Source organism: Metopolophium dirhodum, chromosome 1 (genome assembly GCF_019925205.1).
Source record: "Metopolophium dirhodum isolate CAU chromosome 1, ASM1992520v1, whole genome shotgun sequence".
NCBI lineage: Eukaryota > Metazoa > Arthropoda > Insecta > Hemiptera > Aphididae > Metopolophium > Metopolophium dirhodum.
Genome location: NC_083560.1, coordinates 133,135,280 through 133,207,368, shown reverse-complemented (window position 1 = coordinate 133,207,368; position 72,089 = coordinate 133,135,280). Strand labels below are relative to the sequence as shown.

General features: G+C 28.0%; 2 protein-coding genes, 1 long non-coding RNA gene and 2 pseudogenes across 11 annotated transcripts in view; 2 read left to right on the top strand and 3 right to left on the bottom strand.

Moving 5' to 3' along the window:
• Positions 1 to 17,447: 17,447 nt before the first annotated feature.
• LOC132935209 (uncharacterized) lies at positions 17,448 to 21,695 on the bottom strand. 2 transcript variants are annotated; one of them, XM_061001684.1, is made up of 3 exons: positions 21,033 to 21,695; positions 20,544 to 20,666; positions 17,448 to 19,863 (listed from the first exon to the last, which is right to left on the bottom strand). In XM_061001684.1, the coding sequence occupies exons 1-3, from the start codon at positions 21,267 to 21,269 to the stop codon at positions 18,154 to 18,156; spliced, it is 2,070 nt and encodes a 689-aa protein (XP_060857667.1). In that variant the 5' UTR covers positions 21,270 to 21,695; the 3' UTR covers positions 17,448 to 18,153. The 2 variants fall into 2 exon arrangements, with proteins under 2 accessions (XP_060857667.1, XP_060857668.1); XM_061001685.1 differs by having other exon boundaries at positions 21,029 to 21,102.
• A 4,238-nt stretch (positions 21,696 to 25,933) lies between these two features.
• On the bottom strand, positions 25,934 to 40,772 carry LOC132934838 (uncharacterized). 6 transcript variants are annotated; one of them, XR_009663095.1, is made up of 11 exons: positions 40,724 to 40,772; positions 40,324 to 40,463; positions 40,094 to 40,256; positions 38,855 to 38,898; positions 37,687 to 37,751; positions 37,184 to 37,239; positions 36,973 to 37,079; positions 36,676 to 36,781; positions 36,434 to 36,600; positions 35,472 to 35,622; positions 25,934 to 29,401 (listed from the first exon to the last, which is right to left on the bottom strand). It is a non-coding gene; the product is annotated as an uncharacterized LOC132934838 (long non-coding RNA). The 6 variants fall into 6 exon arrangements; XR_009663094.1 differs by lacking the exon at positions 40,724 to 40,772 and having other exon boundaries at positions 25,934 to 26,814; positions 26,943 to 29,401; positions 40,324 to 40,711; XR_009663097.1 differs by lacking the exon at positions 40,724 to 40,772 and having other exon boundaries at positions 36,676 to 36,758; positions 40,324 to 40,714.
• Positions 40,773 to 42,002: 1,230 nt separating this feature from the next.
• Positions 42,003 to 45,716, top strand: LOC132934836 (probable tyrosyl-DNA phosphodiesterase; annotated as a pseudogene).
• An 11,376-nt stretch (positions 45,717 to 57,092) lies between these two features.
• Positions 57,093 to 69,570, bottom strand: LOC132953836 (uncharacterized; annotated as a pseudogene).
• Positions 69,248 to 72,089, top strand: part of LOC132936224 (calcium/calmodulin-dependent protein kinase type 1) — a 442,174-nt gene continuing 439,332 nt past the window's right edge. The window contains exon 1 of one of the 3 annotated variants that reach the window (XM_061002914.1): positions 69,248 to 69,797. In XM_061002914.1, the coding sequence (XP_060858897.1) occupies positions 69,694 to 69,797 (104 nt within the window). In that variant the 5' untranslated portion in view covers positions 69,248 to 69,693. The remainder of the gene's footprint in view (positions 69,798 to 72,089) is intronic. The other 2 variants (XM_061002913.1, XM_061002915.1) reach the window with 2 other exon arrangements.

Genomic DNA, 72,089 nt, shown 5'->3' with positions numbered 1-72,089 from the left:
AAGACAGTAACATCAAAATAATGGCAAAAATGAAATTCACGACTGATTTTCAACTAGAATAAAATAATGTATAACTACTTATTATTGATAAAAATGGCAATACCACAATATTATGATTTTTTATGCAATTTCATTACTAAAAATTTCAATATTTTGCTTTAATTGCCTATGTCAAACCCCTTAAACTCGACAGTTAAGATTCCTGTCAATATCCTGATCAGTAGTTTCGTTCAACAACACTCAACAATGAGGTGATATTATTATGATTTTTATCTGTGGTGCGTGTAGGGGGTAGATAATCTGCTAGGTAAACAACATGTGGGGAGCTTTAGGAGGAACTCTCCCCAACATACACTTTTTGTTTATTTTTTAGTATACAATAATACACAGTAAAACAATTTATATTGAACATTCCAAATAGATTATTTTATGCATAACAATTTATTAATAAACACAATATTTAAAACAAGATCTAATTATCGAGATTTTTTTGAGCTCATTACCATTGTGATTAGTATAGATTTTAATTCTCAATCGAAATCTTTTGCAACTGCTTCTTTAAAATTATCCACTATTTTTTTAAACTTCTTACATAAAGGCATACCAAACGAGATCAAAATTTAAATACGTAACAAATTACATGTGAACGGTTAATATTCATTGTAAGGGCCGCTTTTCTTAGCTCATAATTCAGGGAGTGGAACCTTCAGGTTTTTGGGGTTCTGATTCCGGTTCAGGTTTTTTGAATCTTAATTTAAGAGTTCTGCTTCCGGTTCCAGATTTTACAACTTTAGAAAAAGTAACCATAGTTTTTCAAAGAACTTCTGCACTTCTAAATAAATTGAGCACAGGCAACAGAGGTAAACACAAAATAATCATTGAAAAACCAAATTTTTGTTGATTTAAATATATGAGTTCCAATTTCGGTTTTTTTAAAATATTAAAATTCGGTTTCTATTGCCCATATTTTAAGAATTTTTGATTCTAGTCCCTGCCCAATGTTGCAATACCATGTTTCATTAATGATAAAACAATATCCCGCTGTAACATGAAATATTACAAAATGTGTTGACTATTTGTGGGTAAGTGGATGTCGCTCTGCTGTACAGTAGGTTACAAGTGGGTCACTGTAACGGATGATTTTAAATTTGAATTCAATGATAAAATATCTTTGTATAAGAAAAACGATTCTGAGCGATAACGGTCAGTCAGCCGATATATATATGATATTACAAAGTATATTTGATGATATTATTGTAAATAAAGTAATTTATATATAACCCATTTACGTGGAGCCTTGTTTTAAATGTTCAATCCTTAGCTATAAAAGTTGAACATTTTATAAATTATAAATTTTGTCAAAATTTGAACTTTAAATGCTTATAAAAAAAAATTGTGCCTATGTATTTTTAATATTTTTCAACTGTTATTAGAACGATATATCAGGAGCCTTATATTAAATATTCACGCTTTTTTACCCAACAAATAAAATGTTATTGATATTTATAGAAAAAAAAACTAAAAAAATTGAAAACTGACAATGTCCGTAAACAGCTCAAATAGAGTCAAATTATTTTCAAAATTTTATCGTGTATAGAAAATGCTAATACAAACATTCAGTGAAATTTTCAAATATCTATAGTCATACGTTTTTTAATTACAACAAAATAAGAAAATCGTTACATGCGATATCGAGTGAATATCAAATGTTATAAAAATATGAATTTCAAACGCTCATAAAAATTTAATTTGACTTTCTTGTAGACATTTTTTTTTTGATTAAAGGTAGACAAACTTATGGATAATCTTGTATTACATTTTCAAATCTTAGATTTAAAAAGAAAAATTTTTATGAATTCTCAGCTCAAAATAATTTGCTAATTTTCGTGATTTTTTAGTATTTTGTCAATATTTGAACTTAAAATGCTTATAAAATGTGAATTTGAATTTTTTTTATCTGCCTTTAAAACATTAACCTAGGAGCCTTCTATAAAATTTTCAAGCTTTTTTACCCAACAGATAAAATTTAATTGATATTTCTAGAAAAAAAAAACTAAAAAAAAATGGAAACTGAAAATGTCCGTAAACAGCTCAAATTAAGTCAAAATATTTGGAAAATGTTATGGTGTATAGAAAATGCTAATATAAACATTCAGTCAACATTTCATGTACCTACGGTCATTTGTTTTAGAGTTGCACCAAAAATCAAAATCGATTTTCTCGTTTTTCCTTAATTTTTCTTTTGTTTATCGCGTCGCTTTTGAAAAATAATGGGAAATGTTTACTTTTGGTGATGACAGACACAAAAATAAAAAAAAACACACATCATTATAAAATCAATACATTCATCGTTCCACTCAGAATCTAAAATATCTAAAATAATTACTATAAAAATATTAATATTTAAAGCATACACATTTGGCGCCATTGAGCAAATATAGTTCAAACATTCCTATACCTATTAAAATGTACCTAAGTATTGAACTATTAATTAAGAGCTCAAAGCTCGCCAATATGTGTACCAATGTGGCTTATCAAACTTTTAGGTTTTGTTTCATATACAGCTGTAGAAAATTTTATTTGCCGTAACTTTCAAAGAAATAATTTTTTAATTTTCGAAAACTTCAAGTGGCGGAGGGCGGAAACTCCATCATTCCTCTTGGCTATTCCTCTGCACTAGTTATTATACAATTTTGGAATAAAAACGTTATAATTAAAATCGGTATAGAAATTGGAAACAGTTCAACCTAAACTACACTTTATAAATATCAGTTGTCATTTAATATACAAGACAGTAACATCAAAATAATGCCAAAAATGAAATTCACGACTGATTTTCAACTAGAATAAAATAATGTATAACTACTTATTATTGATAAAAATGGCAATACCACAATATTATGATTTTTTATGCAATTTCATTACTAAAAATTTCAATATTTTGCTTTAATTGCCTATGTCAAACCCCTTAAACTCGACAGTTAAGATTCCTGTCAATATCCTGATCAGTAGTTTCGTTCAACAACACTCAACAATGAGGTGATATTATTATGATTTTTATCTGTGGTGCGTGTAGGGGGTAGATAATCTGCTAGGTAAACAACATGTGGGGAGCTTTAGGAGGAACTCTCCCCAACATACACTTTTTGTTTATTTTTTAGTATACAATAATACACAGTAAAACAATTTATATTGAACATTCCAAATAGATTATTTTATGCATAACAATTTATTAATAAACACAATATTTAAAACAAGATCTAATTATCGAGATTTTTTTGAGCTCATTACCATTGTGATTAGTATAGATTTTAATTCTCAATCGAAATCTTTTGCAACTGCTTCTTTAAAATTATCCACTATTTTTTTAAACTTCTTACATAAAGGCATACCAAACGAGATCAAAATTTAAATACGTAACAAATTACATGTGAACGGTTAATATTCATTGTAAGGGCCGCTTTTCTTAGCTCATAATTCAGGGAGTGGAACCTTCAGGTTTTTGGGGTTCTGATTCCGGTTCAGGTTTTTTGAATCTTAATTTAAGAGTTCTGCTTCCGGTTCCAGATTTTACAACTTTAGAAAAAGTAACCATAGTTTTTCAAAGAACTTCTGCACTTCTAAATAAATTGAGCACAGGCAACAGAGGTAAACACAAAATAATCATTGAAAAACCAAATTTTTGTTGATTTAAATATATGAGTTCCAATTTCGGTTTTTTTAAAATATTAAAATTCGGTTTCTATTGCCCATATTTTAAGAATTTTTGATTCTAGTCCCTGCCCAATGTTGCAATACCATGTTTCATTAATGATAAAACAATATCCCGCTGTAACATGAAATATTACAAAATGTGTTGACTATTTGTGGGTAAGTGGATGTCGCTCTGCTGTACAGTAGGTTACAAGTGGGTCACTGTAACGGATGATTTTAAATTTGAATTCAATGATAAAATATCTTTGTATAAGAAAAACGATTCTGAGCGATAACGGTCAGTCAGCCGATATATATATGATATTACAAAGTATATTTGATGATATTATTGTAAATAAAGTAATTTATATATAACCTATTTACGTGGAGCCTTGTTTTAAATGTTCAATCCTTAGCTATAAAAGTTGAACATTTTATAAATTATAAATTTTGTCAAAATTTGAACTTTAAATGCTTATAAAAAAAAATTGTGCCTATGTATTTTTAATATTTTTCAACTGTTATTAGAACGATATATCAGGAGCCTTATATTAAATATTCACGCTTTTTTACCCAACAAATAAAATGTTATTGATATTTATAGAAAAAAAAACTAAAAAAATTGAAAACTGACAATGTCCGTAAACAGCTCAAATAGAGTCAAATTATTTTCAAAATTTTATCGTGTATAGAAAATGCTAATACAAACATTCAGTGAAATTTTCAAATATCTATAGTCATACGTTTTTTAATTACAACAAAATAAGAAAATCGTTACATGAGATATCGAGTGAATATCAAATGTTATAAAAATATGAATTTCAAACGCTCATAAAAATTTAATTTGACTTTCTTGTAGACATTTTTTTTTTGATTAAAGGTAGACAAACTTATGGATAATCTTGTATTACATTTTCAAATCTTAGATTTAAAAAGAAAAATTTTTATGAATTCTCAGCTCAAAATAATTTGCTAATTTTCGTGATTTTTTAGTATTTTGTCAATATTTGAACTTAAAATGCTTATAAAATGTGAATTTGAATTTTTTTTATCTGCCTTTAAAACATTAACCTAGGAGCCTTCTATAAAATTTTCAAGCTTTTTTACCCAACAGATAAAATTTAATTGATATTTCTAGAAAAAAAAAACTAAAAAAAAATGGAAACTGAAAATGTCCGTAAACAGCTCAAATTAAGTCAAAATATTTGGAAAATGTTATGGTGTATAGAAAATGCTAATATAAACATTCAGTCAACATTTCATGTACCTACGGTCATTTGTTTTAGAGTTGCACCAAAAATCAAAATCGATTTTCTCGTTTTTCCTTAATTTTTCTTTTGTTTATCGCGTCGCTTTTGAAAAATAATGGGAAATGTTTACTTTTGGTGATGACAGACACAAAAATAAAAAAAAACACACATCATTATAAAATCAATACATTCATCGTTCCACTCAGAATCTAAAATATCTAAAATAATTACTATAAAAATATTAATATTTAAAGCATACACATTTGGCGCCATTGAGCAAATATAGTTCAAACATTCCTATACCTATTAAAATGTACCTAAGTATTGAACTATTAATTAAGAGCTCAAAGCTCGCCAATATGTGTACCAATGTGGCTTATCAAACTTTTAGGTTTTGTTTCATATACAGCTGTAGAAAATTTTATTTGCCGTAACTTTCAAAGAAATAATTTTTTAATTTTCGAAAACTTCAAGTGGCGGAGGGCGGAAACTCCATCATTCCTCTTGGCTATTCCTCTGCACTAGTTATTATACAATTTTGGAATAAAAACGTTATAATTAAAATCGGTATAGAAATTGGAAACAGTTCAACCTAAACTACACTTTATAAATATCAGTTGTCATTTAATATACAAGACAGTAACATCAAAATAATGCCAAAAATGAAATTCACGACTGATTTTCAACTAGAATAAAATAATGTATAACTACTTATTATTGATAAAAATGGCAATACCACAATATTATGATTTTTTATGCAATTTCATTACTAAAAATTTCAATATTTTGCTTTAATTGCCTATGTCAAACCCCTTAAACTCGACAGTTAAGATTCCTGTCAATATCCTGATCAGTAGTTTCGTTCAACAACACTCAACAATGAGGTGATATTATTATGATTTTTATCTGTGGTGCGTGTAGGGGGTAGATAATCTGCTAGGTAAACAACATGTGGGGAGCTTTAGGAGGAACTCTCCCCAACATACACTTTTTGTTTATTTTTTAGTATACAATAATACACAGTAAAACAATTTATATTGAACATTCCAAATAGATTATTTTATGCATAACAATTTATTAATAAACACAATATTTAAAACAAGATCTAATTATCGAGATTTTTTTGAGCTCATTACCATTGTGATTAGTATAGATTTTAATTCTCAATCGAAATCTTTTGCAACTGCTTCTTTAAAATTATCCACTATTTTTTTAAACTTCTTACATAAAGGCATACCAAACGAGATCAAAATTTAAATACGTAACAAATTACATGTGAACGGTTAATATTCATTGTAAGGGCCGCTTTTCTTAGCTCATAATTCAGGGAGTGGAACCTTCAGGTTTTTGGGGTTCTGATTCCGGTTCAGGTTTTTTGAATCTTAATTTAAGAGTTCTGCTTCCGGTTCCAGATTTTACAACTTTAGAAAAAGTAACCATAGTTTTTCAAAGAACTTCTGCACTTCTAAATAAATTGAGCACAGGCAACAGAGGTAAACACAAAATAATCATTGAAAAACCAAATTTTTGTTGATTTAAATATATGAGTTCCAATTTCGGTTTTTTTAAAATATTAAAATTCGGTTTCTATTGCCCATATTTTAAGAATTTTTGATTCTAGTCCCTGCCCAATGTTGCAATACCATGTTTCATTAATGATAAAACAATATCCCGCTGTAACATGAAATATTACAAAATGTGTTGACTATTTGTGGGTAAGTGGATGTCGCTCTGCTGTACAGTAGGTTACAAGTGGGTCACTGTAACGGATGATTTTAAATTTGAATTCAATGATAAAATATCTTTGTATAAGAAAAACGATTCTGAGCGATAACGGTCAGTCAGCCGATATATATATGATATTACAAAGTATATTTGATGATATTATTGTAAATAAAGTAATTTATATATAACCTATTTACGTGGAGCCTTGTTTTAAATGTTCAATCCTTAGCTATAAAAGTTGAACATTTTATAAATTATAAATTTTGTCAAAATTTGAACTTTAAATGCTTATGAAAAAAAATTGTGCCTATGTATTTTTAATATTTTTCAACTGTTATTAGAACGATATATCAGGAGCCTTATATTAAATATTCACGCTTTTTTACCCAACAAATAAAATGTTATTGATATTTATAGAAAAAAAAACTAAAAAAATTGAAAACTGACAATGTCCGTAAACAGCTCAAATAGAGTCAAATTATTTTCAAAATTTTATCGTGTATAGAAAATGCTAATACAAACATTCAGTGAAATTTTCAAATATCTATAGTCATACGTTTTTTAATTACAACAAAATAAGAAAATCGTTACATGCGATATCGAGTGAATATCAAATGTTATAAAAATATGAATTTCAAACGCTCATAAAAATTTAATTTGACTTTCTTGTAGACATTTTTTTTTTGATTAAAGGTAGACAAACTTATGGATAATCTTGTATTACATTTTCAAATCTTAGATTTAAAAAGAAAAATTTTTATGAATTCTCAGCTCAAAATAATTTGCTAATTTTCGTGATTTTTTAGTATTTTGTCAATATTTGAACTTAAAATGCTTATAAAATGTGAATTTGAATTTTTTTTATCTGCCTTTAAAACATTAACCTAGGAGCCTTCTATAAAATTTTCAAGCTTTTTTACCCAACAGATAAAATTTAATTGATATTTCTAGAAAAAAAAACTAAAAAAAAATGGAAACTGAAAATGTCCGTAAACAGCTCAAATTAAGTCAAAATATTTGGAAAATGTTATGGTGTATAGAAAATGCTAATATAAACATTCAGTCAAAATTTCATGTACCTACGGTCATTTGTTTTAGAGTTGCACCAAAAATCAAAATCGATTTTCTCGTTTTTCCTTAATTTTTCTTTTGTTTATCGCGTCGCTTTTGAAAAAATAATGGGAAATGTTTACTTTTGGTGATGACAGACACAAAAATAAAAAAAAACACACATCATTATAAAATCAATACATTCATCGTTCCACTCAGAATCTAAAATATCTAAAATAATTACTATAAAAATATTAATATTTAAAGCATACACATTTGGCGCCATTGAGCAAATATAGTTCAAACATTCCTATACCTATTAAAATGTACCTAAGTATTGAACTATTAATTAAGAGCTCAAAGCTCGCCAATATGTGTACCAATGTGGCTTATCAAACTTTTAGGTTTTGTTTCATATACAGCTGTAGAAAATTTTATTTGCCGTAACTTTCAAAGAAATAATTTTTTAATTTTCGAAAACTTCAAGTGGCGGAGGGCGGAAACTCCATCATTCCTCTTGGCTATTCCTCTGCACTAGTTATTATACAATTTTGGAATAAAAACGTTATAATTAAAATCGGTATAGAAATTGGAAACAGTTCAACCTAAACTACACTTTATAAATATCAGTTGTCATTTAATATACAAGACAGTAACATCAAAATAATGCCAAAAATGAAATTCACGACTGATTTTCAACTAGAATAAAATAATGTATAACTACTTATTATTGATAAAAATGGCAATACCACAATATTATGATTTTTTATGCAATTTCATTACTAAAAATTTCAATATTTTGCTTTAATTGCCTATGTCAAACCCCTTAAACTCGACAGTTAAGATTCCTGTCAATATCCTGATCAGTAGTTTCGTTCAACAACACTCAACAATGAGGTGATATTATTATGATTTTTATCTGTGGTGCGTGTAGGGGGTAGATAATCTGCTAGGTAAACAACATGTGGGGAGCTTTAGGAGGAACTCTCCCCAACATACACTTTTTGTTTATTTTTTAGTATACAATAATACACAGTAAAACAATTTATATTGAACATTCCAAATAGATTATTTTATGCATAACAATTTATTAATAAACACAATATTTAAAACAAGATCTAATTATCGAGATTTTTTTGAGCTCATTACCATTGTGATTAGTATAGATTTTAATTCTCAATCGAAATCTTTTGCAACTGCTTCTTTAAAATTATCCACTATTTTTTTAAACTTCTTACATAAAGGCATACCAAACGAGATCAAAATTTAAATACGTAACAAATTACATGTGAACGGTTAATATTCATTGTAAGGGCCGCTTTTCTTAGCTCATAATTCAGGGAGTGGAACCTTCAGGTTTTTGGGGTTCTGATTCCGGTTCAGGTTTTTTGAATCTTAATTTAAGAGTTCTGCTTCCGGTTCCAGATTTTACAACTTTAGAAAAAGTAACCATAGTTTTTCAAAGAACTTCTGCACTTCTAAATAAATTGAGCACAGGCAACAGAGGTAAACACAAAATAATCATTGAAAAACCAAATTTTTGTTGATTTAAATATATGAGTTCCAATTTCGGTTTTTTTAAAATATTAAAATTCGGTTTCTATTGCCCATATTTTAAGAATTTTTGATTCTAGTCCCTGCCCAATGTTGCAATACCATGTTTCATTAATGATAAAACAATATCCCGCTGTAACATGAAATATTACAAAATGTGTTGACTATTTGTGGGTAAGTGGATGTCGCTCTGCTGTACAGTAGGTTACAAGTGGGTCACTGTAACGGATGATTTTAAATTTGAATTCAATGATAAAATATCTTTGTATAAGAAAAACGATTCTGAGCGATAACGGTCAGTCAGCCGATATATATATGATATTACAAAGTATATTTGATGATATTATTGTAAATAAAGTAATTTATATATAACCTATTTACGTGGAGCCTTGTTTTAAATGTTCAATCCTTAGCTATAAAAGTTGAACATTTTATAAATTATAAATTTTGTCAAAATTTGAACTTTAAATGCTTATAAAAAAAAATTGTGCCTATGTATTTTTAATATTTTTCAACTGTTATTAGAACGATATATCAGGAGCCTTATATTAAATATTCACGCTTTTTTACCCAACAAATAAAATGTTATTGATATTTATAGAAAAAAAAACTAAAAAAATTGAAAACTGACAATGTCCGTAAACAGCTCAAATAGAGTCAAATTATTTTCAAAATTTTATCGTGTATAGAAAATGCTAATACAAACATTCAGTGAAATTTTCAAATATCTATAGTCATACGTTTTTTAATTACAACAAAATAAGAAAATCGTTACATGAGATATCGAGTGAATATCAAATGTTATAAAAATATGAATTTCAAACGCTCATAAAAATTTAATTTGACTTTCTTGTAGACATTTTTTTTTTGATTAAAGGTAGACAAACTTATGGATAATCTTGTATTACATTTTCAAATCTTAGATTTAAAAAGAAAAATTTTTATGAATTCTCAGCTCAAAATAATTTGCTAATTTTCGTGATTTTTTAGTATTTTGTCAATATTTGAACTTAAAATGCTTATAAAATGTGAATTTGAATTTTTTTTATCTGCCTTTAAAACATTAACCTAGGAGCCTTCTATAAAATTTTCAAGCTTTTTTACCCAACAGATAAAATTTAATTGATATTTCTAGAAAAAAAAAACTAAAAAAAAATGGAAACTGAAAATGTCCGTAAACAGCTCAAATTAAGTCAAAATATTTGGAAAATGTTATGGTGTATAGAAAATGCTAATATAAACATTCAGTCAACATTTCATGTACCTACGGTCATTTGTTTTAGAGTTGCACCAAAAATCAAAATCGATTTTCTCGTTTTTCCTTAATTTTTCTTTTGTTTATCGCGTCGCTTTTGAAAAATAATGGGAAATGTTTACTTTTGGTGATGACAGACACAAAAATAAAAAAAAACACACATCATTATAAAATCAATACATTCATCGTTCCACTCAGAATCTAAAATATCTAAAATAATTACTATAAAAATATTAATATTTAAAGCATACACATTTGGCGCCATTGAGCAAATATAGTTCAAACATTCCTATACCTATTAAAATGTACCTAAGTATTGAACTATTAATTAAGAGCTCAAAGCTCGCCAATATGTGTACCAATGTGGCTTATCAAACTTTTAGGTTTTGTTTCATATACAGCTGTAGAAAATTTTATTTGCCGTAACTTTCAAAGAAATAATTTTTTAATTTTCGAAAACTTCAAGTGGCGGAGGGCGGAAACTCCATCATTCCTCTTGGCTATTCCTCTGCACTAGTTATTATACAATTTTGGAATAAAAACGTTATAATTAAAATCGGTATAGAAATTGGAAACAGTTCAACCTAAACTACACTTTATAAATATCAGTTGTCATTTAATATACAAGACAGTAACATCAAAATAATGGCAAAAATGAAATTCACGACTGATTTTCAACTAGAATAAAATAATGTATAACTACTTATTATTGATAAAAATGGCAATACCACAATATTATGATTTTTTATGCAATTTCATTACTAAAAATTTCAATATTTTGCTTTAATTGCCTATGTCAAACCCCTTAAACTCGACAGTTAAGATTCCTGTCAATATCCTGATCAGTAGTTTCGTTCAACAACACTCAACAATGAGGTGATATTATTATGATTTTTATCTGTGGTGCGTGTAGGGGGTAGATAATCTGCTAGGTAAACAACATGTGGGGAGCTTTAGGAGGAACTCTCCCCAACATACACTTTTTGTTTATTTTTTAGTATACAATAATACACAGTAAAACAATTTATATTGAACATTCCAAATAGATTATTTTATGCATAACAATTTATTAATAAACACAATATTTAAAACAAGATCTAATTATCGAGATTTTTTTGAGCTCATTACCATTGTGATTAGTATAGATTTTAATTCTCAATCGAAATCTTTTGCAACTGCTTCTTTAAAATTATCCACTATTTTTTTAAACTTCTTACATAAAGGCATACCAAACGAGATCAAAATTTAAATACGTAACAAATTACATGTGAACGGTTAATATTCATTGTAAGGGCCGCTTTTCTTAGCTCATAATTCAGGGAGTGGAACCTTCAGGTTTTTGGGGTTCTGATTCCGGTTCAGGTTTTTTGAATCTTAATTTAAGAGTTCTGCTTCCGGTTCCAGATTTTACAACTTTAAAAAAAGTAACCATAGTTTTTCAAAGAACTTCTGCACTTCTAAATAAATTGAGCACAGGCAACAGAGGTAAACACAAAATAATCATTGAAAAACCAAATTTTTGTTGATTTAAATATATGAGTTCCAATTTCGGTTTTTTTAAAATATTAAAATTCGGTTTCTATTGCCCATATTTTAAGAATTTTTGATTCTAGTCCCTGCCCAATGTTGCAATACCATGTTTCATTAATGATAAAACAATATCCCGCTGTAACATGAAATATTACAAAATGTGTTGACTATTTGTGGGTAAGTGGATGTCGCTCTGCTGTACAGTAGGTTACAAGTGGGTCACTGTAACGGATGATTTTAAATTTGAATTCAATGATAAAATATCTTTGTATAAGAAAAACGATTCTGAGCGATAACGGTCAGTCAGCCGATATATATATGATATTACAAAGTATATTTGATGATATTATTGTAAATAAAGTAATTTATATATAACCTATTTACGTGGAGCCTTGTTTTAAATGTTCAATCCTTAGCTATAAAAGTTGAACATTTTATAAATTATAAATTTTTGTCAAAATTTGAACTTTAAATGCTTATAAAAAAAAATTGTGCCTATGTATTTTTAATATTTTTCAACTGTTATTAGAACGATATATCAGGAGCCTTATATTAAATATTCACGCTTTTTTACCCAACAAATAAAATGTTATTGATATTTATAGAAAAAAAAAACTAAAAAAATTGAAAACTGACAATGTCCGTAAACAGCTCAAATAGAGTCAAATTATTTTCAAAATTTTATCGTGTATAGAAAATGCTAATACAAACATTCAGTGAAATTTTCAAATATCTATAGTCATACGTTTTTTAATTACAACAAAATAAGAAAATCGTTACATGCGATATCGAGTGAATATCAAATGTTATAAAAATATGAATTTCAAACGCTCATAAAAATTTAATTTGACTTTCTTGTAGACATTTTTTTTTTGATTAAAGGTAGACAAACTTATGGATAATCTTGTATTACATTTTCAAATCTTAGATTTAAAAAGAAAAATTTTTATGAATTCTCAGTTCAAAATAATTTGCTAATTTTCGTGATTTTTTAGTATTTTGTCAATATTTGAACTTAAAATGCTTATAAAATGTGAATTTGAATTTTTTTTATCTGCCTTTAAAACATTAACCTAGGAGCCTTCTATAAAATTTTCAAGCTTTTTTACCCAACAGATAAAATTTAATTGATATTTCTAGAAAAAAAAACTAAAAAAAAATGGAAACTGAAAATGTCCGTAAACAGCTCAAATTAAGTCAAAATATTTGGAAAATGTTATGGTGTATAGAAAATGCTAATATAAACATTCAGTCAAAATTTCATGTACCTACGGTCATTTGTTTTAGAGTTGCACCAAAAATCAAAATCGATTTTCTCGTTTTTCCTTAATTTTTCTTTTGTTTATCGCGTCGCTTTTGAAAAATAATGGGAAATGTTTACTTTTGGTGATGACAGACACAAAAATAAAAAAAAACACACATCATTATAAAATCAATACATTCATCGTTCCACTCAGAATCTAAAATATCTAAAATAATTACTATAAAAATATTAATATTTAAAGCATACACATTTGGCGCCATTGAGCAAATATAGTTCAAACATTCCTATACCTATTAAAATGTACCTAAGTATTGAACTATTAATTAAGAGCTCAAAGCTCGCCAATATGTGTACCAATGTGGCTTATCAAACTTTTAGGTTTTGTTTCATATACAGCTGTAGAAAATTTTATTTGCCGTAACTTTCAAAGAAATAATTTTTTAATTTTCGAAAACTTCAAGTGGCGGAGGGCGGAAACTCCATCATTCCTCTTGGCTATTCCTCTGCACTAGTTATTATACAATTTTGGAATAAAAACGTTATAATTAAAATCGGTATAGAAATTGGAAACAGTTCAACCTAAACTACACTTTATAAATATCAGTTGTCATTTAATATACAAGACAGTAACATCAAAATAATGGCAAAAATGAAATTCACGACTGATTTTCAACTAGAATAAAATAATGTATAACTACTTATTATTGATAAAAATGGCAATACCACAATATTATGATTTTTTATGCAATTTCATTACTAAAAATTTCAATATTTTGCTTTAATTGCCTATGTCAAACCCCTTAAACTCGACAGTTAAGATTCCTGTCAATATCCTGATCAGTAGTTTCGTTCAACAACACTCAACAATGAGGTGATATTATTATGATTTTTATCTGTGGTGCGTGTAGGGGGTAGATAATCTGCTAGGTAAACAACATGTGGGGAGCTTTAGGAGGAACTCTCCCCAACATACACTTTTTGTTTATTTTTTAGTATACAATAATACACAGTAAAACAATTTATATTGAACATTCCAAATAGATTATTTTATGCATAACAATTTATTAATAAACACAATATTTAAAACAAGATCTAATTATCGAGATTTTTTTGAGCTCATTACCATTGTGATTAGTATAGATTTTAATTCTCAATCGAAATCTTTTGCAACTGCTTCTTTAAAATTATCCACTATTTTTTTAAACTTCTTACATAAAGGCATACCAAACGAGATCAAAATTTAAATACGTAACAAATTACATGTGAACGGTTAATATTCATTGTAAGGGCCGCTTTTCTTAGCTCATAATTCAGGGAGTGGAACCTTCAGGTTTTTGGGGTTCTGATTCCGGTTCAGGTTTTTTGAATCTTAATTTAAGAGTTCTGCTTCCGGTTCCAGATTTTACAACTTTAAAAAAAGTAACCATAGTTTTTCAAAGAACTTCTGCACTTCTAAATAAATTGAGCACAGGCAACAGAGGTAAACACAAAATAATCATTGAAAAACCAAATTTTTGTTGATTTAAATATATGAGTTCCAATTTCGGTTTTTTTAAAATATTAAAATTCGGTTTCTATTGCCCATATTTTAAGAATTTTTGATTCTAGTCCCTGCCCAATGTTGCAATACCATGTTTCATTAATGATAAAACAATATCCCGCTGTAACATGAAATATTACAAAATGTGTTGACTATTTGTGGGTAAGTGGATGTCGCTCTGCTGTACAGTAGGTTACAAGTGGGTCACTGTAACGGATGATTTTAAATTTGAATTCAATGATAAAATATCTTTGTATAAGAAAAACGATTCTGAGCGATAACGGTCAGTCAGCCGATATATATATGATATTACAAAGTATATTTGATGATATTATTGTAAATAAAGTAATTTATATATAACCTATTTACGTGGAGCCTTGTTTTAAATGTTCAATCCTTAGCTATAAAAGTTGAACATTTTATAAATTATAAATTTTGTCAAAATTTGAACTTTAAATGCTTATAAAAAAAAATTGTGCCTATGTATTTTTAATATTTTTCAACTGTTATTAGAACGATATATCAGGAGCCTTATATTAAATATTCACGCTTTTTTACCCAACAAATAAAATGTTATTGATATTTATAGAAAAAAAAACTAAAAAAATTGAAAACTGACAATGTCCGTAAACAGCTCAAATAGAGTCAAATTATTTTCAAAATTTTATCGTGTATAGAAAATGCTAATACAAACATTCAGTGAAATTTTCAAATATCTATAGTCATACGTTTTTTAATTACAACAAAATAAGAAAATCGTTACATGAGATATCGAGTGAATATCAAATGTTATAAAAATATGAATTTCAAACGCTCATAAAAATTTAATTTGACTTTCTTGTAGACATTTTTTTTTTGATTAAAGGTAGACAAACTTATGGATAATCTTGTATTACATTTTCAAATCTTAGATTTAAAAAGAAAAATTTTTATGAATTCTCAGCTCAAAATAATTTGCTAATTTTCGTGATTTTTTAGTATTTTGTCAATATTTGAACTTAAAATGCTTATAAAATGTGAATTTGAATTTTTTTTATCTGCCTTTAAAACATTAACCTAGGAGCCTTCTATAAAATTTTCAAGCTTTTTTACCCAACAGATAAAATTTAATTGATATTTCTAGAAAAAAAAAACTAAAAAAAAATGGAAACTGAAAATGTCCGTAAACAGCTCAAATTAAGTCAAAATATTTGGAAAATGTTATGGTGTATAGAAAATGCTAATATAAACATTCAGTCAACATTTCATGTACCTACGGTCATTTGTTTTAGAGTTGCACCAAAAATCAAAATCGATTTTCTCGTTTTTCCTTAATTTTTCTTTTGTTTATCGCGTCGCTTTTGAAAAATAATGGGAAATGTTTACTTTTGGTGATGACAGACACAAAAATAAAAAAAAACACACATCATTATAAAATCAATACATTCATCGTTCCACTCAGAATCTAAAATATCTAAAATAATTACTATAAAAATATTAATATTTAAAGCATACACATTTGGCGCCATTGAGCAAATATAGTTCAAACATTCCTATACCTATTAAAATGTACCTAAGTATTGAACTATTAATTAAGAGCTCAAAGCTCGCCAATATGTGTACCAATGTGGCTTATCAAACTTTTAGGTTTTGTTTCATATACAGCTGTAGAAAATTTTATTTGCCGTAACTTTCAAAGAAATAATTTTTTAATTTTCGAAAACTTCAAGTGGCGGAGGGCGGAAACTCCATCATTCCTCTTGGCTATTCCTCTGCACTAGTTATTATACAATTTTGGAATAAAAACGTTATAATTAAAATCGGTATAGAAATTGGAAACAGTTCAACCTAAACTACACTTTATAAATATCAGTTGTCATTTAATATACAAGACAGTAACATCAAAATAATGCCAAAAATGAAATTCACGACTGATTTTCAACTAGAATAAAATAATGTATAACTACTTATTATTGATAAAAATGGCAATACCACAATATTATGATTTTTTATGCAATTTCATTACTAAAAATTTCAATATTTTGCTTTAATTGCCTATGTCAAACCCCTTAAACTCGACAGTTAAGATTCCTGTCAATATCCTGATCAGTAGTTTCGTTCAACAACACTCAACAATGAGGTGATATTATTATGATTTTTATCTGTGGTGCGTGTAGGGGGTAGATAATCTGCTAGGTAAACAACATGTGGGGAGCTTTAGGAGGAACTCTCCCCAACATACACTTTTTGTTTATTTTTTAGTATACAATAATACACAGTAAAACAATTTATATTGAACATTCCAAATAGATTATTTTATGCATAACAATTTATTAATAAACACAATATTTAAAACAAGATCTAATTATCGAGATTTTTTTGAGCTCATTACCATTGTGATTAGTATAGATTTTAATTCTCAATCGAAATCTTTTGCAACTGCTTCTTTAAAATTATCCACTATTTTTTTAAACTTCTTACATAAAGGCATACCAAACGAGATCAAAATTTAAATACGTAACAAATTACATGTGAACGGTTAATATTCATTGTAAGGGCCGCTTTTCTTAGCTCATAATTCAGGGACAGTGTTGTGCAAAGATAACTAAAAATTTATCTAGATAAAGATAAAAGATAATTGGATACAATTTATCTAGATAAAGATAGAAGATAGTTAAAATCTAAATTATCTAGATAAAGATAAAAGATAAAACACTATTTATCTGGATAAAAAAAAAGATAAAATTATTTTAATATACCCGTCCCCCTCCAAAAAAAAAATCCTAGATCTGCCATTGACCATTGTGTACATTTATGTATAGAAAATAAGTAATAAATAATAAGTACTTAGTTTTAAAAAAAATACATTCTTTGTACCTAGGTTTATTATAATTTTATAAAACAATTCATTAATATATTTTAAAATAATAGTAATTAATTATTAAACATAAAAATGTAATTTGTTATACAAATAATGGTTAACACATAATTATATTCTAAAATATATAAAATAGTAAATATACATCATAATAAAATATTGAAAAAAAAACATTGTACCTTCAGTATAAAATGAAAAAAACACTGTACATTTATGAATGGGAAATAAGTAATAATTACCTAATAAGTAATTAGTTTTAATTAAGTACATTATCTTTGTAGTTATATTATAATTTTTTAAAACATAACATTACAATTGAAATAATACTATATAGTTAATACATATGATAGTAAAATATTGGAAAAAAAAACATAAACTTCATGAAATATAAAAAAAATCATGATATATTTTACATATTAACATTGTTAACAATTATTAAATTCTTTCATTAAGCATTAAGCACCTACAACACAATAACATTTCAAAAGTCTTATCCTGAAGCCTGTTTCTTCTCGGGGTTAAGATTTGAGATCCACTACTAAATAGCCTTTCTACTGGTGCTGAAGACGGGAGAGTTGTATTATATTTAAAAAAGACCTTTTTGACAACTGGGAATGTGTTTAACATGTCAAGGTCTTTATTTTTAGAATCTAAATAAGATAGTGCTTGTACAGTTACTTCATTAGTACTATTTAAATTTAACTCTACACAGTGTACATTATCAGAAGCCGAACGATCAAGTGAATATTTACTTTGTGTTAAAATACCATAAAATTCTTCATCACTACCAGCAGAATCATTTTCAACGGAATTAGAATCTGAATTGGTTAATGAGTTTATGAAATTGCATTCAGACAAAAATAAATTTTTACAGAAAGTTAAATATCGACCAGGTATCCATGAAAGTTTAAACCTAGGATGAGATATTGAAGCAATGATATATGGCTTACCTTTTATGTTTTCTAAATCAAATATAAAATAAAATCTTTTTTCTAGGCTTTTAATAATTGATAACGCTAAATGTCTGCAATATATTAAATTTGTCTGTTGAATTAATAAAAGTCTTAACGATATTATAGTAGGTGCGACATATCCTAGAAAACAAGATTTTTCAGCTTGTAATTTGTCAAGTGCAATGGCAAGCGGTTCCATAACTGCACAGTATTCTTCTAAAAATACCCAATTTTTTTTTGTTAGTTGTTCAAGTTTCAATTCAGTAAATAAAGATTTTACTGTTTCTTTATGTGCAATTATTTTTTTTACAGCGTCAAATGAGGAATTCCACCTAGTTACAATAGGTATAGGAAATTTGCAATCGCAGATATCATATACCTTGTCTGAGGCCACTGTACTACGACTTAAAAGATTCCAAAAACTACATAATTTATTAAAAGCATTTTTAGAAGTTAATTTATAAGACTGATCAGAAATTTTGTCTACATCAACAGTTGCAATCAAGCTAAGAGTATGTGCAGAACATGTTATATGATCTGGTAAGCATATTTCATCACTTTCCATATCTTCAGAATTCAAAAACAATGTGGAGAAATCTACAGTATCAAAATCTGTACTAGAATTATCAATTTCTACCCCAGTATTAGGATCATCACATATAGATTCATCAGCAAACCAGTTATCATTACCAATGTTTGAAAACTCCACACCAATAGATTTTAAAGAGTATGTTCTGAATGCCTTGCCAAAATTGCTAGCGTTATCTGTTACGGTATGTGATATTTTAGAGTTCTGGATATTATATGTATGAGTTATTTCATTCATTATCTCTGTTATATTTAAAAATGTATGACTTCCTTTAATCCTTCTACAACCAAGAATGTATGAATGTCTAATGTAGGTATGCTCATCAATAAAATGACCAGTCATACCCAAATAACTTTTGTTATTGCAAGACCAAATATCAGCCGTTGTACATATAAAATTTTGTTTAGCTATTAAATCAGTTAACATGGTTATGTATGATGTGTACTTATTATTTAACTCATTAGACATGACTCTACGATCTGGTAATGAAGTTGTATCGCCAAGGCCGCATAATCCTTTTATGAGGCGTTTGAATGCTGGTTTTTCGCAAGTCACTAATGGCCTCATTTCTTCCACAATATATGCAAAGGTTAAGTCAGTAATCTGAAAAATGAAATAATAAATTACTTACAAAGTTACAAACAATACAAAAAAAATTTAAAAAAAAGCAAAATATAGGTAAACCTAATTGTTCTGTATATAGTATAATATTTACATTTAAAAAAAATAAATCTATAATAACTTTAGGTATTAATTTACCACAATTTGATCTACTTTTCAGTCATAAAACATGGTATACTATATATTATTATCTTTAGGTTTTTGCCATGAATTAATTTTTTGTGTCAGAGTATTTAACCATTAATATACATCTATAATTTCAAAATATTTATTGAACAGTAATATATTAATCTATATTTATATTTTTTTACACTACTCGATAAGAAAATGTACCACATATTACCTCAATTATCTTTCAATTTCCAACACCGCGGTGGCACGGTTATAAAAACTGTTAACTAAATCGGTAATTTTTTATTTAAATAAATAAAAATTTTTTTTTTAATATTTAAAAATCTTTTTTCATTACATTATTAAACACAAATAATATTTGAACAATTTCTATTTCAAATTACTCTGTATAAGAATGTATAAATTAAAATATCAATAAATAGGTATTAAAACAATTATGGAACTACCAAGTGACTTGAAAGGTACACAAATTATCATTAAGTAAAATCAAATAGTTCAGTGTAAATCATACATATAAAATAAATACTCACTTTTTGTTTTGATATTTTATTTGTATGCGATAACGGCAAGGTTTCTTGTTTTTTTATGGATTGTACATTTTTCTTAACAGTTTTAGCTGCTTTGACTTTTTCCATCAAATGTAAATGTTTAAACTATAACAGTAAATTTATAATAATACATATTATTAAATAATAATACGCAGTCGGGCAAAATTATATCTTGATAATTATTCAAATAAATATGTACCTATTTGAATAAAAAATTATCAACATATTATAATACCTAACCAATTATAATTAAAAAAAATTCAGACATTCAGGGCAAATAATTATTAATAGAGCCTAACAGGTGTTTTAGGTACCTATTGAAATCTATCATTGTTATTAATTGAACTAAAAGTGTGTAGGTACCTCGGTAGGTACTAACTACTATAGGTACCTATGTAGTATGTACCTACCCTGCAATTGGACATATTTTAGGTCTTGATAATAATTAATTAATTTTATTTAAGTACCTACTTTGATGTGACTTAAAAAATTTCCAGTAGAACCCTTATGACCATGCACGATTTTAGGACAATTTTGGCACTGCGCGGATATTTTATTTTTTTCATTGTCTTCTTCATTTATTATTTTGAAAAACTTGCCATTAAATATGTAACATTTTGATTTTTCTATTGTTTCCAAATTGTGTACAGGATCGTCTTCACACACAATGTTTTGTTTTTTTGTGCTTCGATTGATGCATTTTTCCATTATGTTAAAATTATAAATCAAACCAAAACTGAGGAAACTAAACAGTAAACACAATACTAAACAAAAATTATCGGTAACCAACTTTGTCGCACGGCACACTCACACCGTCATTCGTCGTCTGTGGTTTGAGACCATATGATATAATTAAGAATATGGTAATAATAATTGTTGTTGTTTTAGTAGAAATGGTATTAATGTATATTTATGATTTATCAACAATTTCAAAACTAGTATACGTATTTAATAATAAACAGTGTACACTAATGTAGATATAGACGTATATTGAATTTGTACCCACTGACTGACTGTTATAGAAATATTCAAATATAGAATATAAGGTACTTATAACTATTATAGCTTTATATGATATAATATATTATGGATTTATTAATATAAAACCATACAATAACATTTATAATATCATTATATAACTATACCATTTTGGGAAATCTGCATTCATTTATGTTACCTATATTTAGAAATTTAAAATTGAACACACAAGATTATAAGAATATAATATACAATATACATCAGTTATATGCGAGAGCTATTCAAAATGTCATTGATGTGTTATTGTGCCTGTTTGTGTAGGTAGTGTGTACTGTGTAGAGTGTAGACGTGTAGTGTGGTCTTGTACTCTTGTGCACATATTAATTATTATTATCCCCAATAATAAATTATGGACTTTGGATTATGGTGTACCTACACGGCAGTCGACAGACGACGAGTCGACGACACAACGTTGCAACATAGTATTCGGCCGTAGCCCGTATAAATCGGGATAATTAGAATTTAGAAATAACATAAAAGTGGCATGGAAAATTATTACCTATTACTTTGTTATTGTTCTGTATTTGTGCAAGGATAATTTATTAATTTAATAGGAGTTTAATATTTTAAGACTTTCAAGTTCAATTTTTCGAATTTTTTGAATAAATATATTTATTTATCTAGATGAATTACGTTAGATAACTCAATAATTCATCTAAGATAATTCATCAGATAACTAATTTTGTTTATTATCTAGATAAGATAAAAGATAATTAATTATTGATCTAGATAAATTATTTAGATAATTTATCTAGATAATGATCAACACTGTTCAGGGAGTGGAACCTTCAGGTTTTTGGGGTTCTGATTCCGGTTCAGGTTTTTTGAATCTTAATTTAAGAGTTCTGCTTCCGGTTCCAGATTTTACAACTTTAAAAAAAGTAACCATAGTTTTTCAAAGAACTTCTGCACTTCTAAATAAATTGAGCACAGGCAACAGAGGTAAACACAAAATAATCATTGAAAAACCAAATTTTTGTTGATTTAAATATATGAGTTCCAATTTCGGTTTTTTTAAAATATTAAAATTCGGTTTCTATTGCCCATATTTTAAGAATTTTTGATTCTAGTCCCTGCCCAATGTTGCAATACCATGTTTCATTAATGATAAAACAATATCCCGCTGTAACATGAAATATTACAAAATGTGTTGACTATTTGTGGGTAAGTGGATGTCGCTCTGCTGTACAGTAGGTTACAAGTGGGTCACTGTAACGGATGATTTTAAATTTGAATTCAATGATAAAATATCTTTGTATAAGAAAAACGATTCTGAGCGATAACGGTCAGTCAGCCGATATATATATGATATTACAAAGTATATTTGATGATATTATTGTAAATAAAGTAATTTATATATAACCTATTTACGTGGAGCCTTGTTTTAAATGTTCAATCCTTAGCTATAAAAGTTGAACATTTTATAAATTATAAATTTTGTCAAAATTTGAACTTTAAATGCTTATAAAAAAAAATTGTGCCTATGTATTTTTAATATTTTTCAACTGTTATTAGAACGATATATCAGGAGCCTTATATTAAATATTCACGCTTTTTTACCCAACAAATAAAATGTTATTGATATTTATAGAAAAAAAAACTAAAAAAATTGAAAACTGACAATGTCCGTAAACAGCTCAAATAGAGTCAAATTATTTTCAAAATTTTATCGTGTATAGAAAATGCTAATACAAACATTCAGTGAAATTTTCAAATATCTATAGTCATACGTTTTTTAATTACAACAAAATAAGAAAATCGTTACATGAGATATCGAGTGAATATCAAATGTTATAAAAATATGAATTTCAAACGCTCATAAAAATTTAATTTGACTTTCTTGTAGACATTTTTTTTTTGATTAAAGGTAGACAAACTTATGGATAATCTTGTATTACATTTTCAAATCTTAGATTTAAAAAGAAAAATTTTTATGAATTCTCAGCTCAAAATAATTTGCTAATTTTCGTGATTTTTTAGTATTTTGTCAATATTTGAACTTAAAATGCTTATAAAATGTGAATTTGAATTTTTTTTATCTGCCTTTAAAACATTAACCTAGGAGCCTTCTATAAAATTTTCAAGCTTTTTTACCCAACAGATAAAATTTAATTGATATTTCTAGAAAAAAAAACTAAAAAAAAATGGAAACTGAAAATGTCCGTAAACAGCTCAAATTAAGTCAAAATATTTGGAAAATGTTATGGTGTATAGAAAATGCTAATATAAACATTCAGTCAAAATTTCATGTACCTACGGTCATTTGTTTTAGAGTTGCACCAAAAATCAAAATCGATTTTCTCGTTTTTCCTTAATTTTTCTTTTGTTTATCGCGTCGCTTTTGAAAAATAATGGGAAATGTTTACTTTTGGTGATGACAGACACAAAAATAAAAAAAAACACACATCATTATAAAATCAATACATTCATCGTTCCACTCAGAATCTAAAATATCTAAAATAATTACTATAAAAATATTAATATTTAAAGCATACACATTTGGCGCCATTGAGCAAATATAGTTCAAACATTCCTATACCTATTAAAATGTACCTAAGTATTGAACTATTAATTAAGAGCTCAAAGCTCGCCAATATGTGTACCAATGTGGCTTATCAAACTTTTAGGTTTTGTTTCATATACAGCTGTAGAAAATTTTATTTGCCGTAACTTTCAAAGAAATAATTTTTTAATTTTCGAAAACTTCAAGTGGCGGAGGGCGGAAACTCCATCATTCCTCTTGGCTATTCCTCTGCACTAGTTATTATACAATTTTGGAATAAAAACGTTATAATTAAAATCGGTATAGAAATTGGAAACAGTTCAACCTAAACTACACTTTATAAATATCAGTTGTCATTTAATATACAAGACAGTAACATCAAAATAATGGCAAAAATGAAATTCACGACTGATTTTCAACTAGAATAAAATAATGTATAACTACTTATTATTGATAAAAATGGCAATACCACAATATTATGATTTTTTATGCAATTTCATTACTAAAAATTTCAATATTTTGCTTTAATTGCCTATGTCAAACCCCTTAAACTCGACAGTTAAGATTCCTGTCAATATCCTGATCAGTAGTTTCGTTCAACAACACTCAACAATGAGGTGATATTATTATGATTTTTATCTGTGGTGCGTGTAGGGGGTAGATAATCTGCTAGGTAAACAACATGTGGGGAGCTTTAGGAGGAACTCTCCCCAACATACACTTTTTGTTTATTTTTTAGTATACAATAATACACAGTAAAACAATTTATATTGAACATTCCAAATAGATTATTTTATGCATAACAATTTATTAATAAACACAATATTTAAAACAAGATCTAATTATCGAGATTTTTTTGAGCTCATTACCATTGTGATTAGTATAGATTTTAATTCTCAATCGAAATCTTTTGCAACTGCTTCTTTAAAATTATCCACTATTTTTTTAAACTTCTTACATAAAGGCATACCAAACGAGATCAAAATTTAAATACGTAACAAATTACATGTGAACGGTTAATATTCATTGTAAGGGCCGCTTTTCTTAGCTCATAATTCAGGGAGTGGAACCTTCAGGTTTTTGGGGTTCTGATTCCGGTTCAGGTTTTTTGAATCTTAATTTAAGAGTTCTGCTTCCGGTTCCAGATTTTACAACTTTAGAAAAAGTAACCATAGTTTTTCAAAGAACTTCTGCACTTCTAAATAAATTGAGCACAGGCAACAGAGGTAAACACAAAATAATCATTGAAAAACCAAATTTTTGTTGATTTAAATATATGAGTTCCAATTTCGGTTTTTTTAAAATATTAAAATTCGGTTTCTATTGCCCATATTTTAAGAATTTTTGATTCTAGTCCCTGCCCAATGTTGCAATACCATGTTTCATTAATGATAAAACAATATCCCGCTGTAACATGAAATATTACAAAATGTGTTGACTATTTGTGAAAATTACATAGCCTTAACTGCTGATAATCAGTTGCCGTTGACCTGATAATAACATTAAATAAATATCATTAAAACATTAGTAGAAACCTTCCATACAATATGTCAATATTATGTTGTATAGGAATTATCCAGTCACAAACCTATAATGTTACAAGAATACATTTTTTTTACATTGAAAATCAAAATTGCACTCTTGTTTTAATGTAACTGTTATTAGTGTTATTTATATTTTTTTTTGTAGTGTAACATCAATGTTTGAAATAACATTACATTGGTGTTTATCATTTAACATCACATTCATGTCAATACGATAGGTATTTGTAATCCCCAAATATTTTTTTTAATTCATGTTACAATTATTATATTTATTTATTTATTTATTAAATTAATAAAACATAGATACAGTAAATACATAATAATATATTATAAATAAGAATTAAAAATACAATTAAAATTTATAAATACAAGATATTATAATATAATATAATAATTAAACAATAGCTTTGTTACCTGTACTACAAATACAAATACATTTATACTTAATATCATTAATATCAACTTTAAATACATTAGACAAAAGTTGTTTGTCAACTATATAAAAGGTGTTAAATTTAAACTATTGTATGCAATTCATTTAACTTCACTGCAATCCTGATTTGCTTTAATTTTTAAACATGAGTAATTTTTACCAGTAAATTAGTTTTCAACATAACATATTTGTCAGTCTGTTTTAAAACATTTATACAAATATTTGAACTGTGAAAAATAATTTATAAATAACAAAAAGTTTATCAATTAATGTATACCCATTACCCACTGTGCAAAATCCAGTCCCAGAAATATACAAAAAATGTTACTAAAAGTAATGTGATGTTATTATCCATTATACACTTTAAAGATATTTATTGGATTGCTAATGCCTGGTTAATGCATTAATATTTGTTCCTTCTTCAGGCGTTGAGCTCCGTGCCTAAACCAATCTTTGATAGCCATCTCGAATGTATGTTCATTGTTATGGTATAATTCATATGAAATTTCTAAGGATACAATTAGGTAGCATATTTAAATTGATATTTGTTCAAACAATTTTAATAAGTATTAAGCTTTTCACAGCTTTCATTATTTGATGATCAACTAGTAAAAAATTATTCTTTTGGCCAGTCCAACAGCAAAATGTAGCCAGTTTATTTGAAAATAATTTTGTAAGGACTCTCTTGATGTACTGTTTGGTATCAGAGCCACCAATAGAATTAATAAAATTATTCTGAAATCAAATTTACATTAATAAAAAATTTTATCTACACAATTTTACACATACATAACAACAATGTTTCAAAAAAACAAGTTTAATTTATTTATGTATATATAATATTATATTACATAATATATTACCTGCAGGAATATTTAATAAGTCAAAGTTTGATGTAGAATTTCTTGTACATTAAATTTAAAATAAATCATAGATCCACCAAAACATTGATTAATAAACCAAAAAAATATAATAGGATCACATTTAAATACCTGTTGTATCAATAATTGTGTTGAAGTCAGTTGTTGTATTCAACAAAGAAGTAGAATTTGAAACAGGTAAACACAAATTATAATTATTAATAATATATTAAGTATTACAGAATATTCTAAGAGTTATAATAATTGTTCTAACAACTTAGAAGGCAAATTATACATATTATTATTGGCAATCACAGAATTGGCATCCATGTCATAAATTGTTTTCATTGGAGCTAACACAAAATTCAAGCACATTAAAAAGGAAAACATACATTGAAACATTATATAAAAATATATACAAAGAGGTAGGTAATAGAAAAAAATTAAACTGTACATACATGATACCTAGCATTCAGCTGCACAGTCAGCATTGTAATTGGGAATTATATAGTTGGTTTACATTTGGTTTTTTCTAAACATCTTAACATCTAAGAAGACTCGATTTTGTACATAGGTACCTTCCCGAATACATGAAGTACAAACAAAAAAAACATTATGCCCCTTGACATTCAGTAGCAAAACTTTGCAGGCACATCACACACTATATGTCCTATTTCAAATTTAATATCAATGCAATTAATTTTCATACCCGTATCTAACTATGATGAAATATCAACAATAAATTGATGGAAATAAGTTTCAATATTTACTGGTTTTTTAGTACCGTGAATTAATATGTCGACTGAAAGCACCATATTAGGTATTTTACTACAATTAATAACTGAAATATAAATGGGCCACATCTGACTTTTGGAACTTTTAGTTATTGGTAGTCAATCAATGGTAATAACCAATTGAAACCCTAATTTTAATATTTAGATTTCCACTCAACAAACCAGAGTTACTAAAAAAATGGGTGAAAATGATAAAAAGAAAAGATTTCATTCCTACAAAATACTCATTTATATGCAGTGAACATTTCATACCTGAGGACTATCAAATTCGCCCTGCAGCAAGTGTGAGACTGTTGAAAGAAGACGCTTATCCTAGGATATTCAATGGTTTTCCTAAGTATTTACAAGAAAAAATGCCTGTTAAACGCCGTCTGCTTAACAGAAATGAAGTAAGTTTTTATGAACAAATTAAATTTTTTTTTTAAAATTAGATTTAATGTTTTAATTATTGTATTTACTGTTTAGTTAACTGAAAAATACAATTTAAAACCTAATTCACCAACGTGTAGCACCACATCAATGGCAGATAAAGAAGACATGGTTAATGGTTAATAATTGTCCACCTGTGGTTGAGGTGTGTACTTCTTTATTAATTACTTTGTCCTATTCTTATAATCATATGTACTATAGTTATTAGACATACTTATTGCAATGCTCGCTTAAATTTTTTTTTTGAATTTGACAGACAAAAGTGTACAATATGAAATAACTTCTCCAACAAAACAAAAATTAAGACAAAAAATCAAAAATTTGCGACAGCGTTTGCATCAACGGAATTTGAAAATTAAGTCCTTGAAAGGTCTTATCATTAATATAAAAAAAAATATCCCTTCATCCGATGAGATAGTGTCGCAGTTAGATGACAGATTTGGTGGGTACCTATTACATATATTATTGCATGAACGAAAATGCAGAACGCTTGGTAAAAATGCTGTACGCTATTCCAAAATTATGAAAGACTTTTCAAAAACATTATTCTTTTATTTACCAAAAGCTTATGCTTATGTAAGAACATTATTCACATTACCACACCCTTCTACTATTCGTAGTTGGATGAGCTCTACACACTGTGAGGCAGGTTTTTTAAGTGAAGTTTTTAATTATTTAAAAGTAGAAGTTAAGAAATGTGATTGGCTACAAGATTGTTGCTTGATATTTGATTCAATGGCAATAAAGAAACAACTTATTTGGGAATCAAGCACAGGAAAGTATTCTGGAAATATTGAATTTGGTGATGGATCAGAAAATTCTGAATTGGCTACCGAAGCATTGGTTTTCCTTATTGTTAGTTTAACAAAACATTTTAAATGTCCTATTGCTTATTTTTTTGTAAACAAAATTAACAGTAATGTCTTAAGTACGCTAGTTACTTCTGCTATTTTAAAACTTTATGATATTGGTATAAGAATATAGAGTGTTACTTGCGATGGGGCATCATCAAATGTACAGTGCTTCAAAAAATTGGATAAAAAATGCTTTAAACATATTGATCATGATGGCCTTGTACAGTGGAAATTTATAATTGATTTAAATAATTTCCAAAATGATATTGGATTAAAATTTGCAAACAAACTAACATCACAGCATATACATTACAGAAACAGCATTATGAATGTCAAATTAGCAGCGCAGTCCTTAAGCAGCGGTGTGGCAGATGCGATTGAGTAACTACAAAACAAAGGAGAAATATCATTTCAAAAAAGTGAATCAACTGCTTACTTTATAAGACAAATTGACAGACTGTTTGATATATTAAATTCTGGAATTCCCTTTGCAAAAGGGTACAAAAGTCCAATTAATGCTGGTAACATTAAGACTATTGAGTCAGTATTTAATAATACCATTGATTATTTAAAAACATTAATGATTGAGGAATCCCCTGTTTATTTAAGTGGTAGGAAAATGTTTGTCTTAGGATTTATTGTTGACATGAAAAGTACCTTGGAAATGTCTTATAAACTAATGTATAAAAATCAGAACCCTTTAAAATTTGTCCTCACATATAAAGCTTCTCAAGATCATATAGAACTTTTTTTTGCCTGTGTACTTTGTAGAGGTGGATGTAACAATAATTCTAATTGCATTCAGTTTAAACATACTTTGAGGCAGCTATTATTTACAAGAAATAAAACTGTTGAGAGTGGTAACTGTTGTGATTTTGATGCACTTGAAGATGACATTTTAGAATTTCGCTCTGATAAAAGAAGTGTAAGGAGTGTACAGAAAGAAACAACATTTGATAATGATGAAAGTGAAATTCAAACATATATAGATCAACTATATGAGTTTATTACCTCATTAGATGACTATCTTTCAGATAATGATTTTAAAAGTAATCATATAATCTGTGGTGATATTAACATCAATTTGTTTTCCAATTCATTTGAATCTAATGCATATCTTAATACAATGGCCAAGTTTGGATTTACCTCTGCAATTAACGATTTCACTAGAGTTAATGGTAATTCTAAAACATGTATTGACCATATTTTTGTAAAACAATCTAAGACTATAGCTGATCACGCTATCATAAATGGTAGTACATTTACTGCATATATCCTTAAATGTAATATAACTGATCACTTTAGCACTATTATTATTAACGAGATACCGCCTCTCATCGATAGAAACAATAGTATTAATTATACTGAACGGATCCTTATTAACTTTGACCATCTTAATAATGCTAATTAGTACCGAGAATTGGGATTGGCTAAATCATTATAATTGTGTAGATAATATGCTTGAAAAATTTAATCAGGTGCTAAATTCATTTATTAATTCATCCTCAACCAATATTAAGCATTGTAAATCTAAAAATAAAAAAATTAAACAATGGATTACTAAAGGGTTAATTACGTCAATAAGAAATCGAGAAAAATTATATAAGAAATTACTCAAACAACCATTCAATACGTTACTTAAATGTAAATACGTTAAATATAGGAACATATTAAATAATACAATTAAGCTAGCCAGGAACCTTTAATATCAAAATCTTATAAATCTTGCGGGCTCAGATTCCAAAAAAATATGGAATTTAATTAAAGATGTATCATACACTAATAAATCAAAAAAATTGAATGTTAGCAATCTAAGAAATAACAATGGTGAAAAAATAACTGGAAAGCAAAACATAACACTCGAGTTTAATAGTTTCTCCTCTAAAGTCGGCAGCGTAATTTCTAATAATATTAAGATTAGCAATTTCCAACCTATACGTTTTGATACACTAAACAAAAACTGTTATATTTCTGAAACTATATTTTTAAAACCAATTGAAACGCGTGAAGTCCTTAACCTATTAAATAGTATTAACAATTTCAATTTCTTTTCTAAAAACTCGGTATCTAATTATATTCTTAAAAAAACGTCAAATGCTATAGCTGTGCCCTTATTTATAATATTTAATAGCTTTATTTCTAATGAGAAATTCCCTAAATCATTTAAAGAATCTATAGTTATACCTATTTACAAAAATGGCGATAAAAGTAAATGTTCGAATTACAGGCCTATATCGCTCACTTTAACTCTGTCTAAATTATTTGAAAAGTGCCTTAAAAGTAGGTTATTAGACTTTTTAAACAAACATTATTTTTTTCACAATAATCAATTAGGTTTCCGAAGTAATATTTCGATTAATAATGCACTATACAAAACCACTCAATATATATATGAAAATCTAGATAACAAGCAACATATTCTTGGAATTTTTTTAGATATTAAGAAAGCTTTTGATTCAGTTGATCATACAATTCTTCTCGAAAAACTGTATTACTGTGGAATAAAAGGTGCTGCTTATAATGTATTTAAGTCATACCTAAATGGTCGAGTACAAAGAGTTAAAATAGATGATTATTATAGTAATGTACAAGAAATTGATTACTCAGTGCCACAAGGTACCGTATTAGGACTGATATTATTCATAATATACATTAATGGACTTCTTAATCAAGATTCTCCTGGAAATATAATTTGTATTGCTGATGATACCGTCATCTTATTAAAAAGTCCGTGTATAAATAATTTATATAAAATGGCTGAGAGAAGTTTTCGTATTGTTAAAAGCTGGCTAGATAATAATTCACTAGAGATTAATAGTGAAAAAACTAATTACATTCACTTTGGTATACAAAAATCTATACATTTAAATAATTATAAAATTATTGCTCATACTAATAGTTGTATCAACAATAATACTAAAAATAATGTATGCAAATGTAGTGAATTAAAAAGAGTAAACTATGTTAAATATCTTGGAATATTTATTGATGATAAGTTAAAATGGGATATTCATATAAACTATTTAAATTATTTTTGTTACTCATAAATTGTTTGTAATTGTTATAATTTGGTGACAATAAATATTATTATTATTATTATTATTATTATTATAACTTAACAATTAACTGTTAGGAGAATATACTACTGATATTTTAGATTATATTTCGGGATATATCATTCGAAACTTGGTAAAAAAAATTTCCTGTACTTTTTGTATTGAAGCATTAACAGAAAATCAATCTGATCATATTTATGCAAACAGTTTAACATTTACTTCTTCTGTTAATAGAGGAAAACTGTTTCAAAGGCTATTTCTTTGATTGTTCAACATTTAGAAAAAGCATTTCAAATTATTGTTTTAAAGGAAAAAGCATTACATAAAAATGTATCCTTAAATATTTTTGAGTGTGCTAAGAGAAGCATACTAGCTAAAAGTAGAAATTTCTTTTTTACTGGATTCCATCCTATCAATGTAGATCTTGGTACTCCTAGTCATGAATACACATTAAAGCTATTTGTAAACATTTTATTAATATAAGAATGCGTCACTATCAAAATGAGTATATTATTCGTGAAGTACAAAAAAATAAATCTTCATTAAGGGTTAAGCTTTCCAAATTAGTTTTATTTAAAAATTTATAAATGTTTTTATGTACTTAATAAATTTATGTTAATTAATGTTTATTTTTTCATTAATACAAATGTTGTTCATATAATTTTTATTTTTGGTAAATTAAAAAAATATATATGTATATAAATTATAATTATAATATGTATATAAATTTGAAGTCCACATGAACACAAAAAAGTTGGTACCAAAGTTAAAGCAATACGACCATTTATCCCAAAGTTATGTTAAGTTAAAATGTATAGTCTTTCAATGTTATTTTTATGGGAGCTCAATTTCATGCCATACGGTGGTGGGGGTAGCGGCAGATGAGACGGCCCGTTTTTCGTAACATACAGACACGGGCGGGTCCGCGCTCCAGTATATTCCTATCTATCTCAGTGAAACACAGTAACTAACGTTATTATCAACATCGACTTTTTTGTATCCTCATTGTCATCTTGTTACGCTGAATTAAACCATATTATTTTCTTTGGATTCGGATGATTATTTATCAATTTACAAACAAGTAACTTCAAGAGTTTGTTATATAATAAGAACTTTACAAAACAGAATTTTCCTCGATATTTTCTAATTTATAAAGTAAGTTATAAATTATAATTTAATAGCTAATAAGTAAATAGGTAAGTTACATATTATTTATTGTCTGAATGTAAAATATAAGTAATCTAATGTTAATTTGTTTTAACATTCTGGCTTGTTAGATTGGTTGATTCAATAGCGGATTTACCGACTGTCTTACATGATTATGACTATTTCACTGTTACTACTGAATTAAATCCACTACCATAAAGAATGACCCAGTAAAAGGTTTAAAATTGTGGAGTCTAGTGATGGTAACATTTTTTAAAGGATCTACCAAAATGGTATATTATATTAACTTTGATGAGGCACCAAAAAAATTGGACTTTTTACAAAAAAAATTTTTAAAAACCATCATCGATTATGAACCAGACAAAATCATAGAACAACGAGGTATACACTTTGAAAAAAAAAATGAAATAGTAAAAAAATTACTTCCATTAATGCTAAATAGTAGGAAAAAATTTTGAACTACCTTACCAGTATCTTGAATTTCTGAAGACCTAGTTAGTAAAATTGGACTATCAGATACTTTTATTATTGAATGTGCAGAATGATGTATTTTTTATTATTTATTTATGAATTATTACACTGGTAAGTATTCTTAACTTGGTTAATTATACTTTTATATTATATTTTATCATTTTACCAAATGTGAACAGAAAGGACTGCAATTCATTTTTATTTTATTTTAATTTGTTTTATTAGTAGGTAAGAACACCTAACTTCATTAATTGTTATTTATAAATTTATATTTGTAAATATAAACTACTTAAAAGAATTTACAATTTTTAAATACTACGATACTGTGTTTTATATTAGTTATTTCGTTTAATTCAACTCATAAATCCAAAATTAAAACCAAGTATCTGCTATAACTTTGGAGCTCATAAAAAAAATGGTAATTTTCAACACACATAAAATTTGGAGGTTCATATGTTATCTATAATACAGGGTTACAATATTGTGTGATTAAAATTTTTCAGCGGCCTGTTAATGCTTAGAAAATTGGCTCTTTTGAACAATTTCACAAACTGTAATTTCTGTGTTTTAGTTTTGTTCAGCCGTAATTATCATCATCATAGTTAGATAAATCAGAACTATTATAAATTACATTTTCATTTGGCAAGTTTTCTGCTACTGGAGGAATACAAATATTATTTGAAGTAAGATTAAAATTATTTACATGAACTGAATTTAAATCAAGATTATTTGAGACATTAGTCTTTCTACAATCAAACTGAAAATTATGGTTAGTAATTCCTTTAAGATATCTTCTTTTTTTTAAGCAATTAAATATTTATATGTTTAAAGTAACGTGTTGTTATTTTTCCTAAACATTTTTTTCTTACATGAATTACCTATGTAAATTAAAATACAATTAGTTGTATTATTAGTTATAATATTTTCTTCAAAATAGTAAGTAATTTTAAAAATAATTACAAATACTCTTTGTTCCATACATACTGGACTTCCTTGTTTTATATCAGTCATAATTAAATTTTAAAAAATACTGTAATTTTTAAGTAATATCATACTGTAAAAATACCTTATTAGTAGAGCTCAGATGTTAATGACCAAAATGTCATTAAAATATGTATTTAAAAATTTCAAAATATGCTAATATATCAAAAATATACCTATTTTTCAACAAATATATGCAAAAAAATATACGCAAAAAAGGTGTTACTATTAATTCAAAATAAATTATGAACATTATTAAATGTATACTAAATATTATATCTATTTTAAACAATTACAAAAAATGGGATAATAGTGATTCAGAATAACTTGTTTAAAATTATTTTAAAATAAATTCATTGCAAAATACATAAAAGAAATAAAATACTATAAATATAAATATATAAACTAAAATACATATTAGGTAGTAAAAAGTGTTACGTTTATATTATATTTAAATATTTTAAATGCCACTAAATCTAGAAATTAGCAATATATGCATTTATATGCTCAAAAATGTCAAATATGCAAAAAAAGTTTGCCTATTTCTAATATAGACTTCAAGAATCAAGTTTATATCTCAGTCCGGTGTAATTCTGGCTGTGCGAAAAAATATGCTTAGGCATAAACATCCGAGCTCTACTTATTAGTTATTAAAAAGTTAGGTACATTATAGAAAATGTATAAACATAAATAAAACTATGTTTGATTTAGCTTTGTTGGGCTCTATAGTAGAGAAAAAATTAAGACGGGAGTATTTTAATTGGTGTGAAATGGTCTTACTTTTAACAATTTTGATTATTGCGGGATCTCCAATATTTTTGTAACAATCTCTTTTCCGCATATTTTATCACATATTCATCTTTGAATAATTTACCGATTGCTCTTTTCACATGATCCTTAGGATCAACATCTCCAATAGTTGTAATAATATCTATAAGGAAATTAAATGTATATTAAATTATTTATAAAAATTATAATATAGTAAAAACACAGAATAAAAGCTATAGAATCTGAGGCTGTATAACCTTTACAAAAATTTTACTGAAAAAATAACAACAGTAATTCAAACATTAGGTAGTTTTGCTAAACAGTAAGTTGGCTTCAGGTTAGTCACTGGATGTGTTAAAATTGAATTTCTATGATAAATTATGGTATACGAAAAAAATAATTCTTAAACAATGAAAATTGGTAGACAAGCTTATACCTATTTCCAATAAATAATACATAGGTACGTTTATATATCTACTTGGTGAATAATTTACAGTTTGTAAAGTTCACAAAAAGTTAGATAAAATTGAACTTTAAATACTTGGAAAAATTGTAATAACTAAATTTTGATATTTTAGATTCTGAGCAGAGTGAGGGATCTAGTGGTTTTACAATGGTGTTTATTTTTTTTTTTATATCCTGTATACAAAATGTTTACCAGAAGGAGTGCTTTGATTTCAACATTTAGTATCTTATTTTTTAGGATCAAGATGGTACTTTAGAGAGGTCATTTTTCGATCTTCTCAATAGCTATTTAATAGCAGGAAGAACCACCGACAAATTACAAAAAACCGCTGAAAATGGGATTTTAATTTCCAACGCTTGTTTATCACCATAGAAACAAATTAAAAACAACTACTACCCATAATTATAAATTAGTTATAATCCAAATTTAAGAAAATTAAAAATCTTCAACTCTCTTTAAAAAAAAAATTAAGACGGGAGTATATTTAATTGGTTTGAAATGGTCTTACTTTTAACAATTTTGATTATTGCGGAATCTCCAATTTTTTGTAACAATTTCTTTTCCTTAACCTGTCCAGGTGCATTTTATTGCATATTCATCTTTGAATAATTTACCGAGTGCTCTTTTCACATGATCCTTAGCATCAACACCTCCAATAATTTTAATGAAATTTTCCTAAAAATTATTAAAATATTTGTTTAATTTTGATGGTAATGAATAATAGAATAAAGAAAATATATTTTATTGTACCAGTTTTTCTGTAAAATTAGTGTTGTTCAAAATGAGGTATTCAATTGTTGAAAATTTTAATTGATTGGTCATTGGAAAATGTTCTAAAAGTTCATCATGTAAATTACTAAATCCCAAAATATTTAAAAAAATATAAAATGTCAAATATTGGTTATTTTGTAATAATATTAATATAATATACCTACTGTACATCATATTAGTTATAGTCTTAAAACTTATGTTGTTGATAAAACTCTAATACATATTATACATATAAATATGTAGCTATTTAATTAATAGTATTTCTAAACGAATTACCATTATGTTAGGGATATGTTCAACTTCAACATTGTCTTTGGACTGGCTGTGAAGTGCTTATTATATTCCCATTTCCATTTGTAGATATACATTTCTATATTAGATGTCTATAAATAATGTTTCATTTTATTGTTATTTATAATTTTTAGGTAGAAAGTCAGTTACCAAAAAAAAAAAAATTCTACAACCTCCTAATGAATAGTATACTTACGGGTTTTACATAAGAATTTTCCATATTAGCGTTTGGTTTGGAGATGTGGATAGTCTCTGAAACCACAGGTATAAAATTATTTTTAATTAACAAGCTATTATATTATAGATAACAAAACAATAATTTATATATTATTCTTTTTTTTTAACATAATGCACTTCTTAAAATTTTTTTTTTAAGAAATAGATTCTTGTATTAAAAAAAATATTTATGTATCTAATACTATTATTGATAATGGAATTATGAAAACCACAAAAAAATGTATAATATTACTTAATACTACTTTTTGCTGAAATGTTTTAAATATTAAAATAAAAATTAACAATGTTCCCATTTTCGTTATTGATACATCTTTTCACATTAGATGACTATAAATTAACAATAATATAATAGGGTAGGTATATACTAATGTTGTATTTAATTTTAATTTATTATTATTAAGAAGCACAAAAGTAGTTTTAAAAAATAATTAAACATAATTTATTAATGAATAGTATACATACGAGTTATATATAAGAGTTCACCATATTAGCTGATTGGTTTGACTGTTTGATGATGTGGAAGTTGTCTGAAACCAAAGTCACAGATATATTTTAAACTAACTAGCTATATTAATATAATATTATATATAACACTTTTCAACATGTTTTTGATTTTAAGAAATATATACCTGCATTAAAAAAGTGTTGTATATATTTATAACCAGGATGAAAACCACAAAAAAAAACATTAACATTTACAATTACTACATAATTACTTTTTTGTGAAAATGTTTTAATTCTTAAAACAAAAAACTAACACTTAATTATTTATCGTATTATTAATTAGTAATTATCATCATGCTTGGGGTATAACGATCAACTTCAACATTGACATTGGACTGGTTTTGAAATGCTGTAATGCAGTGGCGGCTTGAACTTTCTTTTTCTTGACTCACATTTAATATTTTTACACCAACCACCCTAAAAAATTTTTCACTGCTCTCCCCAAAAGGTGAATTCATAGTTTTTTAGCGGATAAGTTATGCCAGTTATAGGTATTTAATTGGTATACACAGTAAATATTATCTAACCCTGTATTACCCCTGAACCATATAATTGTACTTATATTACATATCAATATATTTATAATCCATTCTTTACACATCCGGGTACCGGGATTAACCGCTTAACCTAATGTTGGCTGTTACTGTACGACTTACGCTGATACACATGTAGTCCATATAGAGCTGAACATTATATTTCTAATTGAATTACCAACTTTTAAAACTTCTTCAAATTAACTTTCCCAACCACAAGACACACACCCACCCACCCACCCACCCATTAATATTTCTATGAATCACATGATTCAAATATACCTCCTTCGAGCCGCCACTGCTGTAATGTTCCAAAATTTGTTTTCCATGTATCTTTCCTTGTTAGACGTTTATAATAGTTAAACAATATATAATAAATAAATTTTATTTTAATTTATCAATAATAATTTAAGGAAACAAAAAGATGTGTAAGTTATGAATACTTAAGTCATATTGCTTAAAAAAAAAATTAAGTGTTTTAAATGTTGGTAAGTTTAACAGTGCTAATTTAAATATATTGTTGAAGACTTTGTTAAGGAAGTCTTATTAAAATTGATTCTATATTAATATTTATAAATTATATGGGTACTTACCATTTTTGGGGTTGATTTTTTATTTGACACAGCAATATTACAACCTATACAAAAATAAATTATTAATATTATTTAATTGTTTTAAATTAAATGTAAGTACAAATGAGTGCCATTCAAAAAGTATATTCATTTCAAAAATAATCAACATAAATTACCTACTACACTTGAATAAACAAGCATTGATCATTAATGAAAGGTAAATCAAGTCCTTTATTTTGTAGTCTGTTAAGCTTTTAACAGATAACAAATAACGTTTGGTTCATTAATGGGTAATTTATTTGAAAATAAATACAAAATTATTTTCCAAAAAATATATTAGAGTGGTACTCCCTATCCAACTTAATTAGTACGTTAGCTCTAAAATCACATTAATGGTAGTAATAGCCGAAAAGCATAAATTCTATAAATATTCATAAAATAAAATAACTAAAATCGTTTATCTTGGTTTATTTTGTCCAAATTTGAACATAAATTAACTATAAAAAACCGTTTTTATATTTTTTGGTTACATAATAATCTTCTTACGTGGAACCTTGATTTCAATTTTCAATCCTTAGCTATAAAAGTTGAACATTATATACATTTTTAACTAAAAAATTGTTTTTAAATTATAAATTTGATAAATGTTGTCAATCAAAGTTGATTATAAAAAAAAAAATACTATTGTAACAATATATCAAGGGCCTTGTATTAGTTTTTCACGCTTTTTGACCTAACAAATTGACATTTATAGAAAAAAAAAATTAAAAAAAATTGAAAATTGAAAATGTCTGTAAACATCTCGAAAACAGTCAAAATATTTTGAACATTTTATCAAGTATAGGAATTGATAAAATAAACATATGATATATTTTTTAAGTGTCAACGGTATTCGTTTTTGAATTATGTAGGTATAACAAAATAAGAAAACCGCTAATTGTGAAACAGGATGAATATCCGATGTTGTCAAAATTTGAACTTTAAACACCCATAAAAATGTAATTTGACTTTCTTCTAGATATTATGTTTTTTTTTTTTTGATAAAGGTAGACAAGTTTATAATAAATCTTGTATTACATTTTAAAATCTTAGATTTAAAAAGAAAAATTTTTATAAATTACTAACTCAAAATAATTTGTTAATTTTCGTGCGTACTACGTATTTTGTCTAAATTTGAACTTTCAATGCTTATAAAAAAAAAAATTGTGACTGTGTATTTAAAATATTTTTTAACTGCCATTATAAAAATATATTAGGAACCTTGTATTCAATTTTTTTCCACGCCTGCACCGAAAGTTGGGTTTTCGATAGTGGTTGAAGCGTTGGAAAGCGTCCTTTTTCCGTACAGCGGGCGGTAAAATGGAAATCCACATAAGTGTTGGACGCGCATATCACCCGCAGGTATCTCCTGCACAACCAGACACTGAAACATAGAGTAATATAGAGACCATGGTAAAGGAAATTTAACTTTAATATATTTTTAATTATACCTGTATCACAATTTACTTTTTGAACATTTGATCCATTTTTTATTTGTGAAACCCACTTAGCACGTAAGTTTACATCTTTGGGGAATTTATGCAAATGAATAGTATTGTTCTTTACGTACTTTTTACTTCTACTGCCACTTCTACAACCCTCAAAAATACATAAAGGCATCCTTAATAATAAATATTAATATCACAATTTTCTAAAACGAAAATGACAGCCAAATTATTTTAAATGTTAAATTAAAATCTCGTTTTAAATGTTGAATGTTTATTGCTTAATCATAATAAGTCAAAAAATACTGATAATACAAATTAAAATCAATATAATATGATAAAAACGGAGAAAAGCAATATGGCTGCCTGCGCCGATTGTACGAAAATTCGTATGTTGCTGACATACCTCTTTTCTTTATCATGATAGAGACGGTGTTCCCTATTCAAACTGTTTTGTATACTTATCTGTGGTGTTATCGGACTCACGGTCTTCGAAGATAAGGTCTGACAACTCTTTTTGATCAGCTTACGATGTCTAAAACAGTTCCACTGCTGACCACCTTTTGTCGATGCGCTGCTGGTTATACGTTTTTGAGGTTATGTAGTAATAGTTATATCAAAGATATAACTCGGTCCAAGACCGTGTACACAAGATACATTGTTTTCGTTTATGCGTAATGCATATTTGAATTTGTTTATAATTATTATTTTGAAATTTGAATTGAGTATAGGTAACGTAATTTCAAATTTGCAATTTACTAATTAAATAATTTATTAATTCAAGTGATTCAACATTTATCTTTTTTTTTCTAAAAAGATATTTACAATCTGTTATTCAAAACTATAAGTAAGTGCCTATGTTTCAAGTATATTATACATTATTTATAAATATGAATAATTTGTGGAGGAAATTGTTCACTAATTATAACCTAGAATGACGCGTAAACATTTTTATTTCATGAAATGGTTTTTGTAGAATAATCTGATTGTTGCATAGATCTTTTCAAAGTGCATTACCTTTGTCGTGCTCAACTTTTTTTATTCTTATTTTATTATAATAAAATAATTATTATTTATATGGAAATCTATAACACGGTCCTTACATAACATAAACTTTTGCCTATAAGTTATATTAATACTACGTAAAATACTGAATAGCATTGTATAAACAAGCCCCTCTTCAGAATACATAGCCATAAGCACTATAATATACCATCTTAATACATAAAACAGTAATACTACCTTATACATTTAAAGTGTAAGGTTTGTGCATAAATAAAAAATGCAATTCAAATGTTTTTCCGCGCATTTATTTTCTGATTAATCTTTACCCCAAGACTATTTTGTGCGAATGAATTTTTCAGTCTTGTAAAAGATACTTTTAAAATTGTATTTAAATACAGATACAAATACATCCATTCTGAAAGTATTTAAAATACATTTCAAATACTTTTAAGAAAAAGTATTTAAGAACAAAATATAAATACTTCCATGTATTTAAATACTTTTCAAATACTTTTTTTTAGTTTACTTTTCCACTAGTTAGTTTGCTAAATTAATTTTGTAATTACTAATTTAAAATTGTCATGATACATTCACCTAGGTATTACTAGAACTTTTTGTACCATTTTCAATTGTATACTGAAAAATGAAAATAAATAAAACTTGTTATATTATAGAAATTCTTTAATAATAGGTACCTAATTAAACATTTCTTAATGAAATATAAATGATGTGGATATACAGAGCTAGGGGACAGGAGTTCTCAACAATTATGAAAGAAAAATATTTTTAAAATCTATAAATAAAATAGTATAATAATTTTCAAAAAAAAAAAAGTGATGGCCGACGAATAATTTGTTCGAATTTTCAAAAGTATTTGATTTTCAAATACAAATACGTCCAAGACAGTATTTAAAATACTTTCCAAATACTTAAACCAAAAAGTATTCTAAATACTATAAAAGTATTTAAATACATTTACTCAAATATTTTACAAGACTGGAATTTTTTGTTCCAAAAGTGAGTTATGACCTCAACTCGGTCACAGGGTAACTCTTATCACTCCGGGAGAATTGGGGTATCTCTGGCTAATACTCCTATTTTAGTACCTATTTTCCAATCCTTTGTCTTGTGTTTCGTCGTTTTGAATGTTTTGATACTCATGGTTCTTTCGACTGTTTGTGCTTACCTATTACGGTAATTACACAATTTTTTTACTTCTGTGTTATATTTTTTTGCTTTGTCAAAATCCCCGGTGCTTACTCCTAACAATGGCGTCTGGTTCTGAGTCTCTGAAGCATAAGGCCACCGGTCGCGTAATTATAATGACCTTGATGTGGAAGCTCACGATAGAAACGGTCGACAAAAAGTTGTAGAGGTCCGAGCCTTACAGAATATTTATGTCTCCGATATTCTGTGATCCAGGAACACACACTGAAGAATGAACGCTGTCGTTTGCAGGTGTGTATACAGTATAGGTACAGTAGGTAGGTACCTACTGTGTATTGCAGAAAACAACTTAGGGCCAGTATTACCATCAATGGCTAAATTAAACGGACATTGTTGATACTTATAAATTGTACTATCCCTTTAATACACTAAAATAATTTAAGCTGTTAAAAATGTTGTGTTGTTAACCGCTATACACAAAATCAAATATTTATCTAACTTTTATTATTATTTGTTTCAGAGCTCTTGGACAAAAGTCTCTGTGATTTGACTGAATCACTTCACTTAAACATCATGGTCGAGCTCGGCTGGCTTTTTGCTCAATATTTCATAACTGATCAAACGTAATATGATAATAAATTTAAATAATTATAATAAATAGAAAATAGAAAAAATAGCTTTAATGTAAATTTTTATAGAGAAGTAATAGTATTTGCTAATAAATGTTTAATGCTATTTTCTTACTGATATGCATTAAATTTGATTATATTTCTATGTTTCAAAAATCTTGTACCTTCAATGAATAAAAAAAATGTTAGTGAATAGATAAGAAATTAAGAAATATACCCTTATTCATTGCATTCAATAAATGTATTCAAGTTTATTTTATATTTTTATTAATTTATTAAAAGTGCCAAACAAATTTAAATTTATTGAATCCCATTAATGTGTTACATATTTTAGCTTAGGTTGCTAATGATCTATATTAAGAGTTTAGGATATTGAATCAAAATGTATTTTATGGCCTTAAAATTCATAAATGCATCTCATTGGCTTTAGAATGGAAAATTTAAAAAAAAATTATGACAGATAGGTACGTTCTCTTTTTTACATACAATTCACAAACATTGATTAACTATAATTGAACTTTATAGATAGCAGCACATAATTTATAATACTTATTTTAGTGTCTCAAGTAATTTTATCACATTAGACACAAAAAAAAACAAAAATTATTTAGTAGAAAAAACTACATGCTTTTTTTGACAAGGATTTTAGAAAACATATATTATATACTCATACAGACAAAGTTATGGAAAAATGTCCATTCTTATATTACTTAATATAATACATTTTAGAAATAAGATAAGTTTGTACAATATGGTTTTAATTTAAGGTAATTTTTTTTTTTATAATTAGATTGTACATTATCATATTTATGTTTTTCAGGGGAAAAAGAATGACACTTTTATATGAACGTTGTGATGAAGATATAGACTAGTTACATAAAAAGAAGAAATTACTAAATGTTAGACATAAAAAAATTATTGCTAAAAATGCTATTGGTCATCATCATTGGTGAGTAATAATAATTTTTATCTCGTATATAACCATTGAATACTTTCTATTACAAATTTTCTTGCACTGGAAATTTTATTAAAGTATTAATGTTTGCTTATGCCGATAGTAGTTGACGGGTTGTAGTTATGTCGGAAAATTTGTTAGAAGATGATTGGACCAAGTTTCCTCAAGGGTAAGAATAATTAATATTGTTTTGTTTTTGATTGAATCATTTTATATTTTAGGATTTGGGTGAGCTCAAAATGTCTATTGAAAGAGGACTGAGGAGGATAATAAGTCAGATGGTAATTCTAAGACTGATTTTATAATAGATATTTTACGATACTTACATTCTTTTAGAGAACTATCATTAATTCCCTGGATAAAAAAAAATTGAAAAAGTCGATTTCAGTCAAGCAATGTAAGAACATATTAAAACTCATAGTTAGAATCAAAAATAATAAAATCTTTTTGTTGTGTACTGTGTTTTTCATACCTAGTATTCCAGGGAAGCATACAGAAAGAACCACTGTGGAATCATTTATATTTAAAAAATATTTTGAAAAAACATGCTTGTCCACCATTTTGTGTACCATTAGAATGGCCAATAATAGCTCAATGTTGTTCTTTTGGGTCTTTGGGTACCACTGACGAAGAATAGTTGAAGTCAGAGTTTATTGAAAGTCTATCCGCTTCTACCTATTTTGGTGATACTGATACAGACAATGATCCTATTTCTTCAACTTGGTAATATGAACAATAATTTTAGCATTTAACCTCTAAATAATGCATTGTACTTTATAGATCTACCCATCCAAGAACAATGTTTTAAATAGTTGGAATGGAGCTTTAGATGGTATCTGTTTGCCTTGCAATAAGAATGTACATGAAAATCAATTGTGGCTTAAAACTACATGTAGTAAGTATTTTATAATATTAACTTGAAAAATTTAAACCTTTTTACACATAGTTTCTATGTTGATACATTGTTTTACAGCTTGTGCAAATGTTATTCACGAAAGCTATCAAAAGTCATGCCTCATATAAAAACCTATTGCAGAATTTCATCAGGTTATACAGAAATGTCTTGGTTTTTGTTGACTAGCGCTAATTTATCAAAAGCTGCTTAGAGCAGAAAACTTGAGCCAGATGAACAGAGTAACATCGTAATGGCACACGAGGCTGGAGTTTTGTTCTTGCCTCAATTTTTGGTAGTTATATATTTTTAATCCGTTAAATGTTCTATTGTTCTAAACATTATTTATTTATTTTTTGGCAGATTGGATCAAAAACATTTCCTATTGATGAAATCTAACCAAGTAAATCCCCGTATTTTACTTTAACTTTTGACTTGTCATTAGCTGAATACTCGGACACTGATCAACCTTGGACTATAATGGGTAGATTATGAATTAAATTTAACATTTGTATGTAATAAAATAATATAGGTATATCTACTTTTAAAATTAATATACTCATTTTTTTTATGTTTTAATTTACCTTGTGATGTTAAAATATTATTTTTAAATTTTATATTCACCTAAGACCAGGTTTTCAATAGAATATTATCATTTATAGATATTTTTATTTAATTGTTTGTAATTTAAAATTACAACAGTTTCCTAAATACTGTATACTTTTGTTTGATTTTATTTAATTCATTAACAATATTAAAATGCTATTTAATATTTCAATACTTTTTAATAATAGCTAATTATTAATTAATATCAAAAATATAATGTTTTACTTAAATGCAATCAATTTATTTGGTGGGAAATGAGAAATTGTACATGTATATGAAAAAGGAGCACAAGTTTGTGCTTCTAAATAATAATTTATCAAGTTAACATTCACTAAAAAAAGCTTACTAAGCCTCAGATATAATCTTTGAAAAGGACATAACATTATTAGCTCTCTTAAACTTATTGTTTGCGCCGGGAACGGTACAATAATAGAGCGTGTTGCCCGGTCTCCAGAAATAATTCGCACTCACACCGACCGACCTGTGTACGTGTGTATATCTGTATAGCGACTCAATAGAGGTGGACGGGGTCGCCGAGCAAAACTAGAGAGTGCCAGTGTGTGGTGGGTGTGTAGATGTATCTGTATGTAGTGTGTGTGTTTAAAACTAATAGTAGATAATAAAATAATGGTAACACGATTGTTGGTAATTAAGGTTGCACGAGTTTCTGTATATTTTATTAAAATAATAATAGCATCAAAAATAACGAAAAGTATAAAAACATATGTAATAATATTATACCTAGCCCTTCTGGCCTAGTCGATAAAGGTACAGAATAAAATATAACATGAACGCTCAGGCCTTATGGTAAAGCAGAAACAAGGTATAATATAAATATGGCCCTTGTGGCGCAACAGAATAATAATATATACATCTATCCTTACGACCAATACGTAGAATATAAAAATAATAATATTACAGCAACATAACTGTGTAAAATATAATAATAAATGGCTCTTCTAGCCTAATAGAATAGATACAATATAATAGCATTAATAATATATAATAAATAACTCACAGTTGTCGGTGATCTGCTGGCCAGCTGATACCTATAATAACTATAATAATGATGGATACAAATATAATAATTAATAATAAAAAACGGCACCCACAATGAGTTGAAACAATAATATTATAATCACAATAATAACGCCGGCGAATTGCGCCACGACAATAACGATAATAACGATGGCGATTTGCGCCACGACTATCACAATAATAACGGTGGCGATTAGCGCCTTACAAATAAAAATATAGTGGCGATTTGCGCACACACAATAATAAAAAGAATTTTGGCTATTTGAGCCTTAAAACGTTTACAAAAAATATAAATTTACGGCGATTAGCGCACGTACCGATTCCGCACACACTTGTTAACGGACTGGACAACCGTGTTAAAATGATTGCGCAGCCGGTGCGGCGGCGGCGGTAATTAACTTATAATCTACGTAATGTTATATAATAATTCACAATCACACAATTAATACAAAAATAAAAACAATTATATGCGACGGTGTTGTGTGTGTGTGTGTGTGTGTCGGTCGTTGCGGTGTGCCTACGGCTCATCTACCGTCGTGGCGGCGACACTTATCAAGTTCAAAATAACTAGTTTTCCTTAAATACCACACGACTCTACCATCATCCGCCCCAGTTGAAAGATTGTTTAGTATCGGTTCCTAAATATTGACTCCAAGAAGAAACCGTCTTACTGACAAAACATTTGAAATGCAGTGTTTTTTTATTTATTGTATAGTATATACTTATGCAATGTTCATAGCATACATCATGAAATTAGATGTATTTTACCTAATAACAATAATTGTATATCTACTAAAAAAATTTAAATACATACTAAAACTGTTGTGAAGGTTCATAATAATTAAAATTTACTGTGACAATAAGTCGTGTAAAATAGTTTTTTCTTGATATTTTGAAAATGTTTTTTCAGTTTACCTCGGTTATTGATATATAATAATGTCTACTGCGAATATTTATTTAAATACATATAGTGGGTTTTCATATAATATTGAAGTACCTACTTAGTAGTATCTAAGGTGTACTCTAAAGTAAAAAAGATAGACTTTAAAGTAGGTATTAAAAAAAAAAATATCTTTTTTTATCTAGATAAAAAAGTACTTATCTAATCCCAACACTGAGTGTAAGCCAAGTGCGTACACAAAAAAAATTTAGGGGGGATCAAAATAGTTTTTGGGGTGGGGAGGGGGGGTCATAGTCTATAATATTTTATATAAAAAAATTACACTTTTAATAATTTTTGGGAGGAATTTGAACCCCTAAAAACCTGTTGTTCAACTAGTCAATATGTCAACGATCAACTTTTTAACAATAGTTGGGTAAAAAATGCTATTTATTTAAAAGTAACTTATTTAAAGGTTAATTTCTAAGCATATTCGCTAAAACATAAATTTCAGACTTCAGTATTTAAAAATAAATATCAAAAAACTAAAATATATTCAACATCTGGGATTCTGAAATATGTGGTTTTATTTTTATATTTTTTTTTACTTATAAAATATTTATTTAAATTTTATACTTCATTAATTAATATTTATTTGATTTGATCAATCATAAAAATGATGATTAGTATTCTTTATAGAGTCTTTATAATTATAGAAGCTGGAATATGCACTGAATAATGCACAATATTTCAAATATTTGTTCTTTTTCTAACGTATTTTTCTACTACTATTTAAAGTATAGTAAAAATTCAAGCTTTGATCCGACCTGCAAAAGCTTCTCATCTTCCAGATGAAAAAAAAATGACCAAAATCTGACATATCTACGAGGCGTGAGAGTTTTTCCTGTAGAAGCAAGTTTGTTCATCAAAATTGTGCTTCAATAATAGTCATTGAAGTCAATCACTTAACTTGTGCATGCGTGTACGTAAATATCTTTATCTGCGCGTGTAATTATAGCTCACTCACACTAATATCGATTTAAATACTCACACACATGCACGGTTCCGCGCGAAGCCGATACCACATGTGAGTTGAGTTGCCTAAATTTTACTCCTTAATAAATGTCCGGCACCGACACCCTTAATTTAATAACTATAAACATGAAATACATACATTTAAACAAATTTCTGTGAGAATTAGAATTTACTTTCGTTTATCTTAGAGTCTTAGCTCTCTTCGTTATGTTGGTCAAAAAGCATATTATGTTTAGAGTAGGTCACGATTTAAGACAAACTGGTTGGAAAACGCCGCTATATTTTTGATTTTTAAAGCCTTAAGTGTTTCTTTTGTCTTTATCTTAAACCATGTTCGTGGTCAAAACACAAGGCACTTGTCTCACCCCCGCATAAACCAAGTGAGCAGTGGTTGCCTATAATAAGCAACGGCAATTTTGTACATGAATTACCTACTACCTAGGTGCTTTATGTAATAAATGTGTTTAGTCGTTTATTATTAAAATAATTAAGTATTTAAAAATACACGTTTATCAGAAACAATTTATGATAATCATTTACGACCTATAATATTAGGCACTATAATAATATAAAAATAATTACATAAAGGGGCTAACATATGAAACTTATGTACACAATATTGGATAGACATCCACCACTGACCACCCCATTTTCATGTATCAGCGATTCCTATCATTAAGTATTTGAATTATAAGTGTCTCGTCGTTTATATTTTATAGTATTTGTAAGTAATCATTGAACAAACTCACATACTCAACAGTGAAAGTCCGAAATAATAAAAAGTGCACACGTCGGTACCGCAAACAGTACAACTACTATACAAGTTATAACTGACATCGCGGCGTACGGACTAAACGGATCACGGGGCACTGACACGTTAGACGTTACATTACATATGTTATATGAGGGGTTGAGTGCAATAGTGGCCTAATCCACAAAAATTCATAAATTGAGATAAAGATAATATCATATCTAACAATATCTGACAATATATTATATTCCGTATGTTCCCAAATTCATCAGATTGGTCAGCCGCTGAATATGGTTGTTCCTAATTTCAGCAGATGGCCAATCCGTTGGAGGGGAGGTAATCAGGCCCATTGACTTATCAGCAATCTGCTATTTTTCGGCTGGACCGGATGGATTTGATAAAAACTGTTCGCGCCAATCAAAATACCACACAATTTATAAGAAAATGATGGTAATAAGTATTAACCGTCATGTTCCAGCGTAATAACAAAAAAAGCGTTCCTAAATTATTATCAATCCACTGAAGAATCCTCGCTAGATCAGTTGATGAATTTAGGATCACACGGCATCTGTATTACCTACGAATATAATATACTAGTAGGGCTCCATGCAAGAACGAGGTAGCTCCATTTTTATCAATTGTTCAGGACGAGCAAAAGGAATTATAGTTATCTCATGTAAATAATTCATTTTGTAATTTCTTTGGGAATAATAAAACGTTTTTTTCTGATTTTGATACAAACATATAGATATTTCTTCCATGAAATTTCTTCCACGAAAAATGAAGTTATCTTGTTCTTGCACGGGGCCCTTCAGTTTACAAGTGTTTATGAACGTAAATGTTTTAATTATTTGAAATATAATATTTAACAATAATGTCTATCAAAAAATTTCATGGCGTTCCCGCAATCGATTTTGTAAAAAAGTTTGTTGATATGTATAAAAGTGAAATCGAACCAGATTTAAATTTTATAATCGGTTGGTATACCGTAAATAGGAGCCGTAATTTGCATGTATTAGTATTATATGAAACAACGTGTGAAGAATCTGCTGCGTCAATCCTCTTACTTTCAAAATGCGATTTCGACCCACTGAAACGACAGAGATATCCAAATATTCTGGATTTTGTGTATACAATTCAATCAAGACGAAGGAAAGGATATGCTGCTCAACTTGTTACAAAAGCTCAACAGGATTTCCAATTCACGGTATTCTGCAAAAATGACGAGTCCTCCAAATTGTTTGCAAAATTAAAATGTATAAAAAATGATTATTTAACCAAATCGAATAATTTAGATGTATTCTGTTGGGATATGGCACGTAAAAACTAAAAACTAATAAATTAAAGCAGTTATTTTTTATTTTAATACCTAACTAAAAATGTATTAATATTCAATTAATTAAATTTTACTCAAAAACAAATTGACTACTTAATTTTAACTTTTAGTGTCTGACTTAAAAACAAAGATGATTGGAAAGTTGGACATAGTTATTTTATTAAATTCAATTATAGATTTAATTGCAAAATCTGTTTCATCAATTATGAACATTATATATTGTATCTACACACAGTTTAAATTTTAAATGTAATTTATTTCATTATTATTATTATTTTTACATAACTGACTATAATGTATGATTGAATAAATTAATTTAAATCAAACCACAAAATTGTGTTTACCTTATTAAATGTAAATTATAATAAAATTCAGTAAATGTAAAAAAAAATAGTTGTGTATATCATTGATAGTGTTTATTAATTTAATTTAATTTTTGTAATGATTACATAATTTAAATACTGAATGACCAACATAGACATTGTAGCTAACTTAGGTACCTATCAACACTAATATTTAAAACAGTATGTGTAGCAGTACATACTGACATTGATAAAGCCGTCGGTGAACAGTTCTGTACTTATGTTACAGTACAATTTATTTATTAAATAAAACCACCAATATAGGCTATACTCATAACAACTGATTTAAATAATGAATATAGGTACATTTGAACGTTATAGATGAACAATTCTGTACCCATAGTAGGTAGTATATAGGACATTGTATACTACAATATATATTGACTATATTGACTATATTGTATATTACAAATTACATATTATAGTTATTTAGAGTATAAATATATGTCATGAATAAAGGACAAAACAATATGTGTACAATAATATGATGCATTATTTATTGAATAATAATAATAATAAAAAAAAAAAACAGTTTTTAATATAGTGATAGGCACTATCATATCGTTACATATCGGCACAATCGATTAGTTGACACTATCGAATAGTATTCGATAGTTTTAATAAACTATCGAATATCTATTCGAATGTTTTTAACATAACCGATTAGTAGTTTTTAATAGACACTATCGAATAGTCTGATAACTATCGAATAGTTCGGTGGACTATCGAATAGTTCGGTGGATTATTAATAGCCTAAGTGGTTCTCGTTTGCGTGAAACGGCTCTTAATTTTTTATTATGTTGTACGTTTGTATTGTTTTTAATACAGAGATGACCACATGAGTACCTCTATCGGCAAACGGGTAGCTGCTCTATTGTATTTTTTAGACTTCTGAATGACGGCGGCATCGTATTCTTATTTGTTAAGATTAACTTGTGGTGAATATTCCAGCTGTTCTGGTTATTTAATTTGGTTGCGAGTTTAAAACGATCTTATCATAGGTCTATGGGCAACCAGTACTATCTATTCGATAAACTATTCGATAAATTATTCGAATAAAAACGATTCGATAAATTATTCGAATAAACTATTCGATAAATTATTCGAATAAACTATTCGATATTCGAATAGTTTTCATATTCGAATAGGTTTTAGATGACTATCGAATAGTTCAAATAGTGAACTACTATCGAATAGTTCGATAGTGACTATTCGATAGTTCCCATCACTAGACTCAAATACCAAGTTGTGCGTAGAAATTTATGCAAATTTTGAAGTGTACAAAACGGATAGTGCACAAACGGCGATTGAAAAGACGAAACAAATCGAGAAAGACGTAAAAATTACTAATAACGACCGACGGCCGGCGTCGATTGCGATTGCGATTGCAAAGGCTACGGATCGATTTCGCGTATAAACCGCACATCGGCGGACTCGAAAACAAACGGAATACGTGAATAGAGGAGTGATGGCGATGAGAAAATGCAAAAAACGGCGTAAAAAGGGTAAACATTTTCAAAAAAATAATAATACTGATGATAAGAAAAAAGAACCGATAACGAAAAATGCGAAATAACCGGCGGGCGCCGCGAGGAAGGCACGCGATTGGGCGCGTCGAGGAGTTTTGACGATTTTTTTGCTCCATTCTCTGGGAAGAAGATATGCTAATTTAAAAAGGGTTAAATTTGGTTTTTTTTATTCATTGGATTTTAATACGGTTAGGGGAGGTTAGTATTATGTATTAATTGATTATATTAATCCACCGTATTATATCAAAATAAACTTGGTATAACTTTGATACTTACGAGTTAAATCATACACTTACGTACAAACAGCACTGGGTCCATTGTAGATTGCTTATATTATATTAGATTAGATTGCTTATATTATATTGCCTATCTGATAATATATTGCTGTGAATCAGAATTTTTATTCCAGGCAACAGAAAAGTTAAGAAAAATTTTGAACACCATACACCGAATATTAAATAACGAATTGAACAAAGTTTGAGTCATATAGAGTTGGTACATTTAACGGGCAACGAAGTGCACAGGATCAGCTAGTATATTATACATTATTTGTATATTTACATTTATTAGTATATTATTATTTTAACCTGCAACAATAAACTAAATATTTTTTTATTATTTAGTTTACTTTTTTCTGGACAGATTGCGACACTATTGTATTTTTGACATCCAGATTTTCTACTTTTCCGGTAAATATTCCTAATATTTTCTTTCATATAAACCTTCTCCGTGAAATACTCTTTCGTTAAAAAAAAATCATGAAGATCTGATAAGTAGTTCCAGAGTTTAGCATGTAGAGAGAATTTCATTTCACATTATATAGTTAGATTATATCGGTTGTTGTTTAATAAACGGAATCAACATAAATAAATAACCGACGTAGTCGTTATTAAAACGCCAAAATCGATAAAACCCAGTCATATATATTATATTAGGCACGAATAAGGTCGGTACAGGCAGCCCGCCAGACAGATCGTTGATGCCCTCGTATCATGGAAGATACGAAAACCAAACTTTTTTTTATTCTAGGTATTATTCAGTATAATAATAAAATAAGAAAAAAAACCATAGTAAATACTAAATTTTTTGGAGTTATACGCGATTTACTTTTAAAAATATTAAGTTTTGATAAAAAATAATTACTTTTTCAAATTAATAAAAATAATTTGTACATTTCTGGTTTAATTGCGTATGTTGGTTGATAGAACACTTAAATAGCTTTAAGATAAAAAAAAATTACGTCAAAATGTTGAATAGTTTTGAAGATACATAAAAAAATGTGTGATATGTTTGGTTTTGATAAAAAAAAGTTAACTGTCCACAACTTAGTAAATAAAAAATTTAGACCCCCTCTTTAAAAGGTATTTCATCATCATTTTGGGTATACTTTCATATTATAACGTTGGCCGGTCACTTCCCCCCGGAACATATTGTTAGTTAGATTTTCAAAAAACTAAAAATTCAAGATGAAATAATTTTAAAATGTTATCATGCGTACCTATAGAAAATGATAATATAATCATTTGGTGAAAATTTAAATTATTTACGGTTATTTGATTTTGAATTACAACAAATCTAGAAAATCGTTAATTTACGGATGAATTTAGTATTTACAATGCCGTAAACATTTGAAGTTCAAACGCCCATAAAACACATTCTAAAAAGCAATTTTAAATTATTTACAATTAATTTGATAAATATTTGCACAATATGGATGGTTATTATTAAGGTAAGGGGGGGGGGGCTAATTTCGTGCACACCAATACAGGACTGATAATATTCTTGATAATCAAAAAACATATTATTTTTTTTTAAAGTGAAAAAGTCTTTTAGATCCAACAAAAATTCTTGGTGGTATCAAGTGCTGAGTAGGGGGTATACTGCGCCAGTGCTACTAATCTACTTTAACTGTAATTACTGTATGCACCAAATGATGCACGTCGGTTTCTTCAGAAGATAATCCAATTCCATCAATACTACTTTTGTGCATTTTCGTTAGTTTTAAAATAAATTCACATATTATTATTGATCTTTTACTCGTGTTCAAAATTGAAAATATTATCACAAAATAAACGGAATCACTTAAACTTTAGAAATACATGATATACAACGCGTTCCGGGAATAAGTGACCGTCGGCGTCATTTGATAGTTTACCTTAAGTTATGAAAAAAAACCTTTTAGAGGGGGTCTAATATTTTTTCTTTTTTTAGATAATTATTTTTTTTTAAAACAAAACGGAACTTGCCGCACATTTGCTGACATATCTTCAAAACGTTTTAACTTGTAAAGGTATTTTATTGTACTGTCAAATAACATACACAATAAAACCAGAAATATACAAATTAATTCTTGTTAAATTAAAATAGTTAAAAAAATTAGCATTTTTAAAATTAAATCACGTATAACTCCTAAATAACGCTGAATTTACTATAGTTTTTATTTTAATTTTATTAGCCGCGGTTCATTTTTTCAAATATTATATGCATTAAAAAATAAGAATTTCAATAGTGGGGCCCAAAGTTTCTGGTAACTTTCATAACCCAAAATTACACTGTTTTTATTTATAAAAATACTGATGTTTTAAAATATATTTGGCTTCTATAACTATTATATTTTAATGTGGACGACTACTAATTATTATTATTATTATTATTATTTTTATTTTATAATAATAATTATATTAATTTTATACTGTTAATTGCGCCCAAAATTATATGTCTTGTACGGGCGCATGTACCTTTTTTTACTGTAAACTCCGCCAGTAAAAAAAAAACAGGTAAAATTGGGATTATGTAAACTCCGCCACTGAAAAATATCAGGTAAAATTGAGGTCAAGTAAACTCCGCCAGTGAAGAAAATCAATTAACAGTATAAAATTAATATAATTATTATTATAAAATAAAAAAAATAATAATAATAATAATTAGTAGTCGTCCACATTAAAATATAATAGTTATAGAAGCCAAATATTAATAAAATTAAAAATTATCCAACGGCTAAGAGTATAAAATTGATATTATAATATAATATTCATAATTTTCATAATATTAACTAATAATCGTCCACATTAAAATATAATAGTTATAAGTAAATAAAACATTTTGCACAAAATATATCAAAATGAAGCCAAAAATTAAAAATTTTCTAACGGCTAAGAGCATACAATTGATATAATATAATATTCATAATAAAACTGGTGGAGTTTACATACACCCATTTCAGGTAAGAAAATAAAACTGGTGGAGTTTACATTCGACATTTTAATTACCTTATTATCTAACCGGTATTCTGGCAGAGTTTACAATCGCCCGTCTTGTACACCTATAAATATTTTATTGTCTAGTGGAAATTCAGTAAATAATTAAGATTTTTTTTTCTCTATCACTTATTAATATCTTAATACTTATTATTATAAACTTTTATATTTTATCTTTTATCTTCATTTTTCTTTATTGTAGAATTAATTTAATATGTTATCTTGTATATATTTATATATATATTTTTTTAAATATAAATTATACACTAATTATTATGTAAATTGGACTAACGTCCGTTAAATAAATAAATAAATAAATAAATTCTATTAGCCACAAAAGTTGAAGATTCCCGTTTTTCCTTAACTTTTTTCCCCGGTGCTTTTGAATTACTGGGAATTTTAACCTCCCCAATGCACTAACTAGATTCATTTTCCATCAAAAAAGATACTGAAGTTGAAAATCGAAACATTATTTTGACTATTTATCGTGTAAACAGACACAAATAAAAAAAAAAATCACACATCATTGTAAAATCAATATATTCATCGCTCCGCCCAGAATCTAAAAGCTTATAAGGAATATTAATCAATATAATCTTTATAGTTTATATTAGATATACAGTAGTCACTCGATAATTCGAAATTCAGGGGACCGAGTTAAAAATTCAATTTATAGAGGTTTTCGATTTACCGAGTGTTCGAATAATCGAGGGAAAAAAATTAATTCGATTTAAAGAGAGGTAGATAAATGCCTATAAACCATCTCAACTCCCAATACTCTAATACAGAACACGCTAGTATTCAAGGCCAACAATATACACCAAACTCGCAACTTTCACCACCTGACAATTCATAAGCATAATATATTATATTAAGAATAAACATTGATACACATTTTTAGAATATTATATTCCACTTTGTATTCAATAACTTTTAATAACTATTTTTTAACTAGAATTATATTTCATTTAACAACCAAGTAGGTATTATGTATTTTATTTTCATTATTAGTTTATATTATATAATTTACGTAAAAATTAAAAGAAGAAGAAGAAGTCATGAGGTAATGGTTCTGTTTTAATATTATATTCATATTTTAAATATAAAATTATTATAATTTTGTACAATCCAATGTTATTAATTATTATATAATTGAACTAGTATTTAAGTATTAAATATTATTTAACTAGGTATATAAAGGTACTTTTAATCGACCTGTAATGATGCATGATTTATATTTTAAAAAAAGTAATAAAACATTTCATGAATAAAGAAAGTCAATATTTTTATGTCCTTTATTTTGTTTATAATAATTATATTATTGTCCTTTTATTTAACTCTCTTGTAAAACATACCTTAATGTCACCGTCAATCTTTCTTCAGCACTTATTGGATATCGTAGATGTGTGATATCTTTTGTAATTTTTGGCCTCACTTTTTCTAGTAGTTCTTCAAATGATAATATTGGCATACGATAGTAATCGTAAAACTTTTCAGGATATTTTTTTATGTCGTTGAAAAATACAGTAAATTGGTTATCATCATCTCGACTACTATGAAGTGGATGGACCCAGTATCTTCTACGCTTTGATGGCATTGGTTCATCAAGTTCACCTGCAGCATCAGCCAAACATAGTATTACCGCGAGAGAACTCATTTAATTTTAATTTATTGGCAAATTCGGATAAATAAATAATAAATATCAAACAAGACATCCGAACACTTTTGCAGCTAAAGGCAAACTAAATCGTACGTATTATAGGTGCTAGGTGCTAGGTGCTCATGTACACATTATATTATAACATTCTACAATGACTACGTAGATATACACATTTATACACATTTAACCATTTCGTTGAAATCAAATAATTATAAATATTATAGGTATTACATATAAAATATGGTTTCTTATTAATCTATATTCAATACCAGTATATAGTAATATAGTATTCTGTACAAGCTCAATTTCATTGAAAGCAGTCTATATTTAGCCTGATATTTAAAATAACATATTTTAAATTAAAATATTTGCCGCGCTTTTTAAATCGGCAACCGATAAACCGTGTAATTTGGTCAGTTTTCCCGATTGCGGTTTATGGAACTGTATTAATCGGCAACCGATAAAACGCATAGTGTGTTCCGGGACTAAAAGTACCAGCAGTTGCGACATAATCGTCAAAGTGAACAAATTCTTCAAATGATACAGGAACATCTAGTCTGTTCCGTGTGCTAAGCAGAACTTCAACCTCCTCACACTGAACACATTGTAAAAATAATTTTATGAATTTCTAACTAAAAACATTCTAACCTATTTTAGGTTAGCCATAAAACAATATTCTAACTATGTATTTTTGATATTATTGATATGGCATATAAACAACTTATTGAATTTTCAAAGTTTTTGATCGAGAACATATTTTTAACTTAATGTGAATAAAAATAGATTTTTGTAAAATCAATATAAATTATACAATTATACAATAATACAATATACATTTACCGATCTCAAATACTTTTAGGACTACATTTGGACATTTATCAATTATAAATTCATTATATTTTTATTGTTCGTTTTCAATTAATTTGTTTAATTTCAGTTAAAGAACTTCAAGATAAGAAATTAAAGAAAAATTATAAAGGATAATTATAAAAAGGTATGTAAGTGGATTTTGCTCTGCTGTACTACAGTAGGTTACAAGTGGGTCACTGTAATGGATGGTGTTAAATTTGAATTAAATGATATAATATCATTGTATAAGAAAAACGAATCTGAGCGAAAACTGTCAGTCAGACTATTACTAAGTATATTTGACGATATTATTGTGAATAAAGTAATTTATATATAACCTATTTACGTGGAATCTTGTTTTAAATTTTCAATTCTTAGCTACTAAATTTTTAACTACTAAATTATTATTAAATTTTAAATGTCACACATTTGAACTTTAAATGCTTATAAAAAAAAATTGTGCCTATGTATTTTGAATATGCATTAATTTTGTATATAATATAATTTAATATCTTGCATTAATTTTTCACGCTTTTTTACCCAACAAATAAATATTTATTGATATTTATAGAAAAAAAAACTAAAAATTGAAAACTGACAATGTCCGTAAACAGCTCAAAATTAGTCAAAATATTTGGAAAATGTTATGGTGTATAGAAAATGCTGATATAAACATTCAGTCAAAATTTCATGTACCTACGATCAGTTGTTTAAGAGTTGCACCAAAAACCAAAATCAATTTTTTCGAAAACAGATTTTGCGTACAAATTATCGTTTTTTCTTAATTTTTCTTTTGTTTTTTACGGCGCTTATAAAAACTACTGGAGCTTGACACCCAAAGTACAAACTAGATTCACTTTCCTATCAGAAAAGATACTGCTGAAGAAAATCTAAGCACTTTTACTGTCCTAAAATGTGATGATAGACACAAAAAATTAAAAAAAACCCACATCATTGTAAAATCAATACATTCATCGTTCCACTCAGATCCTATAAAATGATGCTTTTTTACCATACGTAAAAATTTAAATAATACACAGAAATTAGATTTTCAATTATATGTATTGCAGTATTTTAAAAATCTCGAGGTGAATAGTAATTAATATTCAGGCTACATCTCAAACTAATCCTATAATAACAAATCCATACAATTCTCTTGCTCAGTATTATAATTCTAACGCAGTCACATAATTTTTTTATTCTTCACAAAATGCTCCTACTGATCATAATACCCCACAGTTAACTTTTCCACAGAAAAATTATGATTATTTAAATTACCCTCATAGTCAAAATTATTTTCCAAACGATCAATAATAAATTATGTTTTTATTATAGTTTATCAAGTACCCACTGTGCAATAATTTGCACCACAAACGTTTAAGGGCTGATGAAACATGAAACATTACAAATTGCGTTCCACAAGTGTATTTAAAACATCTCTGGTACCGTATTTGTACCGCAATGATGTCATATATAAGACATGTACTGAACATATCTTTGTAACTTCTCTACAACAATCAAACACGAAGTTCCTTACACATTAAAATAGAACGTCTATGAAACATCACCAATGATTCATAGATGTCTCAATATGATGTCATTAAAAACATTACAGTGATGTTTGAAACTATTGTTGTATAGTTGTTTAACTAATAACATACAATGTTGGTAATATTATTTAATATTATCGTTGAGTATAGATAGTATACTCAATGATATTATACATATGAATTATTTATATAATACCTGTATTACCTATGCATAATTAATAAATATCTATACAATCAATATTTAATAACTAATTAAATATTTATTATTTTCAAAAACAACATAATACTTTTGATCATATTAATAACTTCAATTTATTTATTTGAATTTATTTACAAAATAACATTATAGTGATAATATAGTATAAACAAAAGAATATATTATTAGTTTGAATTATTTAAATGTGTTAATTACAAAAAAAAATCATGTATGTTTATATGTAATTGATTTATAATACAGTAAATTAAATAACTTTTTATTAGTTTTATAACTTCAGAACCCTCTATAGTAATGGTTATATTTTTTCCACTTCCAGTCCACGTACACTTAACAGCAAATTTATCGGTAAATAGTTTTTGTAATACTCTTGTAATATTATTTTTTGAACCACATCCACCAATACTTTTAATGAATGATTACTAAAATTATATGTAGAAATATAAGAAGAAATTAAAAACAAATATTCTAAGTTTAAATTAATTTTTTTTATAAAAATAACATACCTACTAGTTTCAACACAAAGTCTGCTTCATTTATAATATTTGATTCAACTGATAAAAATGCATCTTTATCGTTAATTGGGAATAATGAAAGAAAATTGGAACCAATATACTGGTTGGCCATTGCCGAGTTTAAATTATTGTTTTTTGAATTAGTTTCCAAAACTTCAACTTTTGTAAGTAATCAATTCAAAATTAAATTGGATGCCACTAATTCTTTTTTAATGTTGACTTGTTCCAGTTGCATATTAGTTAAAATTTCAAGGATTTTCTGATTTAAACTACCAGTATCTATATGTAATAAAGTAATAATAAAAAAATATTTGTACAGATTTTAAATTAATAATATTGAAGTAGTTAATTCAATGATTTAGGTGATGCAGATAAAATATAATACAATTTTTAAGTACAACTGTATACTCACTGGTTGTACTGTATGAGGTAATAGGAAGATTAAATGGTTCATATGATTCGAATAACTGTATTCCATCAGTATTATCAATCTAAGTTGTTGTCTGCTATCAATTAAATATTAATTTCTGCATCAAAATGAAAAAAATTTGGTTCGGTTGTTAATTTTTTTATGGTACTTAATATTTTATATTTACATGGTATACTATTTTAAAATTTAACAATTGCAGTGCTTCAATACCTAAGTAAAAAGAAAATTTGTATTACCTTATGTATGTCATCATTAATTATGTATGATACTGAGGAACTAGCTGCAATTTGTACTGCCGGTAGTGTTACAGACTCTAGTTCACAATTAAATTCTACCTCTGAATTCCTCACCAGCAATTCGGTATATGTTATCGGCACATCTTTTTTTAATTTTTTGCTGATAGGTGTTACTGATAAGTTACAATCTAAATAAAAAATAAATGAATACCTAATTTTTAAAGAAGTATAAAAATAGTAGGCATACCTTCAAAGTTACTGTTGTCTTCAGATGAACTTATTTGACAGGTTTTCTTTTTCTTTTTGAGTACTTCAGATTCATTTTCTGTAACAGAACTTTCAATCTCCACACTTTGATGCCAGACTTCTTTGAAATTTTCTAAGTAAACAAATACAATTAGGTATAATTTGATTATGAAGTAATTTCAGGTAGGTATCAAGTTTATTTTACTTGTTTTAATTATTAATCGAACCTAATATTATAATGCCTTAAAACTATTTACAAAACTATTTGCCAAGTACTTACCATATATTTTACTGGCTAAAATTTTAATTTTGAATAAACCCCATGAATCTTCTGGATCATCAGCGTTTGCTAGTTCAACACTAGTAACATGAAATAGAGGCCATCGACAATATTTAACTATACTGAAATGTTTAACGCTGTTAGCTCCAACGATGTTGGTAAAATTAGCCAATTAACAGGCACAACACTGTAATCGTTTGATTCCGTAAATAAAACAATAATCCATCGCTCATAAGCTCGGTTCTGCGTGGTAATGGTAAAAAAGCTTATGTTATTAAATTTAAATTACATAATTAAATAATGTATAAACTTACTTTACGGCTCTTCAGCGGTTGACATTATAATACTAAACATTGGCCTCTGAAGACTGAACACAATACATGATTATACAATTATACAAAGAACATTGACACGAGCTCAAGACTTCGAGGATTCGACTATTCGAGTGTCGTCGGCGCGGCGGACGGACAGAGGCCGGTCGGGGGCACCGGTTAGCCCATTATATGCATTATATCTATACAGTAGCTATATACAGAGTGTATCTTATGTCATTGTACGCGGGGTTTTTTTAACGATTATGGATCGATGACATGGAATTTTGTTAAAACGAAAAAAGACGTGTTTCTTTATTTTTAACAAACAATTTTTTTTTAACAATTTCAAAATGTTTAAACACGCAGGTGTACCAATAGCAAAATCAACTTAATTTTTCAAATGGCAACTACTATATTTTTGGATTCTGGTAAAGCTTTTTTTTTCTGAAAATGTTGATAGTCAAATAATCAATTTTGGTTTGCTAGTTTATTAACTGTGGCCCTCTAAAGCTTAGTAAAATCTGCATTAATACTTTTAATTGAAATAATTGGTATAGGTTTAATTTACAAGAGCTAAATACATTTTTCTTATAACTAACTTTTATAACTTGAAATTTTAATCATAAGTTCACTATATTGGTAGGTATCGCATGCAAAGTATGAATTAAGCGGTTGAAATTCTTTAAGAATTATTTAATAATCGTGATTTAAAATGAACTATTTGCAAAATATTTAGATAAATAGTCAATCTCAACATAGGTTTGTAACCTAACTAGTTTGTAACCTAACTTAGGCATACTTTTAATCTAAGTTAATTACAGATTTTTAAAATTATTATAACAAGAATCAAATACCATTAGGTACCTATTACCTTAGACCTTAGCCGCCTAATAAAGATTCCAAATAATTGCTATTGTAAGAAAAGTATGATAGGAATTTATGATAGGAAAAGTATGAAATAAAATATAAATGTCCAAAACTAAAAATAAGAAGGGTTATGAATTTTAACTCCTAAATTCATACTTTGCATGCGATACCTACCAATATAGGCTACCAATAAGTATAACCTATATGGTTCAAATTTCAAGTTTATCCCACTACGAGAAGAGCACCACAAAACATTGCACTTTTTTCATTACACAATTTTTTTTAACCCCCTTACATACCTAAGATTTTAATGTCAACAATCGTATACCATTTACCAATTATCCATTATTACTTAAGCCACCAAATAAAGAATCCAAATTTATCATATTGTAAGAAAAGTAACTGTGAAGTAATTAATAACGATTACCTATAATAACAAACTAAAAAATTAATATTGATTTTGATGATTGTATGTTAAAATAAAAATAATGAACTATGTTTGCCAACAATTTTGTTTAAGTTTTTTTTTTTTTAGTGTCATTAGATTACCGATTAAGTTACTTAAGTGAATAAAAATGTAGTTATAAGAAAAATGTATTTAGCTCTTGTAAATTAAATCTATACCAGTTATTTCAATTAAAAGTATTAATGCAGATTTTACTAAACTTTAGAGGGTCACAGTTAATAAACTAGCGAACCAAAATTGATGATTTAACTATCAAAATTTTCAGAAAAAAAAGCTTTACCAGAATCCTTTAAAAATATAGTAGTTGCCATTTGAAAAATAAAGTTGATTAGTAGGTAACACCTGTGTGTTTAAAAATTTTGAAATATTGTTATAAAAAAATTGTTTGTTAAAAATAAAGAAACACGTCTTTTTTCGTTTTAATGAAATTCCATGTCTTCGATCCATAATCGTTAAAAAACCCCACCTACAATGACATAAGATACACTCTGTATAGTCACCAACGAACTGATAATAGAAAAACCCTACTAATATAATATTATAATATGTTTAATAATAATGTAGAAATACCTATGGTGTTGTTCGTAGAAGTCCATCTAGTCACGTTATATCTATACAGTTCCACCTTACTCGGGCGATAGCCAATATAATATAATAATATATATTTATACATAAATAATTATATTATTATATATATATAATGAGGATTTACAACCTAAACATCCCGAAAACGACTTATTAACATTACAGTGCGATGTTCCGTAGAAGTTGAGTTTGAAATGTTGATGGTATGTTATACATTTATGATTAAGTGACAACTAAAACAAAATATCCTTAAAATGTCCTATTAACATAGCAATGTGATGTTCTGTATGCAACCCAAAACATACATCGCAGAGATGTTAGGCAACATAAAATGTTTAATGGGTATCGAAGTTCAAGATGTTTTTTTTATTTTCACTTAAATTTTTAATTAACAGTACCTATAATATTATTATTATATTTGATTAAATTATTTTGGATTTTTAGTTAGTAGGTAACCCAATAACGAATATGACTGTTATTTTTATATTTAATAAATTAATCAATACTTATAATAAATAAATATAATAATATGTTATAATGAAACACAACTTTGTACAAATTAAATTCATCAATATTTATTTGTATGAAATTTTACAACAATTGTATTCATCCGTTTTACAGTATTTTCTTTTAGAATATATTTTATAATGAAAGAGCTTACAATCAAAATTAGTTATTAGGGTTTACACAAAAGGGTGGGAATCGATGACATAAAACTCACGGTCAATTTCCGGTAGTTAATCAAATTGTGTTCCGAATAGGCTCGTTCTACTGTGGGAGTGCGGAAGAAATGTCAGTGAATGGTCCAAGGTGACAGCTCTGCTACGGATCAGCGGCGTCCCGGTATGGTCGTGGCACTGACGGTTTGTTCAATCTTACTGGGAAGGCTCAGCTCGGTGTGGCGGTACGCGATGTATATATCTATACTATTCTGTAGAGGACTCGAAACCGACGTCTTACGGCGGAAGGGGCACGAGTGGGTTCCGTTAGGAAACTGTAGTCGCTGGGGTGTTGGCCCGTGGTACATCCATGGTACATCCGTGTCTAACGGCGTTTTACGACCGTCCGGCTCACATATACACCGCACTCAGCGGAGACGTAGGTATCTCGACTCTGGGCAGTGGCCGCTGGCTTATATTTATTTTATTCCTGGCCGTAGCTACCATACGTAACACATCGGTTGCGGTTTTTGTGTTTTCTTGCTTTCACGTGTGTATTAAAACTGATAAAAAAATACTAGTTTGTAGTTAAGAAGTCGCAGATTCTGGATCTGCGAACATTTGGGTTTTCATGTCAAGGGTTCCGTTGGAAACTCAATTTTACTGGAGGCTGGTGTACCGGCGGAAAACGGGTGTTTTTCCACGCTATCTATGTTGCGTCTTGGTACTCAGTTGTTCGTGTTCCACGGTTATTGTGGAGATTGTTGTGCGCCAGAGCGCACAGCGGTCGTGCAGTGCGTGAGTGTGGTGACGAGAAACAAGAGTGCGCCACCGAAATGGGGCACCCCGTTTTGTCTCGTTACAATGTATCTAATTTATAAAAGTGATTTACCTGAGTGTAATGGTTACTCTTTCCTCTGTACTCAAAGGATTCCGCCAAGGTGTATATCTCTTTGATATTATTATGGTCACGTAATTTTTGAAGTTACTGGTCAAATGATTTGATTGACATACGATAATATATGAAAAACATTTCCGGATATAATCTTATATCGTTTTAAAACTTTAAAAAACGTCCACTTGTTTCCCTATCATAATTTATTGGGTAAACCCATCATTTTCTTTGTGGCCTTTGTACAGTATCTTGTAACACACCAAGTGCTCCTACTACACACAAAACCTGAACTAGCCGATTTATATGGAACAGCATGTTTTTTTTGCGACTTCTGATTATTGATTTTGTCAATTATGTCCACGAATTACCTCATGATGAGATAAATGGTGGTATTTTTATTTTGCATGTTTTTGTATATTTTGGATCAAATGTATATTATTACATATATTGAATAAAATTAATATTATTGCATATTTCGATTATAAGAATCCGAAAAATGCATGTTTTATAGTTTATTTCATAAAACTTGGTTTTTTTGACAACATAAATTTTATTTTTAGAATTACAATCCTATGGTACAATATAGGTATGGGATAAAAGATTGAATAGTTTGACATTCATTTTCGAAAATTTTAAAAAATATGTGGTCGTAGCATGTAACACGCATGTAGTGAATGTGAATTATTAATTTTATTTCTAAATTATTTTATTTTTCTCAATTATATTATATTAAGGCACTCGGTGCCGATGCCATGTTGTCCTCAAAAATACATTCTGCAGGAATAACGATACCACCTTGTAGAATCAACCAAATTTCATAATTTTTTTTTTAATTGCTGGAGGGAAATATTTTACAGCTTGCATCGATCTCTGTTTTTCAAAATTTTATTCTCAAATTTTATTATATGTCTAAAAAAATACAAGATAAAAAGCATTTTTTTTATAAATTTTTTAGTACAATTATTTGAAATAAGATACAAAATTAGAGATTGATGCGGGCTGTAGGAAGTCTTCTTCTTTCAGATAAAAAATCCGACAATTCTACAAAGATTGAGAGTTATTCCCGTAAAGTCATTTTTTTCGGTATAATACACCCTATCAACCCCCCTCCCCCCTAAAAAGGTATCGGGTAGTCGATTAGTGTTTATATAGTGTCGATTAGATTAGATAATTTTTTTTAAAATTATTTTATAAATAATGTAATTTATTAGTAATTACTAATTAGATAATATTTATTAATTAATAAATCCTTAATGTCATTTCTCGACTAAAATAATATACAATTTTAATTTTTAATACACCTTGAATAAAAATAAAATAACTAAATAAAACTGACAATATTTCAGTAAACATTTCTTTTTTTAACTATAATAATATTGAAATCACTACTCGGTTCTCGTAAATTATTGGCTATTTTAGTATTTAAAAATATTCTTATTATTATATTATTTATCTAGATAAAGTACCACAGATAACCATTACATTTATCTAGATGAGATAATGAGATGATTTAATTATTTTTATCTAGATAAGAAATTAAAGAAATAATTTTATCTAGATAATTTATCTAGATAAAATTCCCAACACCGCCCTTAAGACAAACAACCAATCACTGATGTATTTCAACAAATAAATATTTTTTTTTGTAACTATACTTTAGTGTTTATTTTATGAAAATTTAAATGCATATTTTTGCATATTTTGGTAAATAAAATGGATATTTTACCGTTTTTTATTGCATACAAATCCTAGCCCTGTACTAGTTACTATGTTCTTCGATCACACTGAAATGCATGGTCCCATCCATGTATACATTTATATTGATTACAAATACTATAGATTTGTAAATTACTCACTGACCTAAATATTTCGCGCTCCTGTTAAACCAGCTAGTGAGCAATCTATAGTATTTATAATCAATGATATTATCTATGGTATAGATTTGCTATTATTTGCTAATTACTGATGCTTGTTCTGGAACGATCGGGCTAAGTCGGTGAGCTGCAATTTTTTTTTAAAAAATTCACTAAAAGTAGAATTTGCTAATTTTAAAAATAGATTTGCTAATTATTTGCTAACTACTGGTGTTTGTTCTGGAACGATCGGACAAATGCAGTGGGTTACCTGAACATGGCTCACCTAAATAAAAAAAAATGTATAACTTCTACAAAAATGATTTGCTAATTTCTGGAATAAATTTGCTAATAATTTGCTAAATTTTGGTATAGGTTTGGATCGTAACTTGTAAAGTCGGTAGGTCAACTTCATGGATGTCTATCATATGACGCTGGGCAGTCACTTCACGGGACACATTGTATAAAACACGCGAACGTATGGCTTTCATTTTTATTGACAGTATAGTGAGTAATTAATTTATAATAATATAATTATAATTTAAGATAGACATCATTTCAAAAACTATAAACGGTCTTGTAACTATTTGTTTTACTTAATAATTATAGATCGTCAAAAAACAACATTTTCGTGTATTATTTATTATTTTTGTTGTTATAATTCTTTGTTCCTATGCCGAATAGTATTTTCAGTATATGTTTGATATGTAAAAATGTAATTTGGGACGAGTAGCTTATGAGTTATATCTAAGTATGATTAGATGAGTGAAGTGGAGTCGTACAGTGGCAAGGGCGTGACATTTTCTGGAAGGGGGGGGGGGGGTCAATACTAAACTTAAATTGTATAAAAATATTAAGCATTACTTTTTTCTAAATTTGTTAAAATTCGGGGGGGGGGGGGTTGAACACTCAAATCCCCACTAGACACTCCACTGTACAGAGGTACCCCATCAAGACTTCTTTAAATACTTACATGTTACAAGTAAACTACTTGTCCAAAATTTGATTTTACTCGAAATATTCAGAATAATATTCTGCATCAGAAAATTAAATGAAAAATGGTATGTCTTCATTTTAAATAGATAGTAAAAACACTTAAAAAATTGTAACGATAAAAAACTGTAGAAATTATAATTGTTTTTCAATAATGTTGTTTCGTAACGACTTGAAATTATGTAAAAGCAATAAACATTTTTTACGTGAGCGTTTTCTGAAATAACGAGTGACTTACGTTAAATGGATCACTCCGTATGTTATATTTTTATGGGATACAGACGATACATTAAAGTTATCGTGATATAATATTATAGTCATTAGTTGGACGACATAAAATGGGTTAACAGTAGTAGTAACAACTAACAAGAATAATCTCTGGAAAACTTACTGTCGATTCTAGAATCAGAGTACCTAATGTTTTACGCATATTCGCCGATGCATAATCTGCAGGTATAATAATATTTATTAAAACCGTGCAATGTGTAAAGACATAATATTATGTATATTGCTTATCGTTCTAAAAAGTACTTATAAAAAGTAGGTACTAAATATGATAATAATATCAAGTAATGTTTGAACGCTTAAGAAATAGTGCAGAATAATGATTATATTTTCGAAGAAATTTCTGTTGGATTAGGGTTTGATTGGGAGTGGGCAGCGGGAGGGGGGGGGGGAGTTAGCGGGGAACCGAAATGCAAATAATACAACAAATTATTATTATAAAATATTAATATGTATTAATATATTACAATATATTAATAATTAATAATTATAATTTAAAATGGTACGTACCGACTGACTACTCACGCGCGGTTCCCACCAAGCTCGGCCGACGGCAGCAGTAGCGCGCCAGTACGGTACGCCGCCGCCGCCGCCGCCGTCGCCTACTCCACGACGATTGTTCGCCCGACAGTGGTATCGCGTCAGCCGTACCGCACTGACGTGACGACGGTCATCTCACGGCATTAACCGCAGTTCGCGCGTTCGCGTCTCTACAACAACAACAACAACGAAATAATTTTCACATTGTAACAAATTATAATTGTTGCTGTCGCCGTCCGTCGGGGAAACCGGTCGTGAACAGCAAAAGTCCGTCCGCACGTCGCCCGTTAATTATACACCTACCTGTAGGTATATACCACACTCCGTGTGCGAACCCGTTCGTTTACCGCATAAACTCCTTGGCCGTCGGTCATGCGGTCCTAGACCGAGAAAGAATTTTTGTTTTCCCCCTCGCCAAGCCGCCCCCCCCCCCTCTGCACGCCAATTTCCACGCCAGGGTGTAACCGGAGACCTATTAGGTACACTATCGCCCCGCCATGCCGCTGTTCGGCAAAAAAGACGTGTCGAAGAAGACGAAGAAGGACGCGGAAAAGTCGCAGTCCATCGAAGACAAGTACGACGTCAAAGACCTGCTTGGCACGTGAGTACAAAGCACCCACATAATATTATTATGTTTAGTGTAATATATTTTATGCATATAATACGCGTGTGCCTATGTGCCTGCTTACCCGCGCCTGTTTCAGTGCAGTAAGTCACTAAAATTGCATTATAGTAAAAAAAAATTTCATATCGAGCGCGCGAGCCCGCGTACCCGATAACCGTTTCGGTTCCATAACTTGTGCTTTTTTTTTTTACGATAATAGCATATTTTTTTAGCATTATTGCTGTCCAAATTGTCCAATAAGAACCGGACGAAACGACACCGTCATCCATAATATTTGTGTGACATCATAGTATTTTATCTTTCCGTTAATGCATCCTCTACACCCTAAACTCCGAACGGATTTTTTCGGATTTCAAGCACTGGTACACCGCGATCGGACGTTGTAAAATATTAATTAATTGTTTTACATTTAGACATTTTTCAAACGGTCGTTTACACCGGTCGTGGAAAAGGACATTGTCGGCACGCACCGCTCTACCTGCATTTAATATCATAGGCATCTCTACCTCCATCCCCCAGAACGTTATATTACGTATTTAATTTCAGGGGTGCCCATATAACATCACGAAGGCAATAATAGGTTTTTATGTCATCGAATCGGTCGATGTTACCGGAAAACTTGCGTTTCGTCAAGCGGAATAATAATATTATTAGGTATAAGTATAAGTTTTACTGCAGTTTTAGATTACGGCGCATTTTCCGTAGCATAAACACACAGGTACAAATGTATAATATGTCCCAAAAGTCCCATATCGTCCGTTGATTATCTCCGTGGCAAATCAATAATAACAATATATCGTTATTCTAAATTTTAAAAGGCCGATCTATAGATAAATTATCATGCCGTCGTCAAGTCGTCATTTTCTAACGCGGGTTACCGTTAAAAAGAAAACCGGCTTTTGAATATATTAATATTATATTATTTTATATTGATGTGACACGCGGTCTCGCGGGGGCACTTGAGGCGATAAGTGACTTTTGGGACACACTGTACAACGTATACAATTATATTATAGTACTTTGGGAGGCCATATTATTATATATATATATAACCGCTCCGGTATTACCAAAACTTTTACAACATTCGTGTCTTCGTGAGTAATGCCCGAGAATGCAATAATGAAAACTCGTACTTACGCAGACAGACGTCGTCGTTATAAACGGTCTCGAAAACCCGATGCGTTTTCGTTTCTTACCCGTTTTTGTTCACCTATAATAGTGCCCGTTTCAAAAATTTCTCGCACACGCCGCTGGTATTATTACGAGTAAACGGAAAATTCCCCCGAAATTTTACCACCATATTTAAAAAACAATGTATTCAAAAATAAAATTATTAATTTTTTTTGTCGTTTTAGTATGTAATAAAATAAAACTGAATACATTTTCAAATATACATTTCAATCGATACAATTTTTTAGATATGTATATTTTAATGTCGACTGATCATTATCTCTGATACGATAAAAAGTATAATTATCTAGGTATAATAATAAGAAAATAATAACTATGGTATGTTTAGAACAAACCGAGTAACAATATAACTTTAAAGTAATAAATAATTAATGAAAAAAAGGCTACATGTACATAAAAAAAATACCTCGTTTTGTAAAAAGTCTTTGATCTGTGATCCTTTTGTTATCGCTAAACACATACCTAGGTATTCCTAAGTAATATGTACTTGTTATCATTTTAATATTAACACACGGGGAGATATAGTCCGCCTCAAAAAATGTACTCGGGGAAAATTTCTTACGTGCAATATTTTAGCGTATTTCAGTGTCCACGATTTCGGGAGGGGCCGGTAAACGTCACGCACTGCACGATTATCGAATAATTATTAATCATAGCACGCGAGACAAATACTATTCGCGATGTGTGTTTTTCTCTTCTTCTCCTTTTTCTTCTTCACCGGCTGTGACGCGTTATTAATTTTATTATTCATTTGCGGTGCGCGCCGGCGACACACACGTCCGCGCTGCGGCTGACACGACGGTGACGTATCATAATATTTTATCATTTCCAGACGTACAAATCTCTTTTGGTTGCGGTGTCTTGTTAGGTATGGGCAGTAAAAAAAAAAAAACACATGGAAATAAACAGATGAATAAAAAAAAACCGGCACACAGACGCGGATAACGTCGCTGCAACGGCCGCATGGTACCCCGCAGTATGGTCAAAACCGCCTCGCTATACCTCGTATACCTATAACCGATTGACGTGTACCCGTAAACATTTTCATCCGCCGCGATGCAGTGGAGGCGGTGGCGG

Excerpts from the sequence above, each read along its gene's own strand:
- LOC132935209 (XM_061001684.1), bottom strand. The coding sequence starts at position 21,269 with ATGGAAAAATGCATCAATCGAAGCACAAAAAAACAAAACATTGTGTGT. Across the intron at positions 20,667-21,032 it reads ATTTTTTAAGTCACATCAAA|TTTAAACATTTACATTTGAT; the intron begins GTAGGTACTTAA and ends TTACTGTTATAG. Across the intron at positions 19,864-20,543 it reads ATAAAATATCAAAACAAAAA|ATTACTGACTTAACCTTTGC; the intron begins GTGAGTATTTAT and ends TTCATTTTTCAG.